This window comes from Vipera berus (assembly GCF_964194415.1).
Source record: "Vipera berus genome assembly, chromosome: 1".
NCBI classification, from domain to species: Eukaryota; Metazoa; Chordata; class Lepidosauria; order Squamata; family Viperidae; genus Vipera; species Vipera berus.
Genome location: NC_138202.1, coordinates 133,509,841 through 133,581,929, shown reverse-complemented (window position 1 = coordinate 133,581,929; position 72,089 = coordinate 133,509,841). Strand labels below are relative to the sequence as shown.

The 72,089-nt window shown below is 40.3% G+C and overlaps 3 protein-coding genes across 5 annotated transcripts in view; 2 read left to right on the top strand and 1 right to left on the bottom strand.

Moving 5' to 3' along the window:
* The window catches only part of DBI (diazepam binding inhibitor, acyl-CoA binding protein), a 7,541-nt gene extending 210 nt beyond the window's left edge, over window positions 1-7,331 (top strand). The window contains exons 1-4 of the mRNA XM_081315320.1: window positions 1-5; window positions 1,105-1,222; window positions 6,442-6,504; window positions 7,039-7,331. The exon at window positions 1-5 is cut by the window's left edge and continues 210 nt beyond it. Of these exons, the coding sequence (XP_081171446.1) occupies window positions 1-5; window positions 1,105-1,222; window positions 6,442-6,504; window positions 7,039-7,115 (263 nt within the window). The 3' untranslated portion in view covers window positions 7,116-7,331. The remainder of the gene's footprint in view (window positions 6-1,104; window positions 1,223-6,441; window positions 6,505-7,038) is intronic.
* A 14,621-nt stretch (window positions 7,332-21,952) lies between these two features.
* On the top strand, window positions 21,953-31,697 carry TMEM37 (transmembrane protein 37). 3 transcript variants are annotated; one of them, XM_081314799.1, is made up of 2 exons: window positions 21,953-22,180; window positions 28,460-31,697. In XM_081314799.1, exons 1-2 carry the CDS (start codon window positions 22,160-22,162, stop codon window positions 29,030-29,032), a joined length of 594 nt encoding a protein of 197 aa, XP_081170925.1. In that variant the 5' UTR covers window positions 21,953-22,159; the 3' UTR covers window positions 29,033-31,697. The 3 variants fall into 3 exon arrangements, with proteins under 3 accessions (XP_081170925.1, XP_081170923.1, XP_081170924.1); XM_081314797.1 differs by lacking the exon at window positions 21,953-22,180 and having other exon boundaries at window positions 27,745-28,870; window positions 31,098-31,697; XM_081314798.1 differs by lacking the exon at window positions 21,953-22,180 and having other exon boundaries at window positions 27,745-28,870; window positions 31,057-31,697.
* A 3,738-nt stretch (window positions 31,698-35,435) lies between these two features.
* SCTR (secretin receptor) lies at window positions 35,436-63,245 on the bottom strand (the record flags this gene model as incomplete). Its single annotated transcript, XM_081314334.1, has 13 exons — window positions 35,436-35,618; window positions 39,929-39,970; window positions 40,505-40,643; window positions 41,424-41,515; window positions 41,871-41,937; window positions 45,503-45,563; window positions 46,206-46,359; window positions 47,446-47,581; window positions 48,590-48,687; window positions 51,644-51,762; window positions 53,123-53,233; window positions 55,667-55,796; window positions 63,144-63,245. The coding sequence occupies 13 exons, from the start codon at window positions 63,243-63,245 to the stop codon at window positions 35,436-35,438; spliced, it is 1,434 nt and encodes a 477-aa protein (XP_081170460.1).
* Between the last annotated feature and the right edge of the window lie 8,844 nt (window positions 63,246-72,089).

The following is a 72,089-nucleotide window of genomic DNA, read 5'->3' as shown; positions in this document are numbered from 1 at the left end:
CGCAGGTGAGTTCTGATTACCCTCCTGGGACGAAAGAGCCCAAAGCATCTTGCTTCCTTTTGCATTAAGTCTCTTGAATTGGTCTTTTGTCTTGTATTCGTGGGTGGGGGGGCAGGAAATACGGACGTGCGTGCCGTGCCTTCTGTCTGCCTCCCCCCCCCCTCCGCGCGCCCCCATTTTCTTTCTTTTCTTTCGCCGCAAAAGAAATAAAAAGTTTTTGCTAAACTAAACCTCGTAGGGCAGGCCAAATCCCAATAATTTCTCCGGTTTCGTATGGCTGGCGACTTGCCCCAGCCAAGCCCTGGGGGAATTGTCCCTGCAGGTTTCTCGGAAGTGATTTCCCATTTGCAAGAGTAAGAAGAAGAATGGTTTGAAATGGGTTAGAAAACCTATTCAGGGAAAAGAAACGACCTTAAGTTTTGGCCGGCAGCTGAAGTGCGTTCAAAACCCCTGCAAAAAAAGCAAGCTTCTCATCCTGGCGGGGGGGGGGGGAGAGAGAAGGGCGGCAAATAAGTTCTTTGTTTCCAATGCATCAGTGAAACAATTGGCAATTGTGGCTACAGCTGAACCCTGAAGTGGTGGTGTTTGCCAGTGTAACGTCTTTTGATACTATAGGTAACAGTGTTTAATGGAAGGGACTTGTAGAAACGAATAAGACTTGCAGGGGATAGATAGACCCAATTACAATTCTGAAAGCTCAGCTGCCAAGCCTTGTAACCTTATTTCGCAACCTTTCACAACTCGTATCGCACTTTTGATCTCTGTAGGCTTTGTTCAAGCAAACACTCATTACCGGTGTAGGTTGAAAATAGAGCGCTCTGTGTGTAAGCATCCCGTAATCCAAGTTGAAATCAGTGACGTGTGCATTGCATTAAGTGTGCTGTAGTTAGGTAAAACTGAAGAGCGTTATTAAAAATGACAATTCTTGTGTTGAATACAATTGAGAATGGCCAACTTTCACCCATGGGAGCACTAACCCTTTTTCTTTTCTTTTTTTTATTGAAAAGTTTTAAAATACATTTTAAAAACATAAACTCCCTCCCTCCCTCCCCCCCTTACCCTCCCTCTTACTAAACCTTTTTCTTATTGCATCTACTGAAATAGGCAGAGTTTGATAAAGCAGCTGAAGAAGTTAAGAAGCTGAAGTCGTCACCATCAGATCAGGAAATGCTGGATCTTTACAGCCACTTTAAGCAAGTTACAGTTGGAGATGTAAATACAGGTAAGAACTAGTAACTATATGTGCACAAGGTTGCAGTATTTCAAATAAACCTAGGAGTCCAGCCTCCTCAATTGAGCAAAAACTTTTCAGAATTGATATGAACAGAACTATTTCCACAAAACCAATGTACGAAAAATACAAATGAATATTCAGCTGAAGTTGAGATCTGGCCATTTAGCTATACACTCTTAACTATTTTTTTTTTATTGAAAAGTTTTAACATACAGTTTATCTTTAACAGTCCCCCCTCCCCCTCCCCTCTCCCTCCCTCCCTACCCCTCCCCCCCTCCCCCCCACTTCCCAGAGCTAAATACAAGGTATAGAAAAGAAAAACAATCATAAACAACCATATACTAACAACCATAAACTCTAAAATCCATCACTCTCTAGCTTATACAGGATAATACAAATCTTAATGATATTAAATATATATAGAAAAGAAAAAAGAAAGGAAAAAAGGAAATAAAGAAAGAAAAAGCGAAGGAAGACTTATTCAAATGCTACATGAAACTTCTTAACCCTATATTTGTTCTGGATGTACTCAACCCATTTTCTCCATATACACTCTTAACTATTAAAGTGCAAGTAGAATAGTTATACTCATAACAGTCCTGCTAATAGTTCAACTTGACTTCCAAGTTGAGAATTCCTTATTTGGTCAAAGAGATGAAAACCATTTTACCATGCTTAAAAGATCCTTAAACTGACAGTACTAAAAGCATAATTGATAATATGTGGTATTAAACATCAATGACTCATCACTCCCTGTAACATTAAAATTAATTCCTTGGTGAAATATATCCCCAAATATATATTTAAATTGTGCTTCATTTATTCCCATCTTGTGTCTAAAACCTTGAGGTATCTTTGGTCAAGCAGAGATTTGAACTTGCTCCCTAATCCAACATGCCAGCCACTACATCCTGTAAGGCATAGTCACAACTATAACTGAATGTTATAGTTCATTCATATACTTCCCTATTATATGTTCATTCATATACTTCCCTATTATTAGATTTATATTGTGCCTTTATTTTATGCAACTCAGAGTAGGAAGATAATATTCCAGGACCTAATTTTCCATGCAACAGCAACTCTGTGAAGGAGAGTGGATTAAAAGTGTGGGTGGCCCAAAGTCAGCCAGCTGGCTTTCATGCCAAAAGGAAACTAGAACTCACAATGTCTCCTGGTTTCTAGTCCAGCACTTTAATTATGACACCAAACTTTCTATAACATTACTGGTCACAATGATTGCCGTGGTCCTTTAATACCCTGGCATTGCTCAGGGTAGCCATCTTTCTTTTGATGTCCTTGGACATCATCTAGAATTTCCTAGCCAATATGTTTCTGTGTTGCTTCTGAGAATCTGACTGAGATTGCAAACAGTGTGATACTACAGTGCATCTTGGGATTCTTGATCTACTCATTTTAGCTATTCCTCATAAAGCAATAGAGGCCAAGTAAGGTGGAACTTGTGGTTAGTGCCTTAAGCAATATTGTACAAGCAGACCTAGCATTTTTTGATCCTTAGGAAGATTCCATGTTCCAAGCAAGATAGACAATTACAGAAAAGAATTAAAGCATTGCATAACTAAGACATTTGCCTTATTGGCAAAATCTTTTAGCCAACATGCTATTTAAGTAACTTGTGCAAGGACCATCACACTTGAGGCTTCTTCTGCTTGATGGGGATTAATTAAAATGACTACACCAAGAATCTTGGCACATATCATGGAACTGTTCCAGAGTAGGAGTTGGGGGAATTGCAGTTTCAACTTCTAAAATTATGGTGGTTATGCAGCCTTCTTTTCCACTGAACTTTCGTTTATAGAATGGGTAAATTGAAAAATTATAAGCTAGTTTTCTTGACCTATTTTGCATGAATTGTGATAAAAGAAATGATTATAGAAGCCAGGCCATGTTAGTGCATGAAGTGTTTGATTTTGAAATTGCTAGGAAACGAGTCAAAATAACAGAAGTTTGATTTTAGTTGCAACAGAACATAATGTTATAACAGACAAATGGTAGAAAATACAAGGTTTGTTTTTCATGACTGTGCCTAGCTTTATATTTTATGAAGAGGACAATCTGGTGCCTTGATAGAAGATGGGAAAATATTTACCAGTAATAACATTCAATTAACACCTTATAATTAACTAAGGTTATATATCTGTATAACTACAGACCTGCATGATTATGTGTCAGGAAGGCTATCTAAAAAACAACTAAAGTTAGGTAAAATGAGCTATAAGCATCTGTTTCATAAAACCTTTAAACTGGAATAAGCGTAGTGAACTCCAGATTTCTTGGCCTTTATAAGCCATCTTCCTTGATCAGCATAGCCAATGGTTGTGGTCTAATTTATGTAAATGATACCAGATTCTCTGTGTCTGCTTCAAGATCTTCTGTGCAAGAAAGGTAAGTTGCTGTAAGAGAATTTTTAAAAAAAAAAAACTTAGTCTAACAGTCCTATTTAAAAAATCATGAGAATGCACTTATGTTAATCATGAGAATTGAGCCCGGAGGCAATTCTTTATCATAAACCATAAACCATTTCACTCACTGTCTGCTATTATGTACTCGCCTACTTAAAGGATTGGCCTATTGTGTAACTGATCCAAACTTTAGAGGAGTTTAAAATATTGCCCCTTTTTTATACTTAGATGCTCTTTATGGTTTTGAACAATTTTGCTTATTCATATAAGAAAGGAAGTATAAGGGCAGCTGGGAGATCAAAACAATGAGACATGGAAGCCTCTTCCCTAATATAGTTGCAACTATACTGAGGCTGTTGGACATTTGAGGGGGATGTAAAACTCCTGCTGAGCATTGCTGGCATCTCTGCTGGGGAAGCCGGGGACAGTAGCTCAATTTTTCTCTGGGTTAGTGCTGCCAATTAGAGCTCAAGGTCATCCATTCTGCCTGGCAAGCAGCGGATTTTTTTTCAGACGGTCTCATTGCCAACTTTGAGAATTGAAGTTTTAAAGTGACAGATTATTTGTTGCTTAGGCAAATAGTTTAGGCATAGAACAGATCTCCAAAATATGTTTCATGTGAGATAAGTACACAATCCCTGTTTCTTTTGTTCTGGTGATCTGTTGGAACAAAAATGCCGAAAATGGACAGATTGTCAAGGAAGGGAGACTATTCTGCTCAGAGAACTATCTCACCAGGCCGAAGCAGACACCATTTATTGAGAAACAATCAGAGTTTCACAGAACATCTTAAAAGGAAAAGTTTTGTATGAATGTACACAGCAATATTTTCATCCACATGCTTTGATTTTATAAAGGTTTCAGACTTGGTGTATCATTCAGGCTGGGTGTGTGATGTTATATCCCTTTCACTTGGATTATTATGCATAGCTGTATTGATGAATACTTGGTTGGGGTTAGCCAGGAATCTAAAAGACTATTCATGTTGAGTGCATACAGCACACTGAGTCTAGAACAGGGGTGTCAAAACTTGCCGCGTCACACGACATGTCATGACATATTGCGACTTTTTTCCCTTTGCCCGAGCTGGGGTGGGCGCAGCTTCCACGTGACACATCCGGCCTGCAGGCCAGCAGTTTGACACCCCTGGTCTAGTCTCAGGTAAAGCAAGCCCAGCAAAGGGTTAAAATGGCACTCCGTTTAAAACTCAGCATAAACATGCAAATGTGACTAGAAAGTTCCACAGAGGTTGCCTAGAAAAAGGGGTGCCATCTTTTATTCTCACAATAGCTCTAAGGATCCAAGAACCAAATGTCGGATTAATTTGAATTATGGAAATACAATTGCAAATGCAATTAGTTGTATACTAGTTACAAGTATAATATAGAGCACAATCTTTTCTCTAGAAGAAGATGAGGTTTTAATATGAATAATTTTAGAATAGAGTCTATTTCTGCCTTTCATTAATAGAGGAGCTATTTGCTAGAACCAAATATCTCTCAAAATTGGGGATATGTTCGTTACTTATTTGTTTTATATCTTGCCATTCCATTCATAGGGATGATAAAGGAGGCAAACAGACATAAAATAAAGCAAATTGTTCTTGGAAATTTCCAAAGTTACTCTGGAAGGTGCAGGAATAAATTTATAAATACAATACTTGAGTATGAAAGGCAGGTTATTTCATATGGAGGTAAACGTTTGTTTTTAATGGTGGATTTATACTCTATCATTTCACACAAAGTGTACCTTTTAATGGGGTATATAAATAGTTGACTTGCAACTGCTTGAAGTTACGATGGACCCCCCGAAAGCTACTTGCAACCAGATTCCAAAGTTCCAATGTTGCATGCACACACAGTGTCATGTGACTGTACTTCAGGCACTGGGCAACTGGTCCACATTTGCAGTGCTCCGTGGTCACATGACCATGATTTACAAAGTTTTGCTGGAAAAGAGTGTTTACAAAAAGTGTGTCATGGCAAACAATGGATTCCCTTAACAACTGCTGCAAAGGTCCTAAAACTGGACCCAGTCTCATGTTGAATGCTTTACAAATGTTATGATTTACAACCATAATTGCCAGGCTCAAAACAATACAGTAATATGTCAAGAACTACCTGTAAAGCCTGTTTTCAAATCTTTGTGACCTAATCTGCAGCAGAGAAATCTGACGTCTGCATGAGTGTACATGTCGATAGGCATGTTAAACTGAATGATGCAAGCAAAGCTTGTTCATATGTATGCCAAGATCTCCATTGTACATATTCATGGTAGCTGGTTTTCAGGCTATATAGAAAACTACTTCTTCAACAACTATACTAAGTTGACTAGGTGGAAAAAGATTACAATTAGCACCATTTCTTCTGTGGTTTTCTAGTAAATGTCATGGATCACTAAATAGTAATTGTCCCACTCTGGCACGATGTTAAGTTAGAAAAGCTACATTTTTTTTAGTAAACTACAAGAACTTATCAATCCTATTGCAATCAAACACTTTTAGTGTTGTGGCTGGTCATTAATATCTGTTTAAAAATGTACTTTTATTCTCTCAGTAAGCAAGATTAAATAGTTTGGCATATACAATAGAAACAGGACAGCCTTACATTTTTTTTTATTTCAAAACTGCCTGATTACAGGGTTGTTGTTGTTTTTTTAAAAAAAAAACCTCTTACATAGCCTGTAAAATTAATGCAAGTTTTTTTTGCTCATGTGAAGTCTCCTCAAAGCTGTGATTTGCACTACAAGCACATCTAAGAGCCATGTGAAAATGTTTTGTTTCAGAACGCCCTGGAATGTTTGATTTAAAAGGCAAAGCCAAGTGGGACGCCTGGAGTACATTAAAAGGTAGGCTTTGGCAAATGAAAATGACAAATGTGACTTGAGACTTAAAAGTACCAATTCTAACCAAATCTTCAGCCTGCAAATGAAAACAATGTCATCTCCTACAAGTGATTTGTTGGTGGCACGAAAGGCTATTAACCTTTGCATGTACTTCATTTGCACAAGGAGGTCATTAAAATTCAGTGCCTATCTAAAAATTCTTGAAGAAATAAGAGGATAGAAATCCCTTACCTTAGCCAATGTTGTTCTCTAGGCAAAGTCTGCATTTAGAACAGTTTTTTTGTTAATCTTCTGTATAATTTCAGGTTACAGAAGCAATGGCTATCACTGTTTCTTCATAGGCATAACAAATAAAGTCACTTATCTTTACGCAATAAAGAGGCAGACTGGAATCATTGCTTACACAAGAACTCCCCAATTAGGTTGTCTCAAGTTTGTTGCAGAAGGGAGAAATTGGAGTAGAAAATAAACAGGAATTGCCAATATTTTCATACTACGTTTCTATTCACCCAGCAAAATCTTTTTTTTCCCCTTCAGGTATGTCCAAAGAAGATGCAATCAAAGTATATATAGCCAAAGTTAATGAGCTGAAGGACAAATATGGAATGCAATGAACTCCTGCCTGAATGGAAACATGCTTTACTAACAATGTGGATACTTAAATTGTATAGTACACAATACTGCCAACAGTGCCAAACATTTGCCACTTCTGAATAGCAGTGTAAATTTTCTTCTAATGGTTTATAGAATAAAAATTACCCAGTCAGTGTTCAACTGATTGGTAACAACAGCTTCTTCTGCTTGTTACTCATTAAAGCGCTAAGTATGAGTTTCCCATTACCAAAAATGGCTGTATTCATTATAACATGTAGAGATAATCAGGGTTTACTGGAAAATCTAAGAAGGGTTGGTTCACATCATATGCTTATTCACAAGTACCGGTAGACAAGCCACATTTTAGTTTTGTGTGTTGCATGAGGCAGCCCCTGATTTGCCTGTTTCCTCCTTTGGGAACCTGCTATGGGGGCTTTTTCAGCAACTCAGCAACAAATAAAATGTAGCCTGCCTGCTCCCCACTTATGCAGACTGCTTGCCTAGGGTTTGGGGAAGACGGATAACTGCACCCCTCCAATTTTAAGATACCCTCCTAGATCTAAGACTATCCCATACCAATTACCATGTTAGCATGTAATCCTAAATCATATGAAAACTGAACCAGTGACAGATTTACTATACATCTGCTGGTTTCTTTGCAAACAGGATTATTAACTGGATTTTTTTAAAAAAATGCATGGTTTGATTAGGATGGCCTGTAAACCAGATCCAAGCCAGAGGATGAAGCTCATCCTTAGGTTGTGCAACATACTATACAGGTTTATTAGAAATGTCTGTTAGTTTGCAAAGTCAATGCTAAGAAGAGTGACCATATAATTTATCCTACAAACTGGGTCTCTTGTCCTGAAACATGGAGAACTAGCGGAAATCAATGGCTCAGGTGTTCAAGGTGAGCAAAAGCAAGCTGTAGGAGGAAGAAGGCAGATACTTCACAAGAGAAGAGAAAGGTTGCTCAGGGCTCATCTTGTCCATACAGACACTGATTAAAAAAGAAGAAATGCATGACTTGGACCAATAGATTTGCTCCACTAGTGAACTTTTTTTTTCTTGAATTCAATCATGTCTGATTCTCAGAGACTGCCTGAACAAGTGCCTACAGTCTTCTCAGCAAGGTTTTTCAGAATAGTTTGCTATTGCCTCCTTCCTAGGGCTGAGAGAAAGTGACTGGCGGAAAGTCACCAGGCTAGCTTTACATCCAAGAGAGAGTTGGAGCTCAGTCTCTCAGTTGCTAGCCTGGTGCTTTAACCACTACACCAAACTGGCTTTCCAAACTTACTATTAATAATAATTAAAAAAATGAATCCAGATCAAACACTAAGCTGGGCACGACACCAACACAATTGAAGTTAACCAGGACTTTCCTAGACAAACTAAGTCATCATTATTGCTTAGCATGATTCACTAGTCTAGCACTGTGAATTTCAAATTGCTTCTATTCCTTGCCACTTAATGGCAAATGGTATTCTGTTGAAACCTTATGTCGATGTCAGGCTTGAGTAATATAAAAAGTAAAGTTGTAACCTTAACATTTATCAGATTAAATCTTTTATTGTTGATTTGTCTCTTCCCAAAGGCAACCTTCATATTTAATTGTTACAGGTTTGCTGACTGCAATGGCAACTGACATTATCTGCTGCCTTTGCACTAAATGTCAAAGCTGCAAGCTGACACTGGCTGTGTTATTCTATACATTAAATGCAAAAAAGCCCATCCAAAAAGGGCTATAGAAATAACCTCTTTTGCAATATTGAGTTGGAGACAGTCCATCATGTGCATTATTAGTCTTAATAGATCTTCAGTTCTACCCGTGCACTATGTAGATTCCTTACTGAATATATCAGAATTGGTAGGATTTGTCCACATACCGGTATTGGGGCACAAGGCATTACGAAAATGTGTTGCATGAGACTAGACGTAGGCTGAAACATGCAACATATTGAGCCACAAATTGCTCAACTGCATTTCAGCCTACTATGTTGCATGAATATGGCTTGCCAGGTTAGCTGATTTGTGAAGTATGTTAAGCAAAGCTATTACATTGTGTTAATTGACATGATACATGAACATAGTCATATGTTCCTGAACAGATTTTAGGCTAGAAAATAACACAGGGCTGAATTAAAATAGGGAAATGTAGAAAGACACATTTGGCTAGACTATAAAATATTTTCATCTTGCCAATTTGCTATCAGCCTTATATAATTGTATATTGTATATAATAGGTACAACAATGACCTACAAAAATGAAATCCAAAGATTAACAGTTTAAAAACAATCTTGCCAGCAGAGGGAGCCAGTTCTCTTTGAATACAGAACCAACATAAATTGAGCTGTATCTTTTTCATCCTGGTTCAAGCTATAGTACCTAAGAGTGCAGTAATTGAAATAATCCTCCATAGGAAGAATTGGCAATATATTTTGTTTTTTAACTCTAGCTCAGAAACCAACCGTTGATTATTTAATATAAAAGATTAGCTTTGCCTTCTAGAGCAGGGGTTCCCATCTTGGCAATTTTTAGACATGTGAACTTCAACTCCCAGAATCCTCCAGCTGGTGTGACTTTGGACCATTATCTCTCTCAGCCCAACCCATCTCATGTGATGCTTGTGGTATGGAAAATAAGAGGAGTATTAGGCACTGTATGTTTACCTCCTTGTATTTCTTACAAAGGAAGAAAGGCAGGATTAAAATCTAACAAATAACCAACCAGAATAGGAAACCTTGCTTTTAATGCAGTTGGGAAGCTAAGCAGAGTTAATATCAGGCAAAGTTAATATTTAGATGGGGGAACCATCAGACAATACCAAGGTGGTAGGAGTTTTAAAAAGAGATGAAACTTTCCAGCTACTAAGTTGAGGGGAAAAAGAGTACATCCTCGAAGAAATCAATGACAACATCACTTCTGTACTGTTGCCATGAAAAATGCATGGGTGTGAAACCACCAGTAGTTAAGCACAATTCAAAGGAAGTTTTATGGCCTTGGAAACAAATTGTGTGAAGTCTACTTCTATGACAGGAGAATAAAGCATGACCCCAGAAGCTTACCTTTATTCTGTTTATTTGTTTGTGATGAGCTGCATTCAGAATCAATGTCTTTCAATGTCTAAAAACCACTTCAGTGCCAGAGTGGAATGAAAAGTCCACCAGCACTGTCATCTCCACCCACTTTCTCAGCTTTCCAATGCAATCATACTGGCTGTCTTTCCAGAGCTTTTTGAAGAGAATCAACCCAATAGATAACATCATGAATCATCTTTTATCTTCCAAGAATGTTTAAGGGTCATGTGGACTCCATGGTCATTTTGTTGATTAAGAAAGGTGCTCTGCTTTCTAGATGCTAGCCATATATAATATATGTAAAAAATTTAGTTTGTTTTTACTGGCATTTTTGATGTCCACCCATGCTTGGTTGTCTATCCTTGCTCAAGGGAATTGATAGTAGAGAATATTTGTAGCTCAGGATTAAACTGTGAGGTCTTTGGTGCTCTCTGAATTTTCTTGCAGACATTTCATTAGCAAACTAGCAAAAAAAAAAAACCCTGCCAAGCTCAGAGAGCGTCAAGGGAGTTGTCAAACATCCTGATCATGGTCTAATTACACATCTAGATTGCCATATTTGCAGGAGCCAATCTGGACTTTGGCAGCAATACTGCTGCACAGCTGATAAAATAGAGTGTTTTTCTTTTTGATTCTCATGTTGCAACTTTTTCTGAAACACGAACCATCTGATCAAGTGTGGCAAAAGTGTGCAAAAGTTGACCATTTAATCTCAGCGATAAGGTTTTACTGCTTCCTTCAATCACTAGAACACTATCTTGTGCAGTGTATGTAGAATCAAATGTTAATGTGTGAGACCTTTACCCAATTCTCTGAACCATGCAAGGCTATCAGTCTGTCCTCTAAATCAGAATTCCCCAACCTTTCAGGGTTGGCAGCCCGCAGTGGGGGGAGGGGGAAAAGAAGTGATGGTTTTGGCCGGGGTAAATGAATATGCACACACATGCACTTAAATAAACACCCATTACTCACTTGACTGGGGCCATAAGCACTCACTTGAGTGGGGCCGCAAATGCCTGTGATGCTCGCGCAAGTGGGGCATACGCACACACGTGGCCCAGTGGCCAATAGCCTGCAGCCCAGTAGTAGACCACAACCCACAGGTTGGGGACTCCTGCTCTAAATGTTCATCTCTGATGTGTTTTCTGTTAATTTCTGCTCAGTTTGATCTTTAAAGGTATATTTGGAGGAAGGCTTAATTTTTTGGTTTGTAATGTAATTAAAAAAGAGAGTCTAATCATCCAGAAAAAAGAGAGTCAGGAACACAAGAATAGCATGAGGTAAATTAAACAGTATACAGAACACACTGAAGAAAAAGGCAGGGGGGGGAAAGGGAAACTCCCCCTTTACACTTAAGGCAACCAGTCATAGCGTAGATTTGCCTCAGACATGAATCAACACTCTAATCAACTACAACTGTGTGTTCTGGTGTATTGTACATTTTACTGTTCCAACTAAATTCAATATCCTAATGAAGTGCAACACTACAGTACTTGTGACCCACAGGATACTATGGGTCATGACTTATAAAGAGTAATACTGCATAAAAGAAACAAGATAATCAAACGCATTGCACTAATCATAAGAAAAAGTCAGAAGAGCAAACAGAATGCCCCATTCTGAAAGAAAATAGCAGAAAATAAATGCATTATTTATGGCACAATTATATGCATATGTATTAGGGACTTTTCCTCAGGGCTAAATTACAGCATTGTCCACACTTTCTTGAGCCAGCAGAAAACTATCAAAACCGAACATTTGCTAATCTCATTGGCAATTCTTATCCTGACAACATAACATCAGCAAGGGGTATTTTATGTACCGGTATTCATGGTGTAGAGGACACACTGGGAGAAAGGGCTGGTGGATCCACGTGGTTTTGTATTCCTTCTCTGTTATTGGACACCACTAGCTGGCAGGGAAACATCTACCAATCACTCTCCTTCACGTGGGAATCTTGACAGGTAGCTGGATTATCAGACTCAATTTTATTCTAGAGAAGTACTCAATCCATGTTCCAGAACTGCTGACTGGTAAGACTGCAGCCTGAAATCTGACTCCTTGTCTCTCGCTTCTACTTTGCTGGGCAGCTCCACTCTAATTGCTCATCTGCTCCTCAGGCTGATCCAGTCTGCAAACTGAGGAGAAGAGCCCAATTTGAAAGAATACAACTTTCCCCACTGCCCAAAACAGAATGGCCCCGAGTAGCCAGGCATTGGGGGAGAATAGTGGTCAATAGATGCTAGAGTGATTCCACCCTGTATGACTCACCAAGTTGTGCCACTGGCAGAATGCCTGGGAGAGGGTATCAGAACCTGTGATAAGGTAAGGATGACTTAAGGGTCTCTCTTGCATGAAAGAACGGTTAGATTAAGATACTCCTTTCCCCCAGAACATTAGGGTCTGAGAGAGAATTGAAGAAGGGATAAGATCAGTGCGAGGGTCTTGATGCCAGCCTGCCCAGTCTGCTCTCCTTTCCAGCTTAAGTGCCAGGGGTGAGTGCATGCAGATGAACCACATGATTCATGCAGAAGAAAGGAAACAACCCTTCCCCCTCTATCTGACTTCAGAAATGAAATGTTGACATGATGAAAAATGCAGGAGAGTCACATTCAATGACCTTTGAATTATATTACAGTAGAATGTATACGAGAGCCTTTCCTCAATTGCAGCGAATGTCAACACCAACATGCCCTCCCCAATTTTTATGTCTGCTATGATGTTGCCTTCAATTGATGCCCAGCTCATACAAGAGGGAGGGAGGGAAGAAATTCCTTACCGGTAGTCCTCAACCTACAACCACAGTTGAGTCCAAAACGTATGTTGCTAAGTGAGAAATTTAAGTGAGTCTTGCCCCATTGTATGACTTTTCTTGCCACGTTTGTTAAGTGAATCACTGCAGTTGTTAAGTTAGGAACATGGTCGTTCAGTGAATCTGTCTTCCCCATGGACTTTGCTGGTCAGAAGTTCACAAAAGGGGATCATGTGACCCCGGGACACAGTAACCGTCATAAATTTGTGTCAGTTGTCAAACATCCAAATGTAAATTATGTGACCGTGGGGATGCTTCAAAGGTCATAAGTGTGAAAAACAGTCCTGAACTAAGTCCCTTTTTTAATGCCGTTGTAACTTCAAACAGTCACTAAGCGAACTGTTGTAAGTCGAGGAGTACCTGTACTCTATTATTTCACTTCCCTTTCCAATGATTGGTTTAAAGACTTGCCTCCCAAGGGGATCTGAGAACACAACCCCCAGCCCAAAGGAACCCTTTTATAAATCTCTATCCAAGCCACAAGGTGGGGAAACTACAGACTCAGCGTCCTCATTGCTCCATCATCCTACTCCAACCATCAATTTATTGCACAGGCAAAAGGAGCGCCCAAGTCAAATTAGTCTTGATCCTATTTGATTCAAGCAAAGCCTCCTCCTTGAGCAGGGGATTGGACTAGATGGCCTCCAAGGTCCCTTCCAGCCCTATTATTCTATGTTTTATTTGTTTCTTTCATTCTGTACTTCCTGGATAATTAGTTCATATATCTATCTCATTTTTTATTGTTACACAGAATGTGGGGAACAGGATATGTGGAGTACTTGTGAGCATAAAGGGAAATATAGAGGAGGAGTAGAAGATTGCTCCTGAATCATCTTAGCATAGTGATGCCAGTTTCAAGGAGATTAAACGTGATCAACAAAAGACAATATGCTGACATGGGTTCCAGTTTTCCCAAACTCACTAGAAATGCCCAAGTGCCATATTTCTCCTGTGTCTTCTAATGTTATGTATTGTGTAATTCTTGCTGGGCTATCCCCTTGTTGAAGAGATGCTTTATAAGAAGGGATGGAGATGTGTAATGACATAAAGACATAGCAAGGTAAAGCTCTGCCCACTCATTCAGCTGTGAGACGTATGAAATGCTTTCCTCGGTTGAAAGGTTTTATACAAATAGGTTTTGAGATATCATAAAATCTTATTTGGCATTTGTTTCATTGTTGCAGGCAAGGTATTAAGTTAATAAGCCAATAAAACAAAATAATGCAATTAAATGAGGTGCAAGAAGCTACAATTGGTTAATTCCTGTAACTCAGCTGTCCTTCTACATATCAAAACATCTGCCAATAATGGTACTGCAGTACAAATAGTCTTTACTCACAACCATTCATTTAATGAGCATCTGAAGTTACAACAACACTGAAAAAAGCAACTTATGACTGATTTTCACAGTTACAACCATTGCAGCATCCCCATGGTCACATGATCAAAATTCAGGTGCTTAGCAATTGGCATGTTTTAATAATTGCAGTCTCCCAGGGTCATGTGATCACCTTTTGTGACCTTCCCAGCTGGCTTCCGACAAGCAAAGTTAATGGGGGAAGCCAGATTTGTTTAACAACCACATGGTTCGTTTAACAATTGCAGTGATTCAGTTAACTGCTGCAAAAAAAGATGTAAAATGGGAGACAATTCACTTAACAACTGTCTTGCTTAGCAACAGAAATTTTGGGCTTAACTGTGTTCGTAATTCAAGGACTACCTCTACATATGTGGTGGATCTGATTGGATTACTCTACCATATCTACACTCATTCATGTGACTCTTCTTACATCCCATTTTCTTTTTATCCAGGTTGAGCAAAGTTTTTCTTTTGTTGTAAAAAAATAGATTAAAGTCCTGAAGGAAGCTGTCACAAGCAGTACTTTACTTAGAATTATTCTGCTCTTCTTTATCTTTCTTTGTCTGCAGACTTTGATCCAGGAGGCTGAGCATGATTGCTTGCAGATATTTCACAAGACTAGGGTAACATCATTATCCTCAAGGACTCCACAGTCCAATCCTGAACGACATATATTTTCTTGTACTGAAATTTTTACATTGCAGTTGCTATAAGATGTTGATTTCATGAAGGAAAAAAAAACTATTTTAATAGCAGTACAGCTATGGATTAAGAAATTAAGCTGCGTTACTCATGGAAGACAAGCTATTATTAGGAAACCCTCCACCCAAAAACAAAAAATTATTTACTTATTTTATTTATTTTATTAGACTTATATACCGCCCTTCTCCCGTAGGACTCAGGGCGGTTCACAAGGTTTTTAAAAACAATGCAACAAATTACAAAAATTAAAAACAATTAAAATGATTACACTAACCTTGAAATAAAAACCCAATTACAATTAAAATACAATTAAAACCCCAGTTAATACTCTCAGTCCAGGCCAGAAAGCTCGAAGAGCCAGGTCTTCAGGTCCCGGCGGAATGAGCGAAGGTCAGGGGCAGTCCTAAGCTCTACAGGCAGCTGGTTCCAAAGGGCCGGCGCACCCACAGAGAAGGCCCTCCCCCTGGGTATTGTCTGCTGGCAATCTTTTACCGGCAGTATCCTGAGAAGACCCTCCCTGTGGGAGCGCACAGGACGAAGGGAGCTTGATGCCGGCAGCAGGTGTTCCCTCAGATATCCCGGACCCAAGCCATTTAGGGCTTTATAGGTCATCACCAGCACCTTGAATCTCAACCGGAGGGCAACCGGAAGCCAATGCAGCTCGCGGAGTAGAGGTGTTACATGGGAGTATCGAGAAACCCCCATCACAACCCGCGCGGCTGCATTCTGCACCAGCTGAAGCCTCCGAGTGGTCCTCAAGGGCAGCCCCATGTAGAGAGCATTGCAGTAGTCCAATCGGGAGGTCACGAGCGCATGAGTGACTGTGCGCAGGGCATCTCGGTCAAGGTAGGGCCGCAACTGGCGTACCAGGCGAACCTGGGCAAAGGTCCCCCTGGTCATGGCTCCTATATGGTCTTCAAAACTGAGCCGCAAATCCAGGAGGACGCCCAAGTTGTGAGCCCTATCGACGGGGGGTAACACCTCACCCCCCATCATTAAAGATGGAATGGACTGGTTAGTCCGACATGCCGGTATGCACAGCCACTCAGTCTTAGCAGGATTGAGACGAAGCCTAGCTAAGGCATAGGGGCTATGGTTAAGCGAATGTAGAAAAAGGTTTTTTCAAAGCCAAGCCGCCATCCTGAAATGTTTTTTGAAAAGATATTCAAAGGAAAACTGAAGTATGGAGCACCTGAATTGAAAATGTTAGCCTGGATTGAGTCACACATTAGGCCAGGGGTAGGCAACCTCGGCTCTTTTATGACTCATGGACTTCAACTCCCAGAATTCCTGAGCCGGCAGCCGGAATTCTGGGAGTTGAAGTCCATGAGTCATAAAAGAGCCGAGGTTGCCTACCCCTGCATTAGGCCAATGATTTGGCAAACTGAGCCAACAGATAATTTTAAGTAACAATGGTATAGTTAAATATTTAGTACTTCTCCTGTCTATTCAGGGAGTTTCTGGAGCACATCTGCTATTTTATACCTTTCTAACTTTGTGTCAATTCCATCAGATAAATCAGACTGAACAGATCCTAAATGGTCAGACAAGCAGCTCTGAGACTGAGGTAAAATTTGCACTCAAATTTTTTTTTATTCCCGATGTGATAGTCTATCAAATATTGCTGTTCCTTCTTTGTTTTGTTCTTGTAGGATTTACACTTCATCCAACAAAATTAGAGTATTACGTAGTGTTGCTTTCACTTCCCTTCAAACCTTAATTTCCACCTCCTGGGCATAATGTTTGATGCATATATTTTAACACTGCTCATCTCACTATTACTAAGAGTCTAATCAATCAAACACTGTCAGCTGCATGGCTGATTCAAAAAATACCTTTAAGCATATCCCTTCCTCCATTTCCACCAGTTTGCAGATAATAAGTGAATAGAGAAAAATGCTGAAATTAAGAGATTCCCAGAACCTTGATTTATTTTTGTTTTCCTGCAAGGATATTGTTTCAATTTTGCTGCACTTCAGAATGGGCTGTGAATTCGATACACCTTGTTCATGCAAAAGATTGTCCTCTTGTCCTGAGAATGGGAAAACAGCCTTTAAGAACAGAAGAACAAGGAAAATGGAATTATCTTCTTGATGTAATAAACAATTGAGTGGATAGGACACCTTTCTTAGCCTAGGACCGCTCAGATGTACAGATAATCCTCAATTTGATTAAATAAAGAGAGGTGGTCTTACATAGCTGAACAATGTTGGATTTGGAAAAGCTGGCTTAGAACTAGAGATGGCAAAAAACCAATGGTCCCATTACCACTTTAGTCAAGACTTGTCCTCCAGACCTTTCCATTTTTTTCTCTCTCCCTCCTTAATTTCTGGGGATTTTTTCCCCCAATCTTTTTCAATCTAGAGAAACTTCTAAAGTAGATCTTTAGAGCTGTAGTTCAAGGCTGCAAATATCAGCCATTAGATGACAACAAAGAGAAAAAAACTCTAAAACTTTGTTGCCCTTTACCTGTTTACTGGATTTTATATCTAATATAAGTATTATGCAATTTACATGATTTCTCCCAAACCACCAAAATTATCATTATTTTTCCCTTTTGAAAATGAGAGTACTTATTTTTATCTGTTTACTCAGAAATAAACACTGAGCTTATGGGATTTTTCTCACAAATTAAGGCATGTACTGTGTTTCCCTGAAAATAAGACCTACCCCAAAAATAAGCCCATTTTGGGGTGAGGCGCATGCCTAAAAATTAAGCTAAGGCGGGAGTGGGGGGGGAAGCTGCCCCACGTGCCCCACGCCCGCTCACTTTACCGGTAGGACACCACATGGCACTTTATGCTGGTGCAGCCACTCATGGCAGGAGTCCCTGCGGTGTTTTGGGCCGGTGTTGCCACTCGCAGGACACCGCGTGGCACTTTAGGATGGTGCCATGTGGCACTTTGCGCCAGTGCCGCTGTTTACGCACGCCACAGCACAACACACCACACAACCTCCTGATGGAAGTGAGAGCACCACCCCGAAGCACCATGAAGCCACCTCCCAAGAGTAGCGGCACCAGCCTGAAGAAAACTCAGAACAGAGTTCCGGCATCTTTTTTGGATGGAACCTTGTAGGGTAGGCAAGGCGGGTTGTATGACGTATGAGTTCCGGCACCTTTTTCTTTTACAAAAAAAGCACTGATTTTGCCATACATTTGCTCAATAAATTGTAATTGATTAGGTTTATATAACATGCTTAGCCATAACCTGCAGTTTACAAATCAGAAAGTCTGGGCTCAAACAACATAGGCTAAAGATGTATTATACATATTAGGTGAACTCCTCCTTCCTGTTAGTAAATCTTTACATATGTTGCAAGAAGTGCTCAGGATGGTACTGCAGTTGATAAAAATGGAAAATGGAAATTTCTCTGATCATTATTGAATACCAGGTTTGTGGCATTTTCTTTGCTTCTCCTGGCCATGAGTCAATGCCACACATCCCACTAAAATGTCATATGAACTTCAGCACATTCCAATGTGTACTGCAGTGACTGAGAAATGGGTCTTTATACAATCTAATTTTGCAGGGTGAGTATACTAATTTACATGAAAGCTGGGACATGTCCATTGAAGTAAAGACAAGGATAGAGAAAGCTCAAACAGCATTCTTCAAAATGAAAAAGGTCTTCTGCAGTCATGACATAAGCCTAAGATTGAAAATCAGGCTTGTCAGGTGTTATATTTTTTTTCTATCCTGCTCTATGGAGTAGAAGGGACGCGGTGGCTCAGTGGGTTAGGATGCTGAGCTTGTCGATCAGAAGATAGGCAGTTTGGCGGGTCGAATCCCAAGTGCCGCGTAGCAAGTGAGCGCCTGTTACTCGTCCCAGCTTCTGCCAACCTAGCAGTTCGAAAGCACGTAAAAATGCAAGTAGAAAAATAGGGACCACTCCGGTGGGAAGGTAACAGCGTTCCGTGCGCCTTTGGCGTCTAGTCATGCCAGCCACATGACCACGGAGACGTCCTCGGACAAGCGCTGGCTCTTCGGCTTTGAAACGGAGATGAGCACCGGCCCCTAGAGTCGGAAACGACTAGCATGCATGTGCGGGGGAACCTTTACCTTTACCTATGGAGTAGAGATTTGGTCTCTGACAGGCCACCTGAAGAGACTAGAACCATTTGAAATGTGGATTTACAGGCGGCTGTTACGTTACCTTGTTGATCCCTCAGCTCCGGGTGGGTTATTAATAATAAGTCTTTATTGATTAGCCCTTGGGCCATATCAAAGTGTAAAGTTCCAGCAACAAATTATTACTAAAATCTGATAAAAGCAATTTAAAATGGAATTTGATAAAATACAATTTAAAATGGAATTGGAATAAAATACAATTTAAGATAAAATTGGAATAAAATACCATCTAAAATGAAATTGTAATAGAGTACAATAATTTAAGATATAGGTAAAATATGATAAAATTATATTTTGGAGTCACCCTTGCAATCTACCCCAATCAGTCCCACATATGCAGATCTCAACTGAACCATTTTGTTTAAGTATTGTGCTGCGTTAAATGTTATTTTCAGGTTCTGGCTGGACATAAGGTAAGTTGTTTTGATATGGGGATCCCAATGGGTCGTTTGGTATATAGACCAAGATATCTATCTCTCACCCTCTTATACAGGCAACAATCAAATAGAATGAGCGCAAATGCAGAGGCGCTCATTGTAGGGTATAGAATGAAATCTCCCATATCTGACCATTGTGTCAAGCTGTTCGCAACTCGCTTGGGTAAATATCTCCCTAAGATGTTTTGGCAGTTGTAACTTCAAATAGCTATCTACTTGAAAAGTATGTTTGTATTTACTCAGCCATTTCAAGTTACCCACCTTACTAAGTATAGCTATATCATTTTGTGCCTCTATATCCTTAATTCTTTGGGCAACTCTTTTGAGTTGTTCTCCTGTTACGCAAGAGAAAGGAAGGCCACAACTTCTTACAAAATTTGTTTGTTTGGTGATCCAGGAGATTTGTGATTGTAATTTTATTTGCTCTAGTAGACATAACTTGGGTAGTCTATCAGTCTCCATTTCATTAACTTTGCACCAGTAGTTATATGCTCTAATTTTGGATAGTGCATGAATTGTACGAATTCCCAATTCAGCTCTAACTGCTGCAGCAGATGTTCTTGGATCTACACCCAAAATACATCACAAATCCTGGGACTGTGTTTGTTCTAGGACTGTTACGTATAAACTGGGTTGACAAGATCAGAGATGAGGAGGTGATAAGCTGCCTGGGAAAGCCAAGGGAAATCATCAAAACAATTAAAAAACTAAAGTTAGAATATTTCGGACATGTGATGTGACACCCAGAAAAATACGGCATACTCCATTTAATCCTCCAAGGGAAAGATTGAATGGCAAATGAGGCCCATGCAGAAGAAGAACATCATGGCTTCAAAATCTAAGGGATTGGTTTGGACTTTTTTGTGCGGCTGCTGATAAAAACAGGATCGCCAACGTCCTATAACGGATATACAAGAAAAAGAATAAAGTATAGTATTTTGGATCAGCAGGATAGGGCCGAGCAGGCGATACCCTTATCATATTTTAATTACTCCAATTTCCTGTCTTGTGCAACACACTAACCCAGAAATTAACCAGAAAGGCTGGGTTTACACAAAACAGCTTATTAAACAAAAAAACAAACAAACCAGGTTGTGCTTCAGAGACTCACACAACCGTCACTGATTACAGTTAAAAAGCAAAAATTTTCCTACATGTTCCAATTAATCTACAATTGGGATGGGGCTACCAAAACCGGTCTGGAAAACTGACAATCACTGGATGGCAAGATGAACAGTAAACTCTTTAGTGACCTTCTTGTTTTGGAAGTGTTTGGCTTTGTCACCAGAAAGTCAACATACATTGATTATATGATTACAAGTAGCCGAGTCTGACTACAAGAAGATGAAAACTTTTGGGGGAGGGGGGAGAGGGGTTGTGGACTTATTCTTCTGGCCTTTAACCCTCTTCTTCATCTGCTTTTAAAGGATAAGCAGTGGGCGTCCGTCACCGCCCTGCAATTCTTCCCAGGCGTTTAGTGGGATCCAGGAAATAAAAGATGCTACTCAGGCGTTGGCAGCATCCTGCCTGGATTTGCATAAGCCATCAGGGATTAATCCTTGATGAGTTTTAACTTTGCCCAAATATTTTTGTTTTGTTTGTGGCAGCCTATTGTGCCTAACCCACACAGTGCGATTAGCTCGCAGGGCGCTTGTGCAAGCTCAAGCGATTGGGTTAATTCAGGTTCCCGAGTTCCACTCCTGTCTGTAATCCACTGACAACGCAGCAGCACAAACTCGATGTCTGAGCGACCCACTGACCCGCTAACCCAGTTGTCTTCAAACTTGGCCCTTTTATGACTTGTGGACTTCAACTCCCAGAATTCCTCAGCCAGCATGCCTGGCTGAGGAATTCTAGGAGTTGAAGTCCACAAGTCATAAAAGGGCCAAGTTTGAAGAGCCCTGCGCTAACCCCAAAGCAGCCACCACCCTTACATTAACTCAAACTGGGGCAACCGTGCAGCTGGTCAACACGCTCTCTTTCTAGCCCAGCGCTGTGCGAACCTAGCAAATCTCGGGTTCAGGAAGGAACTGGTGTGGTCCCGCTGAGAGAGAGAGAGAGAGAGAGGGAGAGAGAGAGAACCGCCTTCTTGGAAAAAGCGCGCGGGGGGCAAAAGAGGGGTGGGGTCTTGCTTAAGTATCGACCTCCCCTCAATTTCGCGAGGTCGGCGCAGCAGGCAGCGGCCCTTCCCGGCGCGCCTTGTTTGTCCGGAGTACTCGCACACACACACACCCACCACCACCCTCCCGCCGCCGCCGCTTTGCCCTCCTCCCGCTTCCGCACTCCTCCCCCTCCCGGAGCCGCTGGGCTGCTGACTCAGCCGGAGGGGAAACTTAAAAGGGCGCTCCGCCGCCCGGCTTGCCCGCCTCCCCGGGGATGTTGCCCGGGGGGCCGCTCTGTTCACATCTCTTGCCCGAAGCCGCCTGGCTCTGAAGGGGGGGCGCGCGGAAGGGCCGCGGAAGACTTTTCCCGCCAGCGCCGGGAACAAAAGCGGAGCGAAGTTCCCCTCTGGTTTCCTCCTCCTCCGCCGGGAGCTCGAGTCACCATGACAGCCATAGCAGCGCAGGTAAGCTGGGGGCGGCAGGGGAGAGGGCCGCGTCCCGGGGGCGGAAGGGGCGCTTGTTGGGACCAGGGAGCGAGATTGGGGAGTTGGGGTGGGGGGTTTCCCGTCCCTGGAAGCCTTGTGCCGGCCGGTCCTTTGTTCTCCCTTTCTCTCCCGTGTTGGCTCTTCGTCCTACAGGCGGAACGGTTCCTCTGGGGCGCTTGGCGGACTTCTCTCTCACCTGTTGCTTTTTTTTTTAATTTTTTCTCTCGAAGCGCGGGGTGCGGGGGGGGGGGAGGAAGCCCTTGCACCCCAAAATCATAAATCCTGACTGTTGCATTTTCTCTTTTAGACACGAGTTTCCCCAATAACCCAACGCTCCAATAAGGGAAAATTGGAAGTCTTTTATCATGCAATCTGTCCTCTTCCCACTCCCCAGAAGTTGACTTTTAAATCTGCCTTCGGAGATATGCAATCGCCCAGGGATGACGAATGTCTCACTTTTGGTCGGCAAATGGGTTGCACAGCTTTGAGATGGGTTTTAGGGCTGTGGGGGGGGGGGAGAAAAACCACGTTTGAAGAGGGGGCTTCAAGTAAAGAGTGCCAGTACTCCTTTTTTCTCTCTGGTTCCACAGATAGTTTTAGTTATTATATGAAGATTTTTGCATTCAGACGGTCTGGCCATCCATATCCGTTTGTTGGGTGATTCTCCCCAAAGTGAACCGAAGGAGATAAAAATGGGTGGGCGTGATGGGAGAAGCTGGCAAAAGAAATACTACTTTTCAAAAAAAAAAAAAAGGAAAGCAGATCTGCTTGGATGAAAAACTTTCTGGGAAAAAGATCCCCTATAGTCCCTATAGGAGAGGCAGCTGAGAATGCTGTTGTTTAAGGTCCATTCTTAACCTCCTCTCCTAGTCATGTGACCCAGGGCAGAGCAATTAAGCCAAACAACACTAGGCCTCCTCTCTTTCAAGATGGAAGGTTGCGTGGTCTAGAAAGAAGCATTTACAGCCTGCCCTGTGTTTCCCAGGGCTTACATACTCAAGACACATGCGGGCGGGGGGGGGGGGAAGAGAGAAAGACACATCAACCTATATGCATCAGCCTGATAATCTGAGGGGAATTCAAATAAAAACATGCAAATCCAACTGATGGGGTGAGGTGAAGCATAAGCAAAGTGAAATGTTTCCAACACAACAGAAGGTTGGAAAGAAATACTGTAGAAAGATTCAAGACTTTTGTCTATCTGCTTATCAAGAGGATATCTGCCCAAACATTGAACGGTTAGACTAAATCTTAAGAGGGGAAGCCAACAAAAGAAGGTGGAGTTTGAAAATGGGCCAGAGTTGGCCAAAGACTGCAAAGAAAAATAGTCCAGGGAAAAAAACAAACTGCCTGTGCATCCTTATGGATAATCATTTGGGTATTTTCAAAGATTGCAACTATTGCATTCTAAGCCATTTTTCCTTTTCTCTCTCATAGTCACATGAGGAGAGTATGTGCACACACACACACACACACACACACACACACACACACACAGAGTCATGCAGACATTACACAAACACAGATAAGAAAGGAATCACTAACGCAGAGAGATGGAACATGTTACTTCATTACACAGAAGCAAGCACAGGTGCCTCCTATAACAATCGATAAGTAGCTTGGAACAAATTAAATAAGTTATGCTCCATATTCTTTCTCTATTTTTTTTTCAAAGGTGGGGGCATCCAAGAAGCAAAGTAACTCAATTTGCTCAGTTTCCTTCTTTTTTCTTAGCATGCAACGAGTTGTTTACAAAGATTAGCAAATCTGTCTTTTGCTGGCATGTTATTACTGATGTTTCAGCAAAACTAGCTCATACACAGCAAGGCTTGTACAAGAAGGATTTTAGAAAACAAATTGCGCCACAGGAATGACAATTCAGAGAAGGAAATCGGAATATTTCTTAGTCAATACTTTTAGAGCTAAATTTCTCAGAAATGGGACAATGCTGATTAACTTGAGATATATTTCTCTAATCTTTAGCATTTATGATGTATATTAAGAGTTTTCAATACCTTTAAATGCAAGGATGATAAATCATTAGTCCTCCAAATATTGCTGACCTTCAGTTCCCAGCATTCCTCATAATTGACCATGATGATTGGGAATTGGGGAAGTTTTAATTGAGCAATATCTAGAGAGCTACTGACTACCCATTTTGCTATAGTGGGTATTGCTTCTTTATCTTCTATTTTGTCCTAAGTGAAATGCAGTCTCTTATCTCTTTTTCTTATTTTTTGACAGTGCATACACATACACACACATATATGTGTGTGTGTGTTTGTGTGTGTATACATATATACACACATATATACACATACACACACACACACACACATATATATATATACACACACATAATGATGATGATGATGTTGGAAGGGACCTTGGAGGTCATCTAGTCCACCCTCCTGCTCAGGCAGGAAGCCTTATACCATTTCGGACAAATGGCTGTCCAGTCTGTTCTTAAAAACTTCCAGTGTTGGAGCATTCACCACTTCTGGAGGCAGGTTGTTCTACTGGTTAATTGTTCTGTCAGGAAGTTTCTCCTTAGTTCTAGGTTGCTTCTCTCCTTGATTAGTTTCCATCCATTGCATACATACATATACACATATACATACACACACATATACATACATACATATACATTTCCACGTACATATGCATATGTACACATACATATATACACACATATATATACATGCATATGTGTACATGCATATATATGTACACACATATATACATATATATACATACACGTGTGTATGTGTGTGTACACATACGTGTGTATTCTGTGCAAAGTTTGGTCATTGCTAATTAGTGCTGCTTGTTTCTCTTGGTCTTCAGTTGTTTTCATTCACCTATGTCTATCAGCCATTTAGCTCACTGAAGTTTTAGAATCTGGTATCTTCCCTTCAGCCCGTGTTCACATAGCATGTTTAACTGGGTCAAAGAGGGTATTAGGGGGTCATATGAACATCATAACGGTGAAATAAATCTCAGTCAATGTTAATGCCAAAAAGAGAATTAATTTTAGCTGGAAATAAGTCCCAAGTTATTGAGAGCTAAACCCCTACTTAGCTATCTGATGAAAGTAAGAAAAAAAGCAGAAGACGATAGGATAAGTAAATCCCCACAGTTGTTTTAAGGATCATTTGCTTTTAAAAAAAACACGATAGCTGGATGACTTCAAAAATGTCCACCAAGAGAACATCCATGATCAAGTGGTGCTAGACCTGGAGTGAGTGAATTGCCTACTGAGCAGCTGACTCAGAAGTGTCATCCATATAGATCTTGCAAGGGTTCCTTATCCTTGTAAAGCCTTCTGTTGCTTCATCTCTCCATGCTGATATTCCAGCACATCTCTTCCTGGCGCCATTACTCTCTACAACTCCATTGATCCTGGACATTTTGAAATGAATTCTCCCTTGATGTCCCTGATGCCAGACGCTATTTTTTTTTAAAAAAAAAAACAGTTCCTCAAACTCACCTGTTCTGAAAGCTTTGAGATTTTTCTCTTCGCCTCACTACTGCTATGTTATGAGCAAAACCGCATGAGGTGGGGGGGGTGGATACCTATTTCTTGCTATTCTAACTCTATTTTCTTCTTTTGGGGGGGTTGTTCCCTGTCCTGTCAGACTAAAGTCCTTCGGAATTAAGGTCTTTCCTGCCTGTTGCTTGTAAAAAATAAAGAATACAGGTAGTCCTCAACTTACAACCATTTGTTTAGTGATCGTTCAAAGTTACAACAGCACTGAAAAAAGTGACTTATAACCATTGCAGCAGCCCCATGGTCACGTGATCAAAATTCGGATGCTTGGCAACTGGCATACATGATGATTGCGTTGTCCTGAAGTCATGTGACCCCTTTTTGCGACCTGACAAGCAAAGTCAATGGAGAAGCCAAATTGTTACTAACTTAATCATACATGCAGTGATTCACTTAACAAGTGTGGCAAGAAAGAACATAAAACAGGGCAAAGTATCCATCTTGTTTAGCAGTGGAGATATGGGGCTCAATTGTGGCTGAAAGTTGAGGACAAACCTGTATTACAAAATGAGTACAATACAGTATTATTTATTTATTTAATTAAATTTATATGCCGCCCTTCTCCCTAAGGACTCAGGGCGGCGCACAACAATAAAAATTAAAAACATAAAATAGAAAATTTTTTAAAAAAATTAAACAATGAATACAATAATTATATGACAATTTAACACAATAAAAACCAAATTAAAAACCATGGTCAGTCCAGGCCCGCTTGTTGGAATAACCATGTCTTCAGGTCACGGCGGAAGGATCGAAGGTCAGGGGCTGTCCGCAGCTCTGGGGGCAGTTCATTCCAGAGGGTCGGCGCGCCCACAGAGAAGGCTCTCCCCCTGGGGTCACCAGCCGGCATTGCCTGGCCGAGGCACCCTGAGGAGGCCAACTCTGTGGGAGCGAACCGGGCAGATTATGCAGATGAGGGAAAGCAATTGAAAAATAGTGAATGAAGGATTGCTTCTTTGGCTCTGCCCGCAAGCATTATAACAAGGGCTACGGTTTCGTACTTTATATTTGTCCCTTTATGGTTAACTACTTTTTAATGCCAGAGAAAACCAAGACCCAGCGCAGTATAGTGGTCAAACTGTTGGACTAGAACCAGGGAAATCCAGGTTCAGATATTTTCTAGCCAAAGAAACCTATTGGGCGATTCTGCATCTGCCACTGTCTCTCAGCTCAACCTACCTCACAAGGTAGCTGTTATGGATTAAAAATGGAGAAAGTCCTACTGTAAGTGAAATAAATATGCACAGTTGGAGGACACCAGGGTGGAAAGGCTGTGACCCTTGTGCATACGTGAGATAGTCAAAACTGCTGGGACTCAGAATGTACTGAGGTTATTTCCACAAGAGGTGAAAGTCGAAGCTTGATATTGTTGTGATGAGGAAAGATACAGTAAAGGCAAAACATGTCTAATCCTGCAGCCTTATTTCCTGTTGTTCCCTTTCAGTGGGGAAAAGCAGCAGACGGACAAAAGTGAGTTGGATGGTGCCAACTCTCCTTTTCCCAGTTTTGCCTCTGTGCAGTTATTCTTCCTCGAGGTTGTAGGGGGAAAGCAATGGTCCTGTGTGAGGCTCTGCAGGCCAAACTGGGCGGGCAGATTAAGTCTCTGAGAGTCAAGCTAGAATGTTTCCTTGGGATATTTGTAGCAGAGTCTTAAGTCAAGCAGCTAGTGCAACCGTGTGAATCAGAAATGCCTGCCTGAAAATAAGACAAATCCATTTAGGGAAATAGATTTGATCTGTGCTACCCACAGAGAGTTTAAAACCCTATTTTGTAGTGGGGTAAGGGGGATTTCCTCTGAGTGTCGAGAATCAGTCTCGGCTCTCTTTGCAAAATGCGTGCTGCTAGCTATATCCTCTGGTATTAAAAGTTGTTTCTTGAGACTTCTTTGAATAGTTGCCCTGTCAGGATGTGTTTACAAAAAATTCAAAGAAGGAAGTCACGTTAAAATGACTGTTTTGGTTTAATTTCCTTGGCAATGACAAATTACAGATAATGTTCTTTATTTCCAAATATTACATTTCCATAGAAAAATTAATGGAACATTTACTAGGTTTTTTATTCTATAGAATTCATGGAATACATTGTTTAAACAGAATGCATTCTTCCCAAGGCACTCTCAGATCAATTGTGTATAAAGGGTCTTTAAAGTATATTTAATTGACTTCACTGATAGTATTAATTGGCATGCCAAAAGTCACAGTTTGTTGTTTTCAGAAACTTACCAAGTGAGCAATTTAGATCTTTGCTAAAGAGTATGGTGCCCTGCCACCCCAAGGGACAGAGAGAAAGAAAGAAAGAAAGAAAAATAAAGAATCAGAGAAAAGGGGACATTAGAAAGTGAATATGCATGTAGGGTCCTTGGTATTCTCTGAGCTTGGTTGTCTTCTTGCAGATGTTTCATTACCCAAAGTAAGTATCATAACAGTGCACAAGAAAACAACCAAGAGAGCACCGAGGACCCCGATTCCAACTCTGAGCTACAAATATTCTCCTTTATTGGTAGAATATACATGGCTTTGACTCCCTTTGGGTTTTGGCTGCACATCTACTCTCTGTCTTGGTTCCAGCCATCACAGGAACTGTGGCTTTCAAAAGATAATCCCAAGGCAATGCAGCTCTTAACAAAAAAAACACGCTCTGTTCCACCTGAACTAAAGGTTTGTTTCTTTTTCTTTTTCCTGTTCCTTCTTTGGGAAATTCTCCTGAAGACCCAGTGGTTACTTACTCGTAGAAGACCAAAGAAATCATTCTTCGAGACCTTTATCAGGAGCTTAATTATCCTCTGTGTTGCAATTGCCATTGTTCTGTTGTCCATTGCAGTATGTGATGGCCATTGGCTTTTTACAAAAGGAAAACTCTATGGGCTGTGGCATTTCTGTACCCTCGGAAGCAACAGCACCTTGAAATGTACCACTGACCTCGCTTTGACCAATATCAGAGGGATAAGCATAGGAATGATCTTAATAAGAAGCACAGTGTCTTTTGCTGTTGTTGTTGCAATCTTTGGCCTGGAACTTCTCATGGTCTCTCAAGTCTGCGAAGATATCAACTCAAGGAGAAAATGGTCCATGGGCTCCATCCTCATTCTTGTCTCATTTCTACTGTCATCAGCTGGAATGGTGAGCTTCCTAATCCTTCTGAGGGACTACATCACTATCCTAAGTTTTACGTTAACCTATTGGTGTGAATTTATTGCAACGTTCCTTTTCTTCCTTAATGGAATAAGTGGACTTCACCTTAACAACCTAACATTTCCATGGAGCAGAGTAAGAAAAAATTAAACATGATGAACAACAGCTCAACCAAATACCCCGAGAATATATTGCAGCTCATTAGCGTTTGAGAACAGCTTGCCACTTTCTAGAGGATGTCTCCAAATTAAGTTGATAATGGATGCTGAGTACTGGAAATGGGAAATTATAATCTGTTGGGATTTTAAATAATGCATCTAGCCATAGTAATGGAATAGCAAAAGATAACTTGCTTAATTTAAAACTCAGTTCCTAAGCCCCAACATCCTTAGTCCAGTTACAGTCATTATCTTTTAAGTGTCTCACTGAAATGAGTAAGACAACCAATCACATTATTTTTATCTGGGTTGGGGGTGGAGACCAAATTCCCTAGCCAAGTAGAATAAGACATGCTCTGTGAATGGGTTTTGTTCATACCCTGCATTTTCATGATTGTGCTCTTCATATGAGTAATTTGAATCACCAGAAATATTTGTACTATGGAGGACAAAGGCCAGTACCAACTGGAACCTCACTTTCTAATAAACACAAATACAGTAATTTGCCTTTTCACACTGTCATATATAAGCCACGATTAAAAGTAGTACTTTTACCATATATTCTCTGGCAAACATAAGATATTTATAAACCATGCCAGCACTGTGTGCATTTTCTACCAAAGTAAGATCCTTTTATTGCTGAGAAGCAGGCTATCCAACATCTTTTAAAAAGAGGCCTGGACTATTACAATTTAATGAATGACAGTGGAGACTCGGCCCCTTCCTGTGAGCTAGAAATACCGTAATTTTTCATAGAGATCTCTCAACTCTGTTTTTCTAATCACAGTTTGTAACACAAAACGCCCTGTTCAATTTACTTCCTGCTTTTCAAAATTACAGAAAAGTAAGTTTTTAATCCTTCTTAAAAGTTCATTCTTAGCTAAGAATATAGGATCAGCCCATTACTTGCACATATATAGTGGTAAAAGTGGCAGGAGGCTCCTATACTCCTTTTTTGACATATAGCTTGTATGATTTCAACCCTAAGTCTTCCCTATGGTATGAATGAAATAAATTGTAAATCTGATTTGTTGTACGTTTAGAGCATTAATTCTCTATTGTTCAGTAACAACTTGTGTCCTCTGTTTATGTAGTTTCACAATATTTTACTATAACAATACATTAAGTTCCATAAACTTGTGACAGTTACCATTTTTAAAACTGAAAATGTTTGACTCCATCCCTATGAACTTTCTACTTCTAAATATCCTATATTATCGGTCCAAATTGTTGATTATTTTCAACAATAAAAAAGTCAGCTTAAGAAATGCACAGATGTCAAATTGCCTATGGAAACACTGCACTGAACCATCGTTTTTGAGAGAACCAGTGTTATTTCAATAAAGCTGCATGCTTGATTGAATTCTAGGTTCTCTAATTCTTATTTATATTTGTGTTTTTACAGCTGGCTGTAAGATTATTTAGGAATGCTCTAATTATTCTATGTTTTTCTCTAAAACCTTTGAAGATGTTTCCAAGCCATTTACTTGGAAATAAAAAGCCAGTATGTTGGCAGTCTAGACAAGCTTGCAAATCTGGTGGGGTCATACTAAATGCATAACCCCAGCTAGTCTTGCATAGACTGCTTTGAACAATGGGAGTTGTGCAATATATTAAAAAGGACCCCAAATAGAGTGTACTTAATAATTAACTTGACAGATTATGATAGAAACAGTAGATTCACAAGCCAAGTTAATAGTATATACTTTTATATGTTTACCATGACCAAAAAAAAAGATTGTCATTCAACTTGCATTTTTATTATTACCTCTTATGAACAGTTAGACTTTGCACAGTTGAAGAATATAATACATTACTACTAGGAAGTATCTCCAGATCTTTCCCAGGGTGAGGGATGACCTGCAATTAGCAAATCATATCTACCTGTATTGTTTTGTAGACTGTATAAATTAAATTGTATGAACCTGAAGAAATATAGATTTGCTTGATTGGATTTTTGATGTTTTCACGTTGAGAATATTTTGTAAAATCAATAGTTTGTTTTTCCCTGTTTAGATTGTCTAGAGGTCTATTATCTTGCTGATTTCATTCAACAGTTTTCCCAATTCTCTGGTGAAGAAATTTGAAGTTGTCTTCTGGGGGGAAAAAAGCAATGTGCTAAAGAACTGAACATAAATCTCTGTGGACCTTTCAAAATGGTTGGCCTTCACTACAACAAATGTGGAATTCTTCCAGATTTCTTGCATGATATACTGCCAGTGTCTGTCTTTGCTGTTGTATTGTTTAATTTTTCGTGCACTGATTATTCCATCCTTTGCCTGGAATTTCAGCTCATATTCAGAAGGTGGAACACTCTCTTCTCATGGGCTAAATGAGTGACTATCATCTTTGCCTTTCAAAAATGATGGTTCTGATTAAATTAGGCCTTCAAAACTATCTAGCTGCAGTACATTAGAGATCAACTTTGAGCTAAAAGAATTGTAAATACTATTTACTGTTGACTCCTATTAAAGGCCATTTGCCAGTAAATGCCAGAGAATGTTTGTTTAGGTGATCTTTATCTTTAATAATTGTTTTACTAAGTAAGTTATAACTTGTGGACTTTTCTAAACTCTTTTCTACAAAGTATAAAAGGAAATTGGAAGATATCCAGGATCAGAATGTCAAATGTTCAATAAACTACTTTTTTAAAATGGATAATTCTGCTCATTTGTAAGTGTCACAGATGGAAGACATACAGCAAATGCATGTGAATGTATATGCACACACATACACCCCAGTATTTGCACTAAATGATACAGAAAAGGAACTGGAAAAGATTCTCGTAGAAATCAGAATTTGATCTTTAAAAATGTTTGTAAAATAGGTTTAAAGTGGTAATGTCTTTGCTGCACAAACTTGCCAAAATTGAAAAAAGGAAGTAACTTAAGAATTTTGAGCAGACGTTCATTACATTGATAGAGTGCAGAAATGAGATACAATGTGCTTGATCATTAGACCAGGGGTCCCCAACCCCCAGTCTGTGGACCAGCACCGGGCCACGGCATGCCAACAACTGGGCCGCACAAATAAGCAAAGCCCCATCTGCAAGATGCAGGCAGCACACAAAACCACACACTCTCCGGTGTGTGAAAAATCCTCTGCACGGAACCAGTCCCTGGTGCCCAAAAGGTTGGGGACCTCTGCATTAGACTATTAGAGTTAAAACACTCCTGAATGAGGTATTTATCCAGAGTGTATCCTGACTTTTCTCTAAACCTAGAATGACTAGATGATTTTTTAAAAAATAAAGCTAACATTATAGAAACAACTGCCATATTTTACTGCTTTCAGCTTTGCATGGTACGTAATTGTTGAATGGGATGATCCCACAAGCAAGGACTGACCTTCAAAAAAATAATAGTGATCCAGGTATACCACATGGTGGGGATATTTACCTTCTAGGGATAAATCGTTGCTGGAGGGTGCTGCCTTTATTCACGCCTAATAGAAATTCAACATCTTAACTGGCATGAAGTTGAGGGTTTGGGGGCAAGATATGTTGTGCATTGATCAAATCCAACCAAGACATTCTTTTCAGATAGTAATTATTTAGCTTGAGCTTGTAAATCGTAATAATTCACTCAGTATTGATAGCACTCAAATTACAACCATAATAGGGACTGGAATATTTGTCATTAAGTGATATGGTTATTAAGTGAGGTATCACGTGACTCCACCTGATTTTATGATTTATTTATTTTTTGCCATGTCCATTAAGCGAGACATTACATGATTGCGATTTGGGATCTTCCTTGCCAGTTTCCCTCTTCACTTTGTTGGAATTCATCTGGGAAGGATGCAGATGGCAATCATGTATTTTACACACACACACAGACACACACATCAAAATGCTGCAACTGTTGTTAATGTGAGCCAGTTGTAAAATGCTTGGATTGCGATCATATGATCATGGGGACAGTGACAGTTGTAAGTGTGATGACTGGTTGTGAGTCACTTTTTCCAGTACTGTCGTAACTTCAAACAGTCACTAAACAAATGGTCATATGTCAAGGATAGCTTAAAAAATAATCATGTCAAAAATGACATGGAATATTGGTATTAATAGCTATTTAGCGCTCTCAGACCTTTTGTCTCCAAGTGTACATATTAAGGTGTGCATGTTTATATGTACACACTCACAAAAGGGTGGGTGGAAAGAAGGTGAGCACACAAGATGGAAGCATAGCCAGAACTAAAGTGACATAGATAATGCTTCTTACCATTAGTGCAAGGTTTGATGCAAGGCAAAGCTTAAGAATGATAAGATTGAATTAAGAAAAACCCTAATTTTAATTAGTCCCGGAGCTCCGTATTATTATCAGGACAGAGAACCATCTAAGCATGCTGGGAAAATATGTGACAGCCCTTCCCTTTTCCTATCTTGGGGTCTGTTTACTGATCTCTCACCTAGGGCTAACAAACAGGTTACTTTACTTTGAATTTCTGTTCAGGTAGCCAAGTATGCAAACATAACATTCTAACAACAAAACAATGGTACATGACATTCCAGATAGGATCCAGAAAGATTAACAGAGCCTAAAGCCACTAATGATCTTGCAGCCAAGCCAGCAAAGATAGGGGCATTATAAAGATCCTGTGGCACAAGAAAAGATAGCCAGAGGCTACTCTGGGAGATAAATGTATTTCCCGCCTTTATTATTTTTATAAATATCTTAAGATGACGAAATCACACAATACTCCTTCCTCCTATTTTCCTTACAACAGCCCTGTGAAAAGCATTAGCCTGAGAGAGAGAGTGACTAGCTCAAAGTCACCAAGCTGGTTTTCATGCTTTATGGATGGATGGATGGATCATCCACCTCAAAGGACTAGTTCGCAAACTTGGCAGCATCTTAAAATGACAAATTAATTTGTGTGATTCCCCCCCAATTGATTTCATCAGTAGAGGGTCTTGGGTCATAGTTGTCAGAACTGTTGACATTATACTTTGGGCATTAAACTACGGGAGATTGGGGGTTGATTTATTTTTATGTTTTTACTGAGTGAAAGCCAAGCATACACAAGGGAATAGAAGGAACTCATCAAATTTGCAGATGATACTAAACTGGCAGGAATAGCCAACACCCCAGAAGACAAGCTCAGGATTCAAAAAGATCTTGACAAACTGGAACAATGGGCCCTATCCAACAAAATGAGTTTCAAATGTGGAGAAAAGCAAAATTTTACATTTAGGCAGGAAAAATCAAAAATATACGTACAGATTAGGTGAGACTTGGCTCAAAAACAGTAACTGTTAAGAGGGACCTTGGAGTCCTAGTGGACAATCACTTGACTATGAGCCAGCAATGTGCAACAGCAGCCAAAAAAAAGCTAATACAATCCTGGGTTGCATAAACAGAGGCATAGAATCAAGATCATGCAAAGTATTAGTATCATTTTATAAAACCCTAGTGAGACCACACCTGGAATACTGCAACCAATTTTGGTCACCATACTACAAAAAAGTTGTTGAGACCTTGGAAAAAGTTCAGAGAAGAGCAACTAAGATGATCCAAGGCCTGGAGACTAAAACATGAAGAACAGCTGCAGCCGCTAGTCTGAAGAAAAGAAGAAATAGGGGTGACGTGATAGCAGTATTCCAGTATTTGAGGGGCTGCCACAAAGAAGAGGGGGTCACGTTGTTCTCCAAAGCACCAGAGAGAAGGACAAGAAACAATGGTTGGAAACTGACCAAAGAGAGAAGCAACTTTTTATATTATTGAGATATGTTTCTTCCTAATCCAGCTTCTGTCTTAGATGAATTGAAGATACATAGCAGTCTCTCCTCCACTGGATTGTTTTTATCTTGCTTCCAGGTGACAGCCCCAAGTCAGACAGAGTCATAATCAGCTCTCAAGAGAAAGTACTAAAGGCCTTTGTGGCAACTGAATTGCCAAGATTCCTAAACAGCAAATTCATATACAGTGCCTAACAAAATCCTTTGAACAATTGTGGGCATGGGCTTCATACCAAAGAGATATCTTTTTGCCAAAAAACGTACACTCTATCATGTTCACACAATGCAACATTTTTCCAAGATGCACAAGCAGTTTATGTCAGAGTCATATGTCCAAATGACAATATTGTTCAGAATCCATACTTCAATAAGGAATCAAACAGATAAGAGAGGGTATACTATTTTGAAATGATAGGTTCCAAAGAACAAAACTGGCAAGTTGGGAGGGGTGAGCTTTTCATTTGGAAATTACTTTTCACGTATCTTCTTTGCAAAATAATCCATATGATAGCAAGGTTAGGGCCACAGTCTAAGTCAGACTCCAGGTATTGTTAACAACTAGCTTTTAAGTCCTGAGCCACAGTGCCCAATTAGGTAATGCAAGTTTCTAGATTGCTCTGAGTAAATACCATGTTCTTGTCTGCCCTTGAAACCTTTACAATTTACTCAGAATTGGGTGAGAAGGTCGTCTTTCCTCCTGAGGACCAGGCTTTGTCAGTTGCAAGACTTGAGTGAGCACACTTACTTCATTTGGAAACGAAGAGCTGTGATGCTTATGAGTACCAAGATGCTTCTTTAAGTGCCATTGCCACCATTTTCTGTGAAGCTCCTGCCGGACCTGAACAAAAAGTTTCAGTTTAGTAAGAAGGTTCATGATTTTCTTAAGAGAAAGAGGATGCCCTCTCCCTGTTCACCACGGGGGTTCAACCTTTGCAGTCAGTAACAAGGATAAATCACTTTCAAACAACATTCTACCCTGATGATATGTGGTCAGCCACTACTTGCCTGCAGAGGAAGGAAACAAAAGCCAAAATGTGGGCCGAGGCAATCAATTTTAGTCTGGTGGGTATGCAGGTAGAAAAGGTGGAAACAAGGGGAAAGGAAGATCGGAAAGGCCAATAAATGGACAAATGTGGTGAAGAAACAAGAAGAATGGGCTGAGGTAACAAGACAAATGGTACTGTATTGTAAAGATTTTAAAGACTTGACAACTCATGATCCATTGGACCATCCTTTCAAAGATACTTTCTTATTTAAGCAGAGATAGAAGGACCACCGGTGCAGTGGCGTAGCGTGGGGGGTGCAGGGGGGGGGCCAGCCGCACCGGCCGCAACATCTGGGGGGGGCGCTCGCACTCACAGCTCTCTGCCCCTGCCTGGCTCACTCACTCTCTCCCACTGCAGTGCTGGCTGTGTGGATCCGATCCGAGCCGCCGGGTCACCGCCCACTGTAGAGGGGGGGTGCAAATTACTTGCCTTGCCCTGGGTGCTGACAACCCACGCTACGCCACTGCACCGGTGGCAAAAAAAAACAACAGTGGGGATGGGAGCAACTTCCAATTTCCTGCTGGTTTCCACATTGATGTTGCTTGTGGGAAGCTGGCAAGGGGTATCAGAAATCATTCCTCCTCTTCTTCCTTAGCTGACCCTTGGAACTGACTGCCACGTTTGTGGGGGGAGAAGGAATAAAGAGAGTTGTCAGTTGCTAGAAAAACTGCACCCTTGCTTCCCATCCTGTTCCCAAGGGGCCTCCTTGCCCTTGGGAAGAGTGCTCGCCCATTGACTGCTGGAGACCCCCAGACAGTCCTACTTGCTAAGGCATCCCAATTGCTCCCTCACCCATCCTACATTGTCCACCATTGTTAAGAGATTTCAGATTTCAGCCTCGGTTGCAAAGCAGCCAATTGCTGCTTATTTGTTGGGATGTACTGCCAGCCGATTGGCTGTGGGAACCAGCGGAGGTGGCAGAGAGGATCAGGGACATGGCCCTCCCATCTTCCCTTGCAGCACGCAACCTGCAGGTTTCTGGGAATTCTAGTCAGAAGGCACGGTGGCGCTGAAATGGCACAACTTTCCCAAACGTCATTTGTACAGGAGCCCTGGGTCCTCCTGCATTTTGTCTGTTAGTCCATATCAGTTAGCTTGGTGCAATAACTGTTGCCCAGTAGCTTCCAGTTCCACCCAAGGGAGGGTTACAAACAGACATGAGAGTTTTAGTAACATTTACAGTAGATAGGTTCAGAAAAAGATTGCTAGGTAGACCATGTCAGGGAACAGACACCACTAGAATTACTGGAACTGTCCTTCACTTTTATAGGGTATAAAAGAATCTGAAAAACCTAAAAGAGTTTCTGTCAATGCAGGGCAGTCTTGAGTTTCTTTCCCAACCTCTTTTGATTTTTCTGGGCTGATCTTTTTACCGTGGTTGTGGCATACCTTTCAAGGCCACCTCTGTATTCTTTTATTTTCATCTCCTAAAGCCTGACTAGTCTGCTTCTTCCTGTTCTACACAATACTCTTTCTCCACCCAGACGTACCCAGAAAAAAACAAAGTTCAAGACTAGCCTGGATGGAGAAAGACAAAGCAAATTATGTACTTACTTAAAGTCTTCTAGGAAAATCTCTTAAGAACTTTCCCCTAATTCCAGTCTTCTTCCCTGCTTCCCTGGTAAAACAGGTTGCCTAGTAAGACAGTCTGGCAATTCAACCATATCGCTCCAAGTTCTGGTTTTAAGAGGGGGTGTGAGGCAAAAACCCCAGCAAATGAGAAAACAAAGGGTCCCCAAGCACACACACACACACCCCAGGAGTTTCAGGGATGATTTGATCATTTCTCTTGTGCTGCAAATGGCTGGAATTAAATCAGCAAAGCCACCCAGCACAAAGGCTGCTGTGGGAACGTAGCCTGGAGCTGCTTGCAAGGGCAGGCCGAAGGCTGTGTGGAAGTCCCCACAGTGACTCCCTCGATTCTCGGCTTCCTGATTTGAAAGATTTCTATAGAAATAGTCCCCTCCACACCCCAATTTCTTCCTCGAGAGACAGCAGTCAGCAGGGGAGATGCCTGTACAGCAAAAACTGGTGCCTAATTCCATATCCCAATCACGGTTACTGTACCTAAATATTCTTCGGGTTTGAGAAAGTGTCTTTCCCTCCAACCTGAATGACAATCATTTATAAAGCACTTTAAGGAGGGGGAACACAAGAAAGAAGAAAAGAGAAAAGAGAAGGAGCCCAACTTGTACAAGAGCCCTTCCATCCGATTTGCATCTGGAAGAAAGGACAGAGCTGTATACAGGTGGTCCTCGAATTACGACTGCAATTGAGCCCCAGATTTCTGTTGTTAAGTGAGACATTTGTTAAGTGAGTTTTGCCCCATTTTACAACCTTTCTTGTCACAATTATTAAGTGAATCACTGTGGTTGATACGTTAGTAACGCGGTTGTTAAGTGAATCTGGCTTCTTCACTGACTTTGCTTGTCAGAAGGTTGCAAAAGGGGATCACATGAAGCACAGGAATTTTGATCACATGATCATGGGGATGCTATAAGGGCCGTGACTATGAAAAATTGTCACAAGTCACTTTTTTCAGTGCTGCCCTAACCTTGAATGGTCACTAAATGAACTGTTGTAAGTTGAGGACTACCTGTAAAGAATGTGAGTAGCCTGCAGTGGAGTCTACTAAGAAAGATGGCCTTTGAAAAGGCATTAGCTACGTATTCCTATTGTGGTCCTAAAGAGCAGCGGTGTCACTTTTTTTTTCAACTAGAAGGGAAACTCAACAAATTTTCAGATGTGTTAAAAAAAACCACACACACACACACACAGAGAGAGACAGACAAAAACCCCACAAAAGTCCTGAACTCTGCTGGGTCATCTGGAATTTTGAAAGCATCTTAGGGCATTTTCACAAAATGACTTTGGTGGCGGGAACAATAGTAACTCTATGACCAAGAAGAAACCGAATGCTCCATTAACCGCCACCTCTGCCTCCTTAAGATCACCATCATTTCCATGTGTTTCTTTTTCTTGGGCAAGTGGACTCACTCTATCTCTGGCTGATTTTATTTTCTAAAGCTGTTTTGGGATACGTGTGAAAGTTGAAAATAAAATAAAGCTGATGTTTGAGATGGACACTTTAGTTCGCAATATACAGTACTTTGTTGTTGTTAGCTGCGAAGTTGTGTCTGACCCATTGCGACCCAATGGACAACATTCCTCCAGGCCTTCCTGTCCTCTACCATCTTCTGGAGTCCATTTAAGCTCACGCCTACTGCTTCAGTGACTCCATCCAGCCACCTCATTCTCTCTCGTCCTCTTCTTCTATTGCCCTCCACCCTTCCCAGCATTAGGCTCTTCTCCAGTGAGTCCTTCCTTCTCATTAGGTGGCCAAAGTATTTGAGTTTTAGCTTCAGGATCTGGCCTCCCAAAGAGCAGTCAGGGTTGATCTCCTCTAGGACCGACCGGTTTGATCGCCTTGCAGTCCAAGGGACTCCTAGGAGTCTTCTCCAGCACCATAGTTCAAAGGCCTCAATTCTTTGGCGCTCAGCCTTTTTTATGGTCCAACTTTCACTGCCATACACTGCAACTGGGAAGACCATAGCCTTGACTATACGCACTTTAATATACATTACTAACCTCCCATTTATTCTATTTATTAAAAGGATCAAAATCAATAAAATAAAATAAAATGTAGGTAAAACATAGAGCCCAAGAGGCAGACCCATGCCCATGGACACTAGGTTGGTAACCCACGATTTAGTGCCATGAGTGAACAAGGACTTAAACTAGATTCATAAGGATTCTTTCCTCTTACTTAAAGTTAGATGCTGCCCTATATAAGGATTAGTAGCTTTGCTGCATGTTCTCCTTTTATGAGGATGATGAACAGATAAGAATAAAATATTCAAAACTACATAGTGTGAAACTATCAGTGACTATTAGCTGTAAAGTCTACATATTACATGCATCTCATTATCAGAAATAGTATGCTGCTGAGTGCTAGTTGATGGGAAACCTATGATGAAAAGTGCTATTGTTCTCCAGTCCTGCATTTGGTGGGCTGCCATGGGAAACAGGATGCTGGGTTAGGCAAACGTTTGATCTTATCCAGCAGGATTCATGACTAAATCTCAGTCCATGGGAAGCTCACCTCTCCATTAAGAAAACAGTAAAGCACGGCCACAGCCAAACCCTGAAACAAAACAAGCAAATTATTCATTGTGAAATACACAATAGCATATGGCAGACTGCCATTCCAGAAGGAAGATGAAATGTCATTTTTTTTAAAAAAAAAATCACACTGAACTGCGATGCACGTGGTTAATGGAGATTTCTTTGCAGCTTAGATGGTTCCAAAGACCAAGGCTGATGATGAGAAGTTTAGGTTGAACCCGCTGGAAGTTTGCAGCATCCCATGTGTTCTGCTTAAAAAAATGCCTTTACCAGCTATGCTGATAATCATTTAAGGAGCTTTGAAACAAAAACAGCATAAAATAACGTACAGAGGATAGGAGCCATATCGGTACTAATTTGAGTGTGAATTTGTAAAGATGGTAGGCCAGCCTCCCCCAAACATACACCGTTCTAGAAGTCGTAATCATAACACATCTAAGGATTACCAACTTGGGGAAAGTGCTTTCACTATCTTTGTGCTTACGTGCATTTTTTGAGATCCTAATTTAAATATCTAAGGAATTTTCCACCAGAGGATCTATACCCCTCTTACCTGGAAAGATCCTAGGGCTTTTTCAAACAGAGCTTGAACCTCCATGGTGCCATTTGTGGTATCAAAAGGGAAAAAAGCAAAAATAATGTAATGGACTCCAAAGAGAGGGATGAGCACCAGTGTTGATTTAGTAAGCCTCCTAGGAGCAAGGAAAGAAAGAATGACAACAACAACAACAATAACAACAACAAAAAGAGGGCTAGTTGGCTTTGGGATACAGATAGGTCTATGCTAGCAGAGGATCATCCCAATGTGTAAGGTTGCCAGTTAAATGACATGGCCAGTGCCCATGCTGATGGGAATGGTAGCCCAATACAGTACATCAGGATAACGCATGGCTGAGAAACCTGCCCTGTGGGTGACTGCAGAAGGATTGCCCAACTGTGCAAAATATATATGTAAATAAATTTATTGACCACTCATCTTACCACAGGATAACTCTGGGCAGCCACAAGGTAACTCTGGATGTAAAAGGGATTTGTCTCTCAAAATTTGCTCTGCTATTTTCTTACATGTTTCTGATGATGAACTTATCAGTTATGGAAACCCTGTCTTTCCTGAATAACCTCTTTTTCTGTTTCCCCCAAAGATGTTGACAAGGTGGGATCATCCCCTCCTATAGTATTATGGGGCACACTTGACTTTTAACCTCCTAGCAAGAGTTGAGGTTTTCTGTTACATAGCTGGAACTCTGTATCCTCTTTTTTTCTCTGCTCCTAATAACATAAATGAGCATAAAAACAGGTGCCTTAAATAGAAATATAGATAGGTTTAACACCCTTCCCTGTAGTGGGGTAATTATCCTTGAGGCAGCTTCCCTAGACAGATCCATGACATGCAAACAAAGAAAATCTTTGCCCTTTGGTCATTTTTTTGTTGTTGCGTTTATTTCTGAGGCTGGTTAAAGAGGCCTCCTTACTTGTATTGGCTGGAGCCTTTGCCTCTTCCCTCTGGCCATCGAAGTTTGTTCATCAGAATCCGCACAATATTAACAAATAGAATGAAATTGATCTACAAAACAAGGAAGCACAAGTGAGATGGAGGTAGTTCTTCACTGCATCACCCCATTCCTCCACCAGCTTTTTATTACATCTTCTAGGACAGGGGTCCCCAACCTTGGCAACTTTAAGACTTGTGGACTTCAAGTCCCAGAATTCCTCAGCCAGTTTTGGAGTTGAAGTCCACAAGTCTTAAAGTTGCCAAGGTTGGGGACCCCTGTTCTAGGATCACCCAGCCATCACTGAGCATACAAGCTTTATCCTAGATAACATTAATAATCTCAGGACCACAACAGATATTGCTATAACTTAGTAGTGGGGAAATAGATGAGAGTTTATCTGGGAAATTGGCTGTGAAATAGACTTACTGCAATAGAAGCCACCACAGGACCTTGAATGAGCCATAGGGCATACGTAAGATGCATATCCCAGCATCTGTAAATACAACAAACAAACAAACCTACAATTGTCGAATGAATAAAAGGTTCTCATTTAGAAAACCTATGGATGGACGTACTAGAAAACTCGATCCTGAAAGAAATATTTCATGGAAGTATGTAACCATCAGGTGCTTCTTACCATCCATCACATTATAGAAATTACAACAGGCAGATGTAATTATTAGAAAACTCAAGAGGGTACATTGGGAGAGTGAGGTAGAGGGACAGTCTTGCTTGGATTAAAGAGCTTGGTTCTCAGGAAGAGTTGCAAAGTTCAGATGAACTCAAGAGCCTGCTGTGACGCAGCAAAGCAAGGAGTCATTACACAAGCTTTTCACTTTTCTGTTGTTTGGCAGATCTAAAGGCGGATTCACACAGGCACACACAGAGGTAGGTCACGGTTAGTGTGAATTCAAATAGTGAAATGTTCGATTTTAGTGCACATTGTCAATTGATACCAGGTTGCGTTTAATGAAAGTCAAAATTCAGTTAATGAGAGCCTGGTGTGCACACCATCGCCATTGGGGTTTTTGATGCTAATTGTTGTGTACAATTAATTACACAACAAGAAAAGGAGAGGTTCTGTTTGGGAAAAGGTAAAAAAAAGCGGGGGGGGGGGCTCGTTTTGGAGAACCAGAGCAGAATATAGGAGATAGCTGGTATGCTTTGGATACGGGCTTATGCTGTAGCTTGACTTTCATCCATGGATAGGCATGATATGTAGTAAGTTTGTTACCCTATTTTGGCAAGGTTAAGCTGGAACCAATTAACATATTTTCCATAGAAATATCACTTTGAATAGTGTGAATTCAAATAATGCAACAATTTTGTGTTATTCACGATCAGCATTAATCGAGACCAACCTGTAGTTGAGACCAACCCCAGGATAGTTGTGACACCAGACTATGTTTTCTGTATGGCCAGAGTAATGAAACGCCAGTGGCAGAATTTTATCATCAAGCAAAGTACAGTACTTATCAATGAAATCAATTCATAAATCTCTCTCACCCATTTTTTTTTTTGTAATTGGATTTCTGCAGAAAAGATTTTATTCATATCTTTTTTCCGCATGACGCCACTCTCCTTTATTGTACCTTATGGGACTGTTGTGAGAACAGAGGAAAATTCTTTATGAATAACTCCTCTGCCCAAGAACCTATGCCACTTTCTCCCATGAGATTGTTTTACAAACTTTTTCAAGCCCTAAAAAAGGTAAATTACCTGTCCTGATTTGATTGTAAAAAAACTTATGCTAGAGAGGCTCTTGGGAGGCGGGGAGGGAACGTTGAAGGCCTCGCTAAAATGCAACTTCTTTTATTTCATTTGCTACGTTAGATTCATTTCCTAATTTCTGAATCTAATACTGGACTGCAGTCCCCTTTGAATCTGAGCATTGCAAACCTCGCCCTGTTGGATGGAAAATTCTCAAAATCCAAAAGCTTAATGGCATGCATTGCAGTACAGCGATCATGTTTTAAGAGCCAGTTTAGTGTAGCAGTTAAGGCATCTGGTGGAAAACAATGAGTTCTTGTCTCACACTTTCTAGGCACAAAGCCAGCTGGGCAAACGTGGGCCAGTCCCTCTCTCACAACCCTAGGAAAGAGGCAAAAGGCAAATCATTTCTGAAAAACCTTGCCCAGAAAATTGTAGGGACTTGTCCAAGCAATTGCCTGGAGTCTGCTGCACTGACTCGAAAGCACAAATGTATACCGTAAATCATGTTTTAAGGGAACTGCCATTTTTGCTAAAAGAGAATAAAATACTGGGTTGTTTTTTTAAAAAAAATCTGTATTTGTATTTTATCATCCTAAGAAATGCAAATAATAACGGCTATCCCTGTAATTATAATGCAAAAAGTTCCTGAAAATGTCCCACAAAACAGTTCTCTGTATAATGAACTCTGTATAGTCTGTTGATTCAGCTGAGGTCTCCTGCTAGCCCAGGTAGCTAACTAACCCACTGAATGTGTTGCCAAATTATGCTGCATATTGTCAATCCAAAATATGTGCCATGCTATAATTTAGTGTATTGCTTTCTCTAAAACCCAGGTTAAAAATCTGGGTTGATTTGTTTGGTAGCAAGAAGATAGGATCTCAGCTTCTGACGAAATGCTAAGTAATGTTGAATTAGTTTACCCCAGCAGAAGGATCCAAATGGAGCCAAACAGCCTATGTTTCACTGCACACTGTTTGTTCCTGGGAAGCCAGATTCATCCGAACAGAAGATAGGATCACTAGCACTAAATAACCTTGTTATTTTACCTCATTAATAAAAGTGAGTTAGAGAACAAGTAGCTAGCCGGAGAACAGATATCTCCCTGTGATATCTATTCAACAGATATGAAAATACTTTGAAACCAGATTAACTGGAACATTATCCATCATAAAGAGCAACAGGAACACTCTTTTTGTAGAAGGTGAATTCTTAAATGAGAGTTCTACACATTTAGACAAATGTAGACTAATTGTAAGCTATGCAGAGTTGCCTTGAACTGTGAGGTGGACAGAATATACATTTCATAATAAATAAATAAAATAAATGTCCAATTGCCCTGTCCAATCATGGAACATTTAGGAGCATTCTTTCTTTCTTTCTTTCTTTCTTTCTTTCTTTCTTTCTTTCTTTCTTTCTTTCTTTCTTTCTTTCTTTCTTTCTTTCTTTCTTTCTTTCTCTCTCTTTCTTTCTTTCTTTCTTTCTTTCTTTCTTTCTTTCTTTCTTTCTTTCTTTCTTTCTTTCTTTCTTTCTTTCTTTCTTTTTCTTGTCCCACTGTACAGTATTTCTACAAAATTCCCACTCCTTTCTACAAAAGTATGTTTAAAAGGACAGTTCGCCGTAATTGTGCAAAGCCCATGCTTGGTGGTGCTACTTGTCCTCTATCTTACAAAGCACTCCTGTTTGTTTCCACAGTAATTATCAAACTGCCTTGCTCAGAGCCCATCAGAGAGAAGCAGATTTGACACTCAGGAAATGGAACATAAGAGCTGGCTTTTTATTAAGGGCTCATCTCTCTAACCTAATTGCAGAATTTCTTTTCTCAGAATCTCTGAGCACTTCACACACATACACACACACACACACACACACACACACACACACACAAAACAGATTTTAAACCAATTAATACTCATTCTGTGGAGTGATAAGACAACATTAATACATAATTTGCTGTGTTCGCACTAAGCCGTAATATGTGATTTGTTTAGTTTTGGCCAACCAACATGAACCATGCCATTTTATAACTTTAAAAAGAGTTCTGCTGAAAAACATTCAAACCCTGAAGCCAATTCTAGGTACCACCTAGAATTATATATATGGTTTCAAATATTCCAGGAGTGATCCAGAAGCTGTTCTGGAAAAATTCAAAACAGGCTTATTTTGAAGATAGATCACTTCCAGAATATTCAGAGTAGTTTCTTTCAGGATCAGAACATTTTGTGATGGCATATTTTGCACACTCGTGATACTTCAGTATTCTGCTTTATTGAGTTAAATCACAGTTGGAACAACCCTGCCTTAGCATGAATTGAAAACAGACTGCTGAGTTTGGAAAATGTGCTTACCCAGCATTTTCATGTAATAGTCTGGCTATGACCCATGCAATTACGAATAACTGAGGAGCACCTGCAACAGAGGAAACAATTTTGTGGTTAGTGCCTACTCATAATATAGAAGAAAAGCTGGATTAGGTTAGCTGAACATTTTGAATAATAATAACAAACTCTAATAACCTTATGAAAAGGAAAAATGGATCTGCCTAAAAATAAAATGATGGACCCCACACCCCTAATAGAAGGCTGAAGCGCATAGAAATATGCAAACTTTCAAAATGTCTCTACCCATTAAGACAATCCCCGTGCTTTCACAGCTGAGCATTGCACAAAGACTAAAGGGGCTGAGTGGAGGTCATGGGAATTTCAGTCCAGCATTCCTGCACAGCACCATATTTGGAGGGAATGGTACACCTGTTTGTTATGTCAGCAGTGGCAGGAGGTCAGGCATAAACCTCGTTTGCCCTCCCAAGCACAGGAACAGAGATGGAAGACAGAAAAAGCCCAGGACAAAGAAAAGCAAAGAGGAGAAGAAGAGGAACAAACCAGGAGGCGAAACAAGGAAGAAAAAAAGCGATCCAAAGGCAACTTGGGGAAGAGGGAAACTAAGAGACCACTGCCGTTAAGTAGGCAAGGGGAGAAAGTTGAGGCTCTGCAATAGGTCACTGAACATCCCCAGACAACATGTTTGTCTGGTAACTAAGTAGATGCTTACCCCATCCCAGAGCCACAAACCACCAGAAGAACTTTCGGTCGGAGAAGAAAGAAATGGCCAGCAGGCTGTGGAGATAAAGCCCTTCTACAAGAAGCCAGCTATAATTTGCCATGATGCAGAAGTTAACAAAGGCTATGATCATCTTGCACCTGCCCTAAAGGGGAAACAAGAAACATTATGAACAAGGTGTGTTTTATTTATTTTTTAGTTTTATCCCCTTTCCAGAGAACCTTTGCCCCATTGCACCTTATTTATCAGTGGCCTATCAGTTCCTTGGTATCAATACCTTAGAACAGGGGTGTCAAACTTGTCGTGTTATGTGTCGTGATTTTTTTCCCCTTGCCGGAGCTGGGGTGGCTGCGGCTTCTGCTTGATGCATGTGGCCTGCGGGCTGGCAGTTTGACATCCCTGCCTTAGAAGAACCGTGCTAGATTCGACCACCTACACTAGGGGTGTCAAACTGGCAACGTCATGTGATGTGTCATGACATATTGTGACTTTTTTGCCATTGCCGGCAATGGGGTGGGCGCAGTTTCGCTATGATGCATCCAGCCTGCGGGCCGGCAGTTTGACACACCTGACCTACACAGTGACATTCTGTTGTCATATCCATACTGTTGTCATAGCAGAAACATAAAAGCAAGTCATAATTCTGCTCAAATATGAAAATCACCACCAGTGTGTTCCAGATGTCCTCCTACTAGATGAATATTATATCCTTTTCAATTCCTTTCCTAACAGCCCTTAACATGGGATTTTTATTTTTACATGGGCTAGGGTAGCATTTTCATCAGGCAACAATCCCAGAATCCTTTGAGTAGTAAAACTGCTTCTACTTCGGTTTCTTCTAAAGTTAATCAAGATGACTAGACCAAATATCTGATCTCTTCAGATGTCATTTTCTTCAGTCTGATATTAACTATGAATTAATCAAAATTGTATACAAATACATTTGCCCTATGTTTCTCCTCTGAGGTTATATGACTAATTAAACTATGCTGATCATTTTAATCAAGTTGTTACTGTCACAAAATCAAAGGCAAACTAAACACAACTTATGCCACTTTAAAAGCTAGCAACTTATTTAAACAAGAGAAAGGTACCAGAATAAACAACGTGGCAATATACTTTCTCTGAGTTTAAAAGCGATAAAAGCTATTTTTTTCCCATTTTCATTCTTAAGTGGCTTTTTTGATGCTTTATTGAACTGGGTAAACTGTATACATTTCTACTTCCTTACTGTGTGTAATTCACAGTAGACGGCATCATCCGTGTCCTCTGACAATATAGGATCCTTGATAAAGTTTGCAGTCACCCTTAAGATGAAAGAAGCAAAAAGCTGTATATGGATGTAATTCCTTGTACAGTGGAGTTTCCTATTCAAAAGGGGAAAACAAGGCATTATGCAGGATTCAAAACAGGTATTCTCATCAGCCATGTGAAGATTTAGGGAAGAGAGAGCATTACTGTTGTTTAAACTGCTTGGAATCATTTGCTTTAAGCTGCAGCAGGCTTTCCAAGATCTCAGCTAGACATCTTTTCAAGCTTCTTGCCTGTATTGCCTAGAATCCAATTATATGCAAAGAAGAGCACACTGCCACTCTAGGTTAATATTTAATGTTGATTAAACATTCAATTGACCTGCTGATTAAATTTAAAATGTTGATATTTTTTTTCTTCAATGCTGGACACCTCCTAGAGTCACTGTGTGCGAGTCAGGCAGCCATATAAATCTACCCAATTAAATAAATAAATTTATGGATTTATCAGATGGTTTATTCCTGAGGGCAAAAAATCAAGTGAGTTCAGCTCAGCTTGGGTGAGTTCACGGACACATACGTATAGGTTTCCTGGCTGAAGTGGTTTGCCATTGCCTACTTTCAGGATGTTTTTTTCTTTAATCAATTTCCCAGTTTAGCCTAAAGCCAAGGAATTTTCTGGTAGTCTCACAGCCAAGCACTCATTGAATATCAACCCTGTTTTGCTTTTTGAGATCATATGAGTTCTGCTACGTCCTGCAACCTAGTTGGGCTTCTGTATGGTAAAACTGATAACTGTAAAGTATATTAATTTCTTGCACTGTGGCTCCCAGGGAAACACAGTATAAAAACACAAAATCTGCTTGACAAATTAAATGCAATATCATACAATCACGTAAAAGCAGATGAAGTAGTATGGTGGTACATTCTGAACACGTCATGGAAAAGTATTGTCAGATCTATGACTATCATAATTTCTCTACCCCCAACCGCACCAATTAATGGAACAGGATTCAAAATATCTCAGTGTTTTTACATCATTTAATACACACAGACATATTCATGTGGGTCATGACAAGATAAACTAAGGAAAGACTAAGAAACATGGGGATAATTCTTCCTCACCGAAAAGAAGCTAAGATGCCCAACGCTGCTGTCAGAGCTATGAGGGAAATGCTGCTTCCAATAGTGTACACGGTCTCCAATTTCATTAGATAAGATACCTGTAAGAAGACATCCAAGGATATTTTTTTTTCAGGTAGGAGTTGTGTTCATACAAGAAGCCCTTCAATATTCATAGGAATGTATCTTTTATTTGCAATAAACCTAGTACCATCATGATTTGAGGCAACTGACTTTCTCTGCAAATCCCAGTTATTTCTCTGGTAGAACTCAGTTTGACTGAAAACATGGAAGGAAGAAAACAAAGAAATATCCTCAGCCAGATGTGTAATCGCTGTTAGCATATTTAAATCAGAAGTGGGATTTACAATATTACATTAGAGCAGAATGTAGTTTATTTGTGGCTCATTTTAATGTGTGGGGATAGTGCGCTCCCACAGAGAGGGCCTCCTCAGGGTGCCTCCGATCAAAGAATGCCGATTGGTGGCCCCCAGGGGGAGAGCGTTCTCTGTGGGCGCGCCAGACCTATGGAACCGCTTGCCGGTTGAGCTCCGGACGGCCCCCGACCTCCGCTCCTTCCGGCGCGATCTAAAAATGTATCTATTCGAGCAGTCTGACCTGGTCTGATGGGTTAGGGTTGGGGTTTTAATATGTTTTAACACTGTTTTAAACTGGGCTAAATATTTAATCGTTTTTTAATTTTTGTATTCTGCTTTTTTATATTTATTGCCCTGTACACCGCCCTGAGTCCTTCGGGAGAAGGGCGGTATAAAAATATAATTAAATTAAAATTAAATTAAATTATGATTGGTAAGCCAAGGTTTGCAATTTAGAGTTGTGTGTAAGTTCAGTCACTATGGCTTTTTTGACAGACCATGGGTAATCATGGTCCAGCAGCATCAGTGATCTTCATGAGTACTTATGTGACTGCAGTAGGAATCAGTGATCTCAGGCATGCTGAGTTGCCTTGTTCACATGACCCTCAAATTAATTCACTTAATGCAACAACAGATACATGATTCTGCTATTCCAACATTTTGGAAGAACATTTTATTAAGGAGGCTGTTGAATTGGCCAGTACTAAATTGGATCACTAGGTGTTGCTATTTACAGTTATTTTTCTTACATGCAGCAGCTCTCTTGTCTCTGAATCCAAGTAACCAAGCAGAACAAATAAGCACTTGTAGAATAAAGATGAACGTAACCCGAAAAATTCATTTTCTGTAACAATAATGAAATGTCTGCCTTTGTTTGCGCTTTGGCTTTTATATCTCACCTTTCTATATCCATTTAAACAGAATATGAAATGCTTAGTGCCTGTGTACAACAATTACGAAAGAACTAAACTGCAAAATAAAAACAGTCTCATAAAGCACAACCATTGAGAATAAAAGAGCCCATTAAATGACTGCAAAAATAAAACTCTCTAGTGCCTGCTTAAAAGTGGGCAAGGAAACAAATGATGACAGCATCATTGTATATTGCACCTCCTGATCTAAGTCTGTTGGCAGCATACTCAAGTAAGTTAAAGCTTCAGGCAGTCTGCCAGGACAGCCCCTCACGGAAGCTGCTGTAATAATCTATTCTGTAATTAAGTAGTGTCAAAAACAAAGGCTTGATCCAATTCCTCCGTCAAAGGGCATAATTGGCTAATCAGACAAAAAAAGATAATACGTATTCCTGCCCTCCTTGTGTGACCTACCTACCTATCCATTTGCACATCCATGTTTCAAACATGTAGGTTTAGGGAAGTTCAAAATTTGTCGATAACACAGATTTATGAGTGTCCCTACTGGTGCCTAAGTGGGTGGATTTAAACCTGAATCAGCCAGGTTGGCACTCTATTTATCCTTCAATGTGTTTCATTGAATCTAGTCCTTCAGTACACCAAGAGAAAATCCAATTCTGTGAGGTCAGAGGAAACAAATGGGTGCAACTGTATCAGCAAAAAACTATTTCAGAGATACAGGACACTTCCAGACAAATAGCCTTTCTGATATAGCAATCCTTCTGAATCCTGTTTAAAAGGCACCTCGTGATTGAGATGACTTTAAACTATTTTCAGACCTAGGCAGAATATTAGGCACAGGGCAGTATAGAGTTCACAGCCAATCTCCCATCAATTGCTGTTTGCTCTTCTGTCTAATAGCTGAGCAGAAAGAACTGTCAGCCAATCAGGGGCCACCTGACAACCAATCACAGACTGCCTACACCCCCCCCCTCTCTCTTTTCAGGTCCGTGCTGCTCAAAGAGAACAGAAGTCTGTGTTTGCCACGTTGGCAATCCTTGTGGCCTTCACCAATGCCAATGTGATAATAATTCCGCATTTGGAGTTCTTCCAATCATACCAGCATGATGCTGAAATCTCAAATCTTTATGAGCCTTGGTGGTGCAGTGGTTAGAATGCAGTATTGCAGGCAAACTCTGCCCACAGGCTGGGAGTTCGATCTTGACGGGGCTCAAGGTTGACTCAGCCTTCCATCCTTTCAAGGGTGGTAAAAGGAGGACCCAAATTGTTGGGGGCAAGATGCTGATATTGTAAACTGCCTAGAGAGTGCTGTAGAACACTATAGGGTAGCATACAAATCTAAGTTGCTGTTGCTATTGCTATTGCTATGAGAAGATGAGAAGCTGGTAGAGCCAAGAATATCCCTCCAGTAGAGCTCAGACTATCCTGAAGTAGCAATACTATCTTTTTCTGAAGTAGAATTTGTTGCCTTGAAACAGCAATTCTGCATCCGTGGCTATAAGTGATATCACTGATACATAGAGAGAGGTGGATTTTCTTCTTATGTGGACTTTCACACTTCTGTGATTGCTAAATAGTAACCAGACTTCAGTATATGTACATGTCAAATTTCACATATTCATAGCTAATTTATGCACCTGCAAAATAGGAATGTGCTTTTACACATTCAGAAAATACTTTTTAACACGCCTCCCCTTTTTTTGTTGGTGGTGGTCTACACAAGGGCCAAATATTAGACCAACTTTTGAGCTTGCATAAAGGATTTTCTATCATGTGCAGAAATATTATAGCTGAAGAGGTGAACTCACCTTAGATTCCCACTCAGTTATAGGGGCATTAAGTTGTTTGGCATTTAAGCCACAAGCAATATATGGTTTGGGATATTTTTCTGACCAGCCTTCCCTGGTACAATTACGATACATAAACCCTGTATTGCAACAACAAGAACAGGAAAAGCCCACAATTAAGCACTAGACTATAAATAAAGAGGAAAATATAGTTTTCAATATACAATCAAAATGATTTTATTTTATTGTTAAATTAAAGCAAATAGTGATCGTAATACAATGAAAAGGTCTAACATTACTTCCCATTTCCAGTGCTGGTCTAAGAGGAAATTATTTTCTTAGAAATAATCTATTTTATTTTATTTTATTAGATAGGAAGCCAGGGCTAAAACAAATACAGTATACACATAAGACCACCCAGAAGGTTTGTAGTTGTGCCGTGATCCCAAGTGCAGCATTGACTGGATTAATATATCATGCATGGGAGCTGGGGAAGGGGAGGTAGGGTAAACAAGCGGCAAATGACAAAATATGTCTCATGGGACTCAAATGTAAAAGGACCAGGTTTGCGTTGTGATGCCACCATGCAGATTTTATCACTTCCTGAGTCACCAGGGTTTATACCCAATGTCTCTGAAAGCATACTAATTAATGTTTTCTTGAACAGATCATTATAAACTAAGTTTCTACAATGCATTATATGAGCAGTATATGAACTTTTTATTCATTTCATAAGAACATGAAGCAAGCCCCACTCAACAGACTCAAGGATCCATCTAATGCACTATCCTCTTTCTCAGGGTAGCCCCAGTAAATTCTTCTGGGAAGCATTTCTTCATGCTGTCCTTCTGGGAATCATGCTATGAAGGCCACAGCTGCCCTCCAATGTAGCTCTTCATCAACTAGAATAGGTTATTCCTCCTAACCATCATGGTTAATACACATTGATGAGTTTATCTTCAATCAAGGTAACTGTCTACCAACTTTTCTGGCTCCATGGACCAGCAGTGGCAATGGAGGGGGGGGGAGGGAGAGGGGATGGTTTCACGCACACAACCTGATCTTGCACATGCACAAATGGAGGTTTGCGCCCTTGCTTGCTGCTTGCAAAGACCGGTTTCCAAAGTGCCATGGACCAATAGTAGTCCATGGACCTGGGGTTGGGGACCCCTGGTCTAGAAAACTACCAAGAGTCACTTTGAGTCTTGTAGGAAATGAACAAACAAGCAAAGAAGCAAATTCTTGGACCTCTTACTGTTTTTTGGGTTTTTTTTAATGCAGTTCTCAGAATTCAACCTACAGTGTTTTGGTGCCCCAAATGAACAATTATGGTGTCCTGGACCCTGGAGATGAAAAACAGACAAAATTCTTCATATAGGAACAGAGGTCAGTCTAATACAGTTTGAAAAGTAGCCTAACTCCTTCAGCTCCAGAAACCTAAGACAACTCCCAGATCCTCAGAAGATGAGTTTGACCATTAAATCATGGTTTTCATGTTACCTGTTTGTCCTGCGACTATTTGAAAGGCTCGGGGACAGGGTGCACTAACAGTTTGTCCGATGGGAGAAGACAGCCAACAAGTAAGATTATCCCACATGCCAAGGCATCTGCCTAAGGTGCAAGAACAAAAACACATCAAAATAGTAAATGAATCCCACAGAGGGGAGGGGAAAAAATCCTATCACAATCCAGAGGCTGTGCCTGCATCAACCAACTTGTAGGAAATCAACCTCTAGCACTGATGATGTTACCCAGTTGTGTAATGAAACGTCTGCAAGAAATCAACCAAGCTCAGAGAGCATCAAGGGCCCCTCATTTCAACCCTGAGCTACATATATTCTCCTTTATTGGTAAATCAATCTCTGTGAAGTAGAGTAGAAGTAAGCACTAGCCTCACACCATGCCCTTTATCCTCCTTCTTTCTGATGCCACAAGTATTTTGCAGCTTATAAAAATATATTAAAGAGTTCCTCCTGTTTACCCTGCGTCTCACAATGTACTTGCTGTAATTTCAGTCAGCTAGGGCTGCATCATATATAACCCAAACCGTGCAGGGTTTGGCAGTCTACCAACCTCCATTAACTAATGCCAGCACTCACAAATCTTGCCATCCCAGGAGCCTGTATTAATGGACTGCTGAGTGTGCTAAGAAGGGGGAGAGAGGTGAATTGGTCTTCTTATCTTCTACTAAAGGTCTGCCTTTACTTTGGTGTTCAGAGCTGTGTGAGATTACTATGGGAGGGCAAGGAGTAAAAATATACTCTAAAAGCAGATACAAGTTGGACAGATATTTCTAAATTCACAGTGCTGACTAAAAAGGTATGCAAGGTCATTCTTTTGTTTAGACAAGGGCTGACTAGGAGGTCAATGAAACCTAATTAATTAAAACCAGGAAGAAGCACATTCATATTAGTATTCAATCAACCATTGTTCCAGAAATCTATTTGCTAATCCTCCCAAATATTTAAGCTTACTTCATCTTAACTCATATGATGCCGGCATCATAAAATGGGACATAAATCCACCAAACAGACCACTCTTTTTACACAAGGTTTAATTATATGCTAACTCTTTTGGTACTGTCGCTCCCTTGAGGGAGCTGGGCAGGGCGCTTTCCATCGTTCAGAATAGCAAAGTGGTTGTCATATTTAAATATTCATTTCCTGGTATCCAATATGGTTACGATGATAATTCAAAAATTGTGGTATCTGAGGAAGGTTTTAGAGATATGCAGCAAATTAGAGTAGGATTTTGGCAAACAGGCTATTCCCAATATTGATTTTTAAAAGTTAATCTCAACTCTTGTTCCTCCATACACAAATTGCCACATGGAGAGCCTGTCCTGGAGTGGGGTAAGAAAATGTGATTTGAAATTCTTTCATTTTGATATCCTACACATCCCTGCTCCTACAGGAGATGTAGATATCAGAAATTTAGGCTAGATCTATACTACACACCATGATTCTCTGGATTCACAGGACCTGCAGAACTGTAAATAAATCATAAATTAGCTGAACCGCAGCTTACTCAAGTTATACAACTCTATCCTTAGTTTGAATAGACATCTGCACTGGTTCCAGAAGGGTCTTTTGTATATATATATAATTATAACTAGACACAAAGACAGTGTATGTATGTATGTACGCACGCACACACACAGAGACAGAGAGACAGAGAGAGAGAGAAAGAAAGAGAGAGAGGATCCTAATGTGACATTAATTAACAGTTTAATCTTCCAGCTTCTCTACGGGATCCCTGATCAGTATAGCTACAGAACTAATTGCAAATTAGCATTTGGTTCCCCCTTAATTAATCTTCTATTCCTTCTATGGGATTATTCTGATCTTTCTATCTTCCTTTCTTATAATCCTCCACTTCCATTGTGTTGATGCCACAGACCAATGCTAATGACAGTCCTCAGCAAGCCAGTATACCTGACAGCAGTCAAATGCAAAATGTCCCAGTAAGTGGTGAGAAGAGCTCAGTAACCTCAGCGAGTTTCTCTCTCTCTCTCTCTCTCTCTCTCTCTCTCTCTCTCTCTCTCTCTCTCTCTCTCTCTCTCTCTCTCTCTCTCTCTCTCTCTCTCTCTCTCTCTCTCTCTCTCTCTCTCTCTCTCTCTCTCTCTCTCTCTCCATGAAACACTTGGACTGCAAGATTGAATTATTCCATACAAGATGGAGTAGAACCAGCCTGCTCATTAGAAGCACAAATTAAAAAAGCCAAAAGTTAAATATTTTGGCTGCATTGTGGGAAGGTAGGAATCCTGGAAATCTTAATGCTTGCAAAAATCAATGGTAATTGGAAAAATGCTAACAGAAGACAAACAAGGTGGCTAATAGCCAATACTGACAATGCAAGCATGAGTTCACAAGAATACTGAGAGACAATCCTTATAGTGTTTCTCAATCTCAGCAAGTGTAAACTCTGAATTTCAATGCCCATGGCTGAGTGAGGAATTCTGGGAGTTGAAGTCCACAAGTCTTAAAGTTGCCAGGTTTGGAGACCTCTGATCTAGATGCCCCCAACTCACATGCTGAGACATACCTGAACTCCTGAGCAATTCATTTCCAGCTGTTCTGTTTGCTTCTTCCTGGGCAAGGGCTGAGGTGCAGAGTTCTTTTTCCATCCTCATGATTTTTTTGATTTCACATGATGAAATGAAAGCTCCAATCTGCTGTATTAAAAAGTATCATTTTATCACACTGATTACCAAACATAGCAGTTTGTATAGTTATAATTAGAGCATTTTAAAATAACACAGTGACTTATTTGTCTTCTGAACTCAACTAAAGCCCAAACTCATTAGAATTTAATCCTGGGATTTGTTTGCAGGAGTGGGGAAGCGCTCTAGAAGACAAAGCTGCTTTCCTCCTCTCCAAATTTTTTTTTAAACAAACCCATAACAGTTCTGAAAAGGGCAGGGCTTTTTTTCTCATAGAACGCTCAGAACGGAGTTCCGGCACCTTTTTTGGATGGAACCTTGTAGGATAGGAAAGGTGGGTTGTATGACATGTGTGAGTTCCGGCACCTTTTTCTTTTACAAAAAAAGCACTGGAAAAGGGTATTCCTACTTAAGGACAAAATGGTCATCTAGACTCCAATATATATAGATATTTTTTAAAAAATGTTTTTCTTAAGTTGTTTCACATTACACCTAATTCTAGTCAATGAATCACATAATTCCAGATGAGGCTTATAGCACAATCAATCAAAACCATCATGCGGTTATTCCATCATGATTGTCTTAGGCATATACTTCTAACTGGGAAGGCAGGAAAATGACAAAAGATGCATTTTTATATCATGATGCAAATGCTTAAGTCATGGGCTTTATGTTGTGAATCACAATGCAAATTTTTATCACACACACCCCCCTTTGTATACTTTTGTGGGTCTCCTGTGATAGTTGTCCCCATTCCGTTCACTATCAATACCTCTTGGTATTATTCCAGCCTTTTTTGCTTAACACAAATAGTGACAACATAGTCTAAATTGAAAATAATTTACTCATCAGCTCTGTTTTTTGGGTTTTCCTAAGGAATTTATTAAGTCTGGGTTTGTACAATATGCTAAATTAAAATGTGGTTGGCTAGTTTGCGGTTTGCAAATGCAACTACAATTTAGTTACTGTGTCTTTTGCCTGGATGCATGGGATACTGAAAGTGCCCCATTTCTCTATGCCTGTACAACTCAAGCACTACTGGTGCAATTCAGACTAAAAGTTGTGTGTTTCTAGTAGGGAGATCCTGGGCAACTTTTTGCAATTCCAAACAAGCAGCCCCAAGAGATTTACAACATTCTTGGCAACTGCCTTATATGGTGGTAAAGTATACTTGGTTTTGCAGGTCAGTTAATGCAAGCCTGATTTACATCAACCATGCCTAGTGCACAAGAAATACCTATTTCTATGAGTGTAGCTAGACTAATCTACTTTCACACATTATTAAAAAAAAGTTAGCATCACCATTATTGGGCCCTAGTCATCTTCCTCTATTAAAATCAATTATGTATATAAATTAAAAGGTTTTATACAATGAATACACCAGTATTGATGATAACATAGTTTATCTTGACATGTTACCTTCTGCAAAGGATTGCTGAATGCTGCCATTCTTCTACAGATTTCTATTCCTTTACTTAAAATACTTTTGAAATTCTAACTCATATGCCAGTTTATGCTACAGTAAAATGGTTGCCTTTTAGATCGGATTTCTTAATCCATCTATTCCCCTCTCTACCTGGATGGGGATATGTCCAACTAGATAGCTATCCAAAAATTGAAGGGAAAGAAGAATTGGTTCATAAAGAGCAAGTGTAGACATAAGGGGGAAAGCATAGGATATTTAGCACATCAAACAGGTGCAATTTCTCTGTCAAGGATTTACAAAGGCTACTGCACAGCTAGGTCCAAATCAGAATTTAATTTCTAGAGATTCCTTTTAGGGCATGCAACAACCCATCAGTTATACATTAGAAAGACCTTCTGCTTATGCAGCTGAATGATCCCTTTGAGTAACAGCTGTAAGTCTTATTGGAATTAAGTTTGAGCTTTAATTTATGAGACCTTTAGAAGAGCCTTGGTGGAGCAGTGGGCTAATGCCTCCTTAAGTAACACCAGCTGCCTGCAATTAGTGCAGGTTCAAGTCCCACCAGGCTCAAGGTTGACTCAGCCTTCCATCCTTCAGAGGTAGGTAAAATGAGGACCCAGATTGTTGGGGGCAATAAGCTGACTTTGTAAAAATGCTGCTTGGGGGGGGGGCGAAAGCCCTAATAAGCAGGCATAGACATAGAATGAAGGCTATTGCTAAGCACATTGATTTGTGCTTCTTAGATTGTAAGCCGCCCTGAGTCTTCGGAGAAGGGCGGGATATAAATGGGATTTTTAAAAAAAACAACCTCCAGATGGGAGCCAGGGCTTCAACTTCTCATATGGTCAGATGGGACGATGGGAGTTATATGTTAACCCTATCTGGAAGATCATAGGTTTCTTACTTGTAATCTGTCAATTGGCCTAACCCAGGGGTAGGCAACCTTGGCTCTTTTATGACTCGTGGACTTCAACTCACAGAATTCCTGAGCCAGCTGGAAGTCCATGAGTCATAAAAGAGCCAAGGTTGCCTACCCCTGGCCTAACCTTATCCATGTTGATGGGAGAATGACAAGACTCCAAAAAATGGGAAGGTTTCTACTTGAGGAAGTTTCTTTAATCGCTATACCAAAGACAGAGTAGCAACTTCAGTTGTGATGAGAGCCTAATATTGATGGACATTAAAGCAAGCTGTCAGTCATACAGGGAGAGAATCATGTTTATGCAAGAGGGAGTTTTTCTTTCTTTGTCCTAAACGGCAGATGTTGAATAAAATTGATACGCAATATTTTGGAAAAGGAAACCTACAACACAAGGTACCAAGTGTGGAACTTAGGGGTATCAGATCTGGATGGTATCTTCTGAAAGATCACTCGGTGGGAAGAAAAACAAACAGAAGGCTCTTTTCATTTGTTGTTATCTAATGATTGCCCAGATTTTTGCAGCCTAGATCCAGTAGCCCCAATGAAGCTTAATCCTTATAACCACAACCATAAGAAATACAGTTGTTGTTGTTGTTGTTGTTGTTGTTGTTAGTTGCAAAGTCATGTCCGACCCATCGTGACCCCATGGGTAATGTTCCTCCAGGCCTTCCTGTCCTCTACCATCTTCTGGAGTCCATTTAAGCTCACGCCTACTGCTTCAGTGACTCTATCCAGCCACCTCATTCTCTGTCGTCCCCTTCTTCTATTGCCCTCCATCTTTCCCAGCATTAGGCTCTTCTCCAGTGAGTCCTTCCTTCTCATTAGGTGGCCAAAGTATTTGAGGATCTGGCCTTCTAAAGAGCAGTCAGGGTTGAGGTATTTCTCCTCAAGAAATACAGTACAGTAAGTTAAAGTTCTTCTATTTCAACTTGCAGAAGTAAATCAAAATTGCCTGAGATAAGTCAGGATTGGCAATAGGTTTCAACGCAAGACGTATTCTGCCTTTGAAGAATAAAGGGTATGGGTATGATACAGGAGGGGGAGGGGGAGAAGCATAGAGGAAACTATAACGTGTGATGAATATGATGAACACTGTGCAAAAGACTTTGAGCTTCCTCAGCTACTGTCCTCTAAATATTTTGGACGTCATCTTATCATCCCAAGTTATCATGGCTACATTTCTTGGGAAAGAAGACTTTTGGGAGGGTACCAAGTTAGGATGATCAGCCCTTCTCTACCTGGGTCCTGCAACAGGTCATGACTAAAAAACAACAACACTCAAAAACATCCTTTTTAAAATTTTGCATAGCACTCGATGCTAGCACTCGCAATGGTGAGAACTTCTATGCACAACTCACTTTATTAATCACCACGTGATGTAGATATAATGAATTTCATGGAAGTGGTCCCTGAGATTTGAAAATTATTTCAAGGGACTTCAAGAGAAAAACTGGCCTAGACCAGGGGTAGGCTACCTCGGCTCTTTTATGACTCATGGACTTCAACTCCCAGAATTCTGGGAGTTGAAGTCCATGGGTCATAAAAGAGCGGAGGTTGCCTACCCCTGGCCCAGACAGTCATTTTATGTTGAAGTTCTTATCAGTGTAACACAAAAATTTACACGTGGATTGGCTCAAGGCCTTAGCCTTGATCCCTATCCCTAAGGAAAGATTGGAGAAATGGTTGGCTTTCAAGATACTGGATTAGTTTCCAATACTCCCAGCTAGCATAATAAGCACAATAGTTACTAATCATGACAGCTGTATTCTAGGAACATTAATCGATTCTTACCCTTAGCTATAAAATCTCTGGAACTTCTGCATAATCAAATATTGACAAACCTTTGTATCAGACTAAATAAAGAAGCAATTGGTTGGATTTACATAGCATGTTAAGCCAAAACCAATAGTCCTCCCTTCCCCTCCTTTCAATACATTTTGGCTTGGCACAATGTGCAAGCCCACATATATAGTCAGCATTACTATGAAGGTTTAAAAATAAAAATGCCCTATAACTTGTGATCTATAGTGAGCAACAAATGTAAAAACAGATGCCAGGTTCAATTTTCTTCTTACATAGTTTTGGCAGGGCTTTTTTTCTCATAGAACACTCAGAACAGAGTTCCAGCACCTTTTTTGGATGGAACCTTGTAGGGTAGGCAAGGCAGGTTGTATGACATGTGTGAGTTCCGGCTCCTTTTTCTTTTACAAAAAAGCACTGGTTTTGGCTTCTAAGTTACCATTCTTCAGAGCCATTCCAAACACAAAGGTTACACACAGTTAGTCCTTGACTTAAGACCATTCGTTTAGTGACCATTTGAAAATACACTGAACGGCACTGGAAAAAGTGACTTATGGCCGTTTTTCACACAATCGTTGCAGCATCCCTATGGTCACATGATCAAAATTCAGATGTTTGACAACTACTTCATACTTGTGACCGTCGCAGTGTCCCAGGGTCATGTGATCACCTTTTGCGACCTTCTGACAAGCAAAGTCATTGGGGAAGCCAGATTCACTTAACAACCGTGTCACTAAGTTAACAACTGCCGTGATTCACTTAATAACTGTGGCAAGAAAAGTCTTAAAATGGGGCAAAACTCACTTAACAACTGTCTCACTTAGCAACAGAAATTTTGGGGGCTCAATTGCGGTCATAGCTCTTTGAGCTTTCCGGCCCAGGCTGAGAGTTTTTTAATTGGGGTTTTTTATATTTTTTCAGGGATTAAATTTAATCTTTTTAATTGTTTTTAATTTTTGTATCAATGTTTTAAGTACCCTGTAAACCGCCCTGAGTCCTTCGGGAAAGGGCGGTATATAAATTCAATAAAATAAATAAAATGAATAAGCCAAGGACCACCTGTACATCCAAAATTATTTATGTTAAAGTACTACATATCCCCAGGAAAAGTTACCAAAATATCATATAGTTCTCCAGGGTCTTCATGAGATGAGTTGAGTAATCAGTCACTCCTCTTTTTTTCCAGAAGAAATGCAACAAGGACAGATTTGCTACATCTCTTCTGTAGCTGCAAGACATTGCTTCATTAGAGGCAAAGTATGGATGTCTCCGTGCAATCACTTTTTTAAAACTGAAAAACCAATGTGATGCTGAATTTAATTTGATTTAAGTTAGGATATAACTTTGCACAGGGACTTGTATCACATCTGAAGCAAGGCCTTAAAATTTTAGATTTTGTCTGAGAATAATAATAAACACTCTGATTAATAATTATTAGTATATTGGCTGCCTTGACTTGATTTTAACAACAAATTTAAAATACTGATATAAAGTCACCTTTATATACAATCCTAGTATAATATTACTTTGAAAATTCTTATTTAACTTTACATGACTGGGAAATCTTTTTTCTTTCTCTGCCTGCTGCATTTCCCTCTCTCTCTCTCTCTCTCTCACACACACACACACACACACGCACACATACACGCGCGCACACGCACACGCACACGCACACACAGGTAATTCTTGACTTATGACAATTGAGCCCAACATTTCTGTTACTAAACAAGCTTTGCTCCATTTTATGACCTTTCTTGACACCGTTGTTAAATAAATTATTGAAGTTGTTAAAGTTAGTAACATGGTCATTAAGTGAATCTGATTTCGCCACTGACTTTGCTTGTCAGAAGGTCACAAAAGGTTATCACATCACCCCGGGACACTGCAACCGTCATAAATATGAACAGTTGCCAAGCGTCTGAAATTTTGATCACGTGACCACAGAGATGCTGCAATGATCATAAGTGTGAAAAATAGTCATAAGTCAACGTTTTAGTGCCATTGTAATTTCAAATGGTCACTAAATGATCAGTTACCTGTATTACTTGTATACACACATTCTTACATACAGGCACAGTTCCACACCACAACTTTATTGCAGCTTATGCAGGACTAAGGCACAATTAAATCACAAAAGTCATAGATTTTGTAAGTAATGTTGGTTGTGGCCAAAATACCTGAACAGAAAGATCACTGATGACTTCTGATACTTATTATTTATTCAATACTATTATAGCAAAAAAAAATGTCATTTAAAACTTATAAAAATGAATGGAATATTTTATTCCATTCATTTTTATTTCCATTTACTAGCTTCCCTTAAGTGATAACCCCCTGTGAATAGAAACATTTCTAAATGAACGATTCAATAAATTGTTATAAACTGAATAATAATTCACCCAAACTTTATGTTTACCTATTCATCTTTATTATTAGAAAACATAATAATTTCTATTTATTTATACCATTATTTGCATGCAGTCTAACAATTATTCATATTTTTAATATGTGCTTGATTATTTGTTTCATCTTCATAGTTTGTGCCTCAATTTAAACCAATCTTTTTAGCCCATACTAAGCAATATTTGAACACGAGACAAGAAGCAAGGAATTTGGACATACATTAGCACAGTTCTTAATTTTAGAATGAAATTATTGTATCAATTACAATAAATTATTATACAGAACATAATAAAATATTTATGTTTGACTCGCAACTGTTTTTATATGCTCCTTGATAATCCAGTAAATTGCTATCATAAATTAAATTTTTACAGACTGCGTAATGGGCTGATTATTCTGTCACTATAATGCACGGTGCTTATGCATTTTGGTCTCTGAAGCACAAAGAACCTTTCACAGCCAGACAGAGTTATGCAACCTATACACTTTATCTTTGATCAGGGCAGAGGTGAGTCTCTAAAGCAGATTCTCATCCTTTTTATAATCCTATTGAAAGAGTTCTAAGACATTTTAAGTAATTTCAAATCCCAGTTTGGGAGACCACAACTCTTTTTTTTTCCATTTGATATCACAATCCTACATAGATACTGGCTCAGAAGCAAATGCCATTGAATTTTAAAGAACTTGTTCTGTATAAGTGCACAATGACTGCTCCCTCTCACATATTTTTCTCCTTCTCCCTTTAAGTAGGTGGACAGAGACAATTGGCTTCCTTGCTACCATACAAATATTCAGTTACAGTCCTTACCGTTAGCTCCAGAGATGTGAAGATGATTACCATAAAAACCCACATGGCTGGCTCTTGTTTCTTCCCTTCACTCCTCTCGCACAGATCAAAAGTTACCTCCATGGGCTCCTACCGTAGGTGCTCTTCCCCCTCTCCTGGATAACTTGGATGTCTGCATCTTGCCCGTGCCGTTATATCTGTCCCTGAATGCTACACCTCCAGTCACAAGCAATGTTAGGGTTTGTGCAGTTTGTGCAGTAGTCAAGATATTTCCACCTCTCTCTTCCATTACTCATTTTTATCACCCCATGTCAAGAGAAAAGATCAATCCTTTGTGTTCCCATGGATAAGGGAACAAGTCTGGTTATGGGACAACTGTATTTGTTTCACCAAACCAAAGATAAATCTGTCAAGGCATGGAAAATAACAGAAATTGTTCCAGAACCTGGAAGGAATAAAGTGGCGGCACAAACCAATTTCTGGCAGGAGAAAAGCCTTATCCAAGGGGTGATTCAGCTAGGCTGAAACACTCTGCTAGTGTTTGCCCAGTGCAAACTACATTTCCCAGGAGCTCAAATACTCAGAGAGTATCTTTGACAGACGAAAATGTTTGCTCCATCTTACAGGATGGCTGTTGGATGGAGTAGGCACTCTGCCTCCTTACTTGGGCAGAAAGCAACATCAATACAAAGCTATTCGGCTATAACAGAACACTACAGTATATATAATTACATCTATACCAATACGATTCCCTAAACAAAATGGAAATACAGGATATAAATTTTATAGATGCACAGCAAGAAATTTGTAATAACTATTTTTAATAACATATTGATGTGGATGGATGGATGAGGGAGAGGGAGAGGGGGGGAGGAGAGAGAGAGAGAGTAGATGTACCAGAACTCAAAGTTATCATAACAAGTTACAAGAACACATATTGTTCCATTTCTGTTTAACTCACACAGCAAATGCATCATAAGTATAGTGAGTTGGGAAGAGATGACAGCTGAAATAAAAGTTGAAAAGCTTCAACACAATAACAGTTTGTGGTACGTAGATGATGCCACTTGATGCGAAGGATTTGGAAGAGCTTATTACGGAAGAGAAAATTTTATTTTGTTGGGCTCAAGAAAGATAAATATGGACAGTCTGTTGGACCACCATCCAGTCCCATCACTTCCTGGCAAATAGAAGGGGAAAAATGGAAGCAGTGAGAGATTTTATTTTCTCGGGCTACAAGATCACTGCACATCATGACTGCAACCATGAGTTTAAAAGACGCTTGCTCCTTGGGAGGAAAGCTATGGCAAACCTAGGCAGTGCATTCAAAAGCAGACTTCACCTTGCCGACAAAGGTCCATATAGTCAAAGCTCTGGTGTTCCCAGTAGTAATGTATGGCTGTGAGAGTTGGACCATAAGGAAGGCTGCGCACTGAAGAATTTGATGCTTTCAAATTCTGGTGTTGGAGAAGACTCTTGAGAGTCCCGTGGACTGTTAAGGAGATCTAATCAGTCAATCCTAAATGAAATCAAACCTGACTGTTCTTTGGAAGGAGAGATACTGAAGCCTGAGCTCAAATACTTTGGCCACCAAATGAAGAGAGAGGTCTCCTTGGAAAAGACCGATGTTTGGAAAGATGGAAGGCAAAAGGAGAAGGGGGCGGCAGGGATTGAGATGGTTAGGTAGAATAGATTGTGCAACCTTTCAGTAACAGAATCACTTCCAACACTGGTTTAACATTCCCACAGTATTCAAAAGCCCCTGCTCAAAAGGTGCCACAAACAATATAGCCTTACCTCTGCATCAGATGGTGAAGTTGGACAAACAGAAAGTAAGCAAACATCCTAAAAGTTAAAACTGGCACTATTTTACTTGGAATAAGGCAATAGTTTGCAGTTTCATGTTTACAGTATATATTATAGGTAGCAGCACAGTTCCTTCTTCGGCTAGGCTGGTTTCTAGTATCTGGGTAAAGTATTTATTGTAGATAATGCAGTTTATCTTACCATAATGCTGTAGAAATGATAAAAATCCTTAACCACTTATTGAGATCATCCGTGGTTTTGGGGTGAGGTATCATCAATATGCCGATGATACCCAGCTTTTCATCTCCACCCCGAACCAAGCCAGTGATGCCCTCGACGTGATGTCCCGTTGCCTGGAAGCGGTACGGATTTGGATGGGGAAGAACAGGCTCCAGCTCAACCCGGCCAAGACTGAGTGGCTTTACGTACCGGCATCTCGACTTGTCCAAGAGGTTCCATCTTTGGTTATGGGAGGAGAGGTGTTGCCTCCCGTTGATAGGGCGCACAATTTAGGCGTCCTCCTGGACTCACGACTCAGTTTTGAAGATCATATTGGAGTCGTGGCCAGGGGGGCATTTGCCCAGGTTCGCCTGGTGCGCCAGTTGCGCCCCTATCTGGACCGAGATGCCCTACGTACAGTCACTCATGCACTCGTTACCTCTCGGATAGATTACTGCAATGCTCTCTACATGGGGCTGCCCTTGAAGACCACCCAGAGGCTTCAGCTGGTGCAGAATGCAGCCGCGCGGGTAGTGATGGGAGCATCCCGATACTCCCATATTGCACCCCTCCTGCGTGAGCTGCATTGGCTACCAGTTGTCTTCCGGGCGAGATTTAAGGTGCTGGTACTTACCTTTAAAGCCCTACATGGCTTAGGCCCGGGATACTTGCAGGACCGTCTGCTACCGGGGACGACTTCCCATCGCCCAGTGCGCTCACACAGAGAGGGCCTCCTCAGGGTGCCGTCGGCCAGACAATGTCGGCTGGCGACCCCCAGGGGGAGGGCCTTCTCTGTGGGAGCACCAGCCCTTTGGAACCAGCTTCCCCTTGAGCTTCGGATGGCCCCGGACCTCCGGTCCTTTCGCCGCGACCTCAAAACTTTTCTCTTCCATCAGGCTGACCTGGATTGATGATGGGTTTTTAAATATGTTTTAATTTTTAACTGTAGTTAATTTATTTTGGGGCTGTTATTTAATTCGTTTTTTAATTTTTGTATTGTTGTTTTTTATTGTTGTAAGCCGCCCTGAGTCCTTTGGGAGATAGGGCGGCATATAAGTCCCAAAAATAAATAAATAAATAAATTACAGCACAAGGTCTCTTTGAGCATAGAACATTTGCTACTTACAGGGAACCTTTATTTCAAAAGCTGAAACAGTTCCAAATTATTTGTTTAAACATATATATCCTGCCTCCCCTTCACAGACTTATTTGCAAAAGATATAATCCAGACCTAGAAATATACCTGCTCTGTTTCAATCGGAAGGAAGATGTATCTTGGCAGGAATGGGAAATGGACAGCCTTTGCTGAGCTTCGTCTTACAGCATTTCTTGACAGTGGGCTTACTACTGTAGTTGGAGCAACTGCAAGCCGTGATTTTAGAATGCCATAAGTCTCCACTGTTGACACAGAGAATAATGCAATAAATCAGAAGATGGCAAGATGGTCCCCTCCCACAGAGGGTCAAAGGAAGTAATCTGGTGTTGGAGGTCATGTCTTAATGCTACATTACCCTCTAGTTTGGTTTGAAAATACATGGTGCAAACAAGAACTGTACTGTATTTTTAAAAAGGCAAAAACTTTAAAGGAAGCTCAGATCCCAGTGATTTCACATGCTTGTCCTTAAAGGGATTTTGGAAATTGTACTGAAGCAGTTTACTACATTGTTTCAGTACAATCTAGCCTACAGGGATTTCCTGGTGGTCTTCTATCCAAGTGCTCTCAAGATCAGTCAAGGTGTTATTTGCTGCTACCAAGTTGGGCAACCTAGGCGAACACATATCTATACAATATAAAATGCCAACTGTGAAACATGGGTTACTGCATTAAATATGTAGTTAGGGGACCTAAAATGTATCAGCATATTTTTACATCGACTGTGTTGCACATTTACTTCTCAACTCTTCACTGTTTTATTTTTTATTTGATGTTTTGTTGGATATAGTTTTGGGTAACGGCTTTGAAGTCGAACTACATGCATGTAGCTGAGATAATAAAGACAAAAGGAATGAGAGTGTTTTACCGTGTCCCTCTTTATTAATTCTACACGCCCTATTTCCTCTTCCAATTACAAATTAAAGTCTTGCAATCCCTTGGCCGCCTCGGCTAAACAATTAATTGCTATTAATCAATTGGTACAATTTGCTATTAATTGCTATTAATTAATTGTAGAGTGCTGTCTCTCATTATCCAACTCCAACTCTTTTCCAAGAGTTGCAACGCAACCCGAGCATACAAAGCCATTCTCCTTTCCAAGGCTGAGAGAGACGTCCTACGCTTTATTGGACCGTCCGTCAGCATATTAGATCTCTTCTCCTTGCCTCCCCTCCCAGGGTTAGAGAATGGTACAATCCAAAGCCCGCTTGGCGCTCTAGATTAGAACGTCGCAGTTGACGACCAGCATAGCAACCGAAGCTTTTGAGGCGGGCGGGCGCGAAGGCTTTTCTGTGCTACAGATCGCACCTGGCCGGTCCACCGGCTCACTCCTTCCTCTGTGGAAGGATCTGCACTCCTGGTAGGTTCGCTGGTGCCTCGAAGCGAAGGACAAAATAAAACTGGGAGGGGGCGGGTGTAATTGCGAATTTCTGGGGTCCGCTGCAAATGCAAACTCCTTTCCTTCGGACAGCGCCTGCCCCCTTTGATCTAGTAGAGCAGGGGTCTTCAAACTTGGCCCTTTTATGACTTGTGGACTTCAACTCCCAGAATTCCTCAGCCAGCATGCCTGGCTGAGGAATTCTGGGAGTTGAAGTCCACAAGTCATAAAAGGACCAAGTTTGAAGACTCCTGTAGTAGAGGCTTCTTTCTGTTTTGCCTAGCTTAGACTAAAAATTACCACTTGCACATTTTACTACAGGCTCTTTGCCCACCTCACCAGAGCTCTCTGCTTTAACCAGTTCCGAGGTCGAAGAGGCATAGCGTTACAAAGGACCTTAGAGGTCTTCTAGTCCAACCTTTGCACTGAAGATTTCCCTTTTTTTTCAGCAAGCATTCTTGCTCGCTGCTAAATTATCAGCACTCCGCTCGGATGAATCTATGTATAAGCCTGTGAAGAAGCTCGCTCGCTTTTTTTTCTCAGTCCAAGGTTGTTAATTATTATTACATAATAAATATTCTTATATTATTTTTTAAATTATATATTTTTAAGAAAGGTGTACACATAGTCATCGACTTACAACCATTCATTTAGTGACCGTTCAAAGTTACAAGGGCACTGAAAAAAGTGACTTATGACCATTTTTCCCGATTTACAACCGTTGCTGCATCCCCCACGGTCACGAAATTCAGATGCTTGGGAATTGGTTCATATTTATGATGGTTGCAGTGTCCTGGGATGGTGTGATCATCTTTTGTGACCTGACAAGCAAAGTCAATGGGTAAAACCAAACTCACTTAACAACCCTATTACTAACTTAACAATTGCAGTGATTCACTTAACAACAGTGGCAAGAAAAGTCATAAAATGGGGCAAAACTCACTGAACAACTGTCTTGCGTAACAGCAGAAATTTTGGACTCAATTGTGGTTCAAGGACTACCTGTATGCACTTTGGCCATCTCAGCTGTGCGTTAATAGAAAAGGAAAGCTCTAGAAACTAACTGGCACATCGGTGGTGTGGACATCATGGGGTACACACACCGAAGAGGGGACCTTTGTGGTTTACTTAAACAGCAATGCAGAAGAAGGACTATTCCCATAGTAGACAGTGTGCCCTGCTCTTACATTGCTGCAGTGCAAACCATAGATAAATCTATCCCCCTGCAATATAATTATACCAAATTGGTATTTCAGCTAGTATATTCACTTGGACTGTTACACTCCAGAAATATTGCTGGAATGCCACTCTCTGTGGTCTCTTCAGAACACTATGATTCTCTTTGGTATTTCCTACTCTTTCTCCATGTTGCCCTCAAAATAAACGAATGAACTATTCCTCCAGCATATGCTGGAATGACTGCCATTTCAGATTTTTTGGAATACTGGAATCAAAGCTTACTGTTGATTAGAAGGTCCAGTTTCTGTATACCCCAAATGGTTAGCGCTCTGAGCTAGGACAGTACAATAAGTTATATAGTAAAACATGACATATGTTTGGACTTTTTGATTTAATCTGACTATATATCTAATCTATTGTGGCTGTATATGTTTTGTCCCATATGTCTCATATCAAGTGTTTTCTTTTTGTCTCTCTGCAAGTCAGACTCCATTCTTGATGAAAATGTCCTTGGACATTTCCTTGAAGTATTTTTGTGAACTGCAAGAAAGTGATTTGCTATGACCCTCTTTCAGGACAATTATGGTGATTAGTATAGTCTACAGTGCTGGCATTCCCTGATAGTCTTGCATTCAAGTAAAAAGGTAAAGGTTTCCCTGTCAGTCATGTCCAACTCTGGGGCACGATGCTTATCTCCATTTCTTGGTCTAGGGAGTCTGAAGACAATTTCCATGGTCATGTGGCCAGCATGGCTATATGCCATAGGCGCTTGGAATGCTGTTACCTTCCCACCAAAGTGGTACCTATTAATCTACTCGCATTTGCATGCTTTCGAACTGCTACACGGGCAAGAGCTGAGGCAAGTAACTGGAGCTCACCCTGCTACGTGGAATTCAGATCTCAAACCAGGGCTGTCCAGCGGACAAGCTCAGCATCTTTAACCACTGAGCCATCATGCCCCATTGCATTCAAGTACTACCGATACTTACCATGTCTGCATTGAAAAATCAAGACAACTACTAAATGGCAAGAAGGAAGTCACTTTTTTTATGTCACTTTGCTGCCCAGTCTTATTGAGCTTTTAAATCCTTCAGCTAGGTGATGTTATATTTTCTTGAAAGAGAGCTATGGAAGCTATGGCACAAAGATAAATTAAAAACAGCATCCTCACCATTTTTCTCCTCAATACACGTTCTCTCGCTCATGCCTTTGGCCAGCTAACTCAGCAGCCTACAGCCATAATAGAACAAGGCTAGGGAAATGGATTCACACATCATATTAACCATACCCTAATGGAATTTCTTTGAAGCCTTGATGTGTGTTTTCAGTCATTGTCATTTGTAAACTAGGTTTTATGATTTGGCATGATGCAGGAGCTCAGGCAACTACAACTTACTAGTAAAGCATTGTTAACAAAATTATGAGTTGATACAGTGCACGGACCTAGCAGTGGGAGAGTGATGACATAGAAAATTGACAGCAGAAAAAGACACAGTGGTCCAGCTAGTCTGCCCTTTGAGTGTTTTATTTTTGTTTTCTTTTTAATTTATTTATTATTTTAATTTTTTATATATATTTTTGTTATCATGATTCATCGCATAGTCAGCTAGATGTTCAGACTGGGTTGGCATTTTTGTCTACCTCTCAACTTCTTTCTGAGGACCTGGAATAGACAGATGTGGATGTTTGATAGTATTACAGGCAGTGTCACAGGATGTAAACTGTTCTGAGTAAAGCTGCCTTTTGCAATTGACTGATAGTGAATTTATCAGTGCTGATGATGCTCTAGTAATGCTCCTGTTGTTTTGCTTTCTTTTTCCACAGTTATTCTATTTCTATTTGCAGGTCTTTATATTTTGTTATCTTCTCTTCTATTCTGCTCTCTCCAGGTACTGCCACATCCACTGTCCAAACTTTTTTGTCTTTCTTATCATTTGTTAAGTCTGGGGTGTTATGTGGCAGGTGCCTGTCTGCTTACTATTATTTTACTTACTCATTCACTCATTCATTCGTATTTATTTATTTATTTAGTCGGATGATGGGCCTGTGTTTATCCCATGCACGTTTAAATTCAGTTACTGGTGACTGATCCTCTACCTACGCTGGAAATAGGTTCCAGGCTTCTACTACTCTTTCTTTGAAGTAATACTTTCTAACAATACTTCTGAACTTCCCTCTTGTCAGTTTCAGATTATGTCCCTGTGTTCTTGATTTTTGCTTAATACTGAAAATACTGCCTTCTAGAACCTTATTCACACCCTTAATATATTTAAAGGTTTCATTCATGTCCCCCCTTGCCCTCCTCTCCTCCAGGTTGTAGATATTCAGTTCCTCCAATCCCATTTTAAGTCGGTTGGTAGATGTAAGAAGCTTTGACATTGGGATGCTGTTTAATGGTCAGCTTCACGTTACAATATATTGTATCTTCCTGAAAAAGTATTTGTTTCCCTTTGACATTTTGAGGGAATTGGCAGTGACAGATGTCAAAAAGTCAAATTTTGGGAACTGGAGTTTTATAGCTTAATTTTCTATGGTAGCTAGCCTCAAGCTACATTTAAATAACTCAGCTTATTCCAATTGGACATATAATTCCTTCTACGTTCTTCTATGTTTTATATTTATCTTCATTATGTAAACAACTCATCCTAAAGTTATTTTAAACTTTAAATGCTACTATTATGCCACTTATTAATGTTTAGTGAATGAAGAAAAAAACTGGAAAAATTAAGATACTTCTAACTATTGTCTGAGGAGAATAATTATCAGATAGACAGATCCTTGAGGGGGGGGGGAATCATTTCAAGCTGTGGCCAGCAATTATTTGTTTAATTTCATTGGAAAAATCCTACTAATTTGTATACCACATAGCATTGGTGCATGTAGAATTTCTATATGTAGCAGCATGGTGGCCTAGTGGTGAGGACGCTCACCTCCCACTCAGAAGGTTGAGAGTTCAATTCCAGGTAGCGGCAGATGTTTCTCTCCTAGGGTGAAAAGAAAAAAAACTGCTGCAAACTCCACATAGGCATCAGGAAGGGCATGCTCAGGTGTGTTTTTTTTAATTCCATTTATATCCCGCCCTTCTCCGAAGACTCAGGGCGGCTTACAAGCTTAGCAGTAGCCTTCATTCTATGTATATGCCTGCTTATTAGGGCTTTCACACACACCCCAAGCGGCATTATTACAAAGTCAGCTTAATTGCCCCCAACAATCTGGGTCCTCATTTTACCTA

Excerpts from the sequence above, each read along its gene's own strand:
- TMEM37 (XM_081314797.1), top strand. The coding sequence starts at position 28,262 with ATGGCTTTGACTCCCTTTGGGTTTTGGCTGCACATCTACTCTCTGTCT. Across the intron at positions 28,871-31,097 it reads TACTGTCATCAGCTGGAATG|TTTTCCCAATTCTCTGGTGA; the intron begins GTGAGCTTCCTA and ends TTCATTCAACAG.